Here is a 55,054-nt window from a genome sequence, read left to right as displayed (position 1 = left end):
CTTAACACTGTCACAGGCCCGTTGCTGCTAGAGTAAAGCAGGTGAAAAACACTGTTGTGGCTCTCTTAAAGAAGAGGGATCGCTTTAATATATTGTTGAGGGGCAATTTCCCAGAAAACACAGCAGTCACATTCAAACAATTTGAATGTTATAAAACATGTCAAGGCCACCAGCAGGTCAGTACATGTACGCTGTCATTAGGTTATTGCAAGAAAATCCTTTGCAAGATTAAACAGGGACAAGAGAACATACATTTACATTTTTACCTCTAGAAAACACTTTGATGCAGGTGAAATCTATGGAAGCTAGTCAGGGGCCCTTAATGATCTAAATATTGATTGTTGTAAAATGTTAATTATTGAGTACTTCAATTATTTGAAGATATACTGAGACAAAAGCTCTTCCTGTCTGCCAATAAAGATGTTGCTGCCAGCAAGTAAGAATGCTTTCCCCCCCAAAGAAATCTGAACATGTTTTTGAACAGTTAATTCTTCCGCCAGCAGAGGCACTGTTGCACAATCTACAATCTTGTCTTTTCCCAAAAGATCATCACAAGAGATCAGTAATAACAATAATTAATCACACTACAAATATAATCCAGTGCTGAAAAAATGTCATTTACCTGAATTTGTTGTTACATCTTCCATCTTATTCAATTTGTAGTATTATTAATTATTAATTAATATTATTAGCATTAAATTGATGCTCTAATCCCAGACAGAAGTAAATTAGTGAGGATTACATTTAGTAAACCCTCCTTAAAGATGCTACAAAAGGACATGCTACTGGTATTGATGTATTTGCACTTTCTGCTTCAACTCCGGAACAGCTAAGAGGGATCATGTGTACTTTTTACTCAAACACATCTACGTGACAGCTTGAGTAAGTAGTTACTTCAGAAAATAAAATTGATTTATACAAAGAAATGTGTTATGAATTAAACTCCTCGACATTAAATGAAGCTATTGGTTGATTAATCAGACAGCAAATTAAGTGACTGATGATGACTCTCAAAATGTGAGAATCTGCTTTTCCCTTTCCCTTTTAATTTACTTCCAATAATTTGTTGTGTTGGCTGGACAAACCCAGCAATGTGTTAGAGGGGTGGAAGTGGCAGAAATTGCATTCTGTAAACAATAAAAGTCTGTTCTTTCATTGAAAATGATGAACGTCAGACAGTAAATCAAAAGAGCACATTTCATCACTTCTGTTTGTGTCAGTTATTTGTTGTAACTTCCACCCTGGAGCCACTTTCCTTAAATGATAAACAAAAAATTTTTGGCACTGTCATTGATGAACAATAAATTTAAAACAGGGCAAATTATAAAATGTGGCTCTGTGTGCTTCATATCTCAACTGTTTTAATCAAATCAGCTTTTAATTAATCAAATTACTTTGTCACTTTGGTCTCTTCATAGGTGCTTGTGATGGCATTTCTCACGTTTTTCCGACTTTCCATGAACAAAGCAATCAACTAATGGAGAAAATGGGGAATTAACGGAGAAATATAGCAGTCAACAGATTAATCCATATGATGAAAATATTATTTATTCATATCATTTCATTATCCTTTCATTGTCCAATACAAAATGATCACCAAAATCATGTACTGATATTATTGCATTAATCTAATGATATTGTATATAATAGTAATATTATATATAATAGTAAATCAGTGGTCAATCATGATTTAGTTACTTTAAGACTTCGATTTTTTATATGTTAAGTACATTTTCCTGCACCACTAAAAGTGCTTTGCAACACAAGCCAGCATTCACTCATTCACACACACACATAAATTACTGCGGAAGGAGCCACCTGCCCATCACACTCACACACACCCATGGAACAGCCACCGAGAGTAATTGGAGGTTCAGTATCTTGACAGAAGACAATTTGACATGTTGACTCCAGAAGCAATCTGACCATCTGATGACTAGTCTTTGCCAAAGCCGCCGCAGTGTTGTGTTAGCACTTATACCTAAATAAACACTCAGAAGAGTTCCCACTGGTGTAGTTAGGATAGAGGGACCATATCTGTGTTGTTCTTAGAAACACAGTGATCCACTAGAGGGTGCCGACAGCCCTCCACTCTGCTGGCACTGAGGAGGCACTCAGCTCATGGGGTGGGTTTTTATATCATCTGACAGGCGTGTTTATCTGTGCTCGGAGTGTTCAGGGGCACAGTCACCATCTGGCCAATTACTAAAGAGTATTCTGTATTTGGATGTGTGGTGCCATGTTGTGTCATTCCTCTTTGCTGCTCGTTTTGGTACATTTCAGTGATGTTGCCACAGAAACACATATTTTATCCACACAGATATATTCATGCATACACAAACATACAACAAACACACCCCTAATTAAAAAGGAATGCACCACGTTACCTTGTGAAGAATTGGATTTTCATCCAGTCATAAACACAAAATACATCAGTTTGTTAATGTTTAGGAGTTCGCCAACAAGAGCGTATAAAATATACCTGTCAAACCAAACGATCATGTTGAAATAAACATTAAAAATAAACTCAGACAAGTCAAGAATGAACTTTTTGTGTTATGATAAAATACCTCCACCCGTTAAGTGATTTTGATACCCCCCCCCCTTTTTTTTTTTTTTTTTTACCATATTCCTTCAATCAGAGTTTATCAAGTTCATCTTACTTCTCCCTGCATTAGCTGGTCTAACTACATAAACTATTTCCTAGTTACCTGAATGTAGTGTATTGGACCTTATTGTAGATAAGATTTGGTTAACTCCTAAATTCAAATTGATTCATGTTGCACAGTAGTGTCAAGTTTTTTTCATAAGAACTTGTTGACCCTTTGCTCTTCCTCCATGGCACACATGTGCATTTAATCTTATGCATGATTAGTGACACGCAATCACTGTGGCTGTAAAAGCGGCCCACACTCCTGCAAATATTGATCTGGCTGTCTTTACATTACAGAGAGTGAGGGGCAATGCTCCCCTCTATAGTCCTCTGTCAACATTAAAGGAACACACGGCACTCAAATCAAAGTTTAAGATGACTGAGGTATTTTCAATACGTGGTACAAGTTACAAGATAAGATACAATCAATAAACTGTGTATAAACATATCAGCATATCAGCACACATTCACAATCTACACAATCATGTTAAGTCACGTGTGATGTTTTCTACACCTTATCGCCTGGTTTCATGTTCGGCTGATTCAAGATGGCACCACAATACAAGAGACCTACCTTTAGCATCCATGGTGCTATAAAATGAAACTATTCAAATATATTTGTATTGTTGAGCGAACTGACACATTTTGATGTAACCACCTTAAGATAGTTCCAGGGATAACATTTTTTTACAGGGACTGTCCAGGGATTTCCCATAAACAACATGACTTCCTGTTTTGTTTCTAAGTTGAATAACCGTTACAGATCAAAACAAGGACCTAGAGTGAACTCCTGTTTGTCCCTAGTGTGAATGTGTCAACATGAGCTATTCGACTTCACTTCACCCTGATGCTGCACTTGTTTTGAATGACTGTTGTTTTGGAGAGTTTACTAGAGTTAAGCAGGTATTAGGAATGACTTCTGTTCCACCCAGCATTTAATAAAGCTGCCAGTCAATCAAATGTGAAAGGAATCGGTCACAGAACCCGCAATAATTATCACCCGATGCTGCATTTCCCTTAATCTCTAAGAAGCCTTCCAGTGGCTTTACATTTTTTTTGGTTTATTTTCCCAGAACTTCACGGTGGGTCACTTTCAATACTCCCCCCAACTTTGTTTCTAACAGCAGCGGGAGTTTTTGTTCAGTCAAAAAACACTCATAAACCCTCGGTGCACTGTCAAGCTCGACAGACAAGGATAGCAACTAGCAGGTGAACAGTGAAACATTCAGTAGCTAAAGAGAAAGATATTTTTCTGTCAGTAAAGACCGAAAACAAAGCTGAAAGAAGAGTGAATGTTGGACTTGGTCAGGTGTTCAGAAACAGAACTCCAAATAAATGCTAATGTTATATTTGTTGGATAGGAAAAATGATGACATGTCAATAGTATGTTTACAGCTTGTTTCTGCAGCCCCCTAGTGGCCAACAAAAAACAAGACATTCTCCTGAGTAACTCTACTTTGCTCTTTCTTCCCAGTTGAGTGCGAACACTGTATTGACACCTTTAAAGCATCTAAACCGACTATCTCAAAACCAATCTTAGTTACTGTTGCTCTCTGTTTGTAGAAAGAGGCCCTGAGAAAAGGCATCCAAGAATCTGCATAAGGCCACATCCTCTGGACCGTCGCGGAAGGTCCTTCACAAAGCAATTCGGTAGCATTTAACAAGTAAATTACATGATCCACAAGCTTGTATAGAAAAGAAGAGAGACGGAGAAGTTCTCATTTTCCATGTAACGTTACAATCTGCTCACATAAGCCGATTAAAAAAATAATATTAATATGTGTTAATTGTAATTAGCGGTGATGGTGTTGTGTTAATGGTCATTAGCAAATCTATATCAAGCTGTTAACTTTAATTTGATACGTGTTCTGATTACAGCACATCATTAACATGTTAAAAGTTACATCTATGCTTTTACTTCGTCTTTAATTTTGACCATGTTGTCCCTTTTAATAAAGAAACCTATCCGGTATCACACCAAACCATTCAACTGTCAGTTTGGTCTTCTGTGGTCAAGTTACCAGTGACAAACATGCTACATCTGGTTACATTTCCAGAACAAAGGCATCGAAAACTACTTGGTTAGGTTAAAAAAAAAAAAAAAAAAAGATCATGGTTTCACTTAAAATCACTTCCACAAAACAGTCACCACAGGCTGTTCGCCAATTTTTCCTTTCTGTGATGTCTGGCAAACTAGTAGATTCACCTTAAACTTCTAAACATATGCAAGTTTGTTGGACTTGCTGCAATCCAAAAAGACCTGATTAGACAGCAGACGGTAGTATCATGTGGACATACTGATATGCTGATATGCTACATGTGCTGCGGCTTGCTTATCATATTTGCACTACTTTGCTTTTTATTGTGCTGTGCAGATAGTGGCAATACCAAGCAGACTTTCCTAGAAGTCTTTAATCATAAATGAATGATGGTAGAGTTTGTTGTAGTTAAGTAGTTCTTCGTGTCGGAGGATTAACATTTATTAAAATGCTTACTAAATCTGTGTAATTTCACGTTACAGGTTTTGTTTCAGGTGCTGGACCGAAAGTGGCATTGACTCTTGTTAAAACATACAGGATCAAACAGTATATGAAATGTGTGAAACATGTTAATATCTGTGTCATAATGCAATGTTTAATTTCTGCCTAAATGTCACATCTTGATAACCTCGAGTTCTCTGGTCAGCCAAAGTATTGCTGACTTGTTATCTTGAGGACTGTTGTCACCCTTGTCCATTATGAAAGTCTGAACACACTGATTACATGTACAGTGAATGAATCAGTTTAAGAATCCTCTACAGGCGTTTATCTGACCTTATGTTCTTCTACAGTGCCCTCAAGTTACGTGTGTGACACAAATACTGTAAATGTAATATAATACATGAATTACTACCACATGGTATTAGTATAAATATTAAAGTGCTATCTCATTTTGTTAGTTAATCTAGCGCTAAATGTTACTTTAAAAGTGATCAAAATAATTGTTTCTAAGTGTTTAATTTTGAAAGAATTAAATGCAAAAAATTTAAAAAGACCCTCTGCACTTTCACATGACTTCACTTTTCATTGTGCTGTGTTGACAGTGGCAATACTGAGCAGACTTCCTAGAAGTTGCTTAGACAAAGTTGGAAGTTACTGAAACATTGATGGCCATTTTTCACTATTGTGACTAATAAAAGTAATTATTAGTTGGAGGCATATAATGATATTTTCACAGGGGTTGAACCCAAAGGCATTACATCTCTTTCAGTTCAGCTTCAGAGTAAAAACTTAAGTGCAAGAGAGTATGGTATGCTATGGTTTGACGCATGTGTTCACGTATGTGTGTGTCAAGTGGTGCTTGTGCGCAATTATAGTCACCGTAGAAGAATAGTAGAACAATATATATCTGCTGTTTCTATGGTGTTGGAGCATTAAATAACATGAGCTATATAAGGCAATTTCATTTCGTTGCATTTGGGTGTAAATTTGTAAATGTAGACTTCTGGCGCTCAGTGTCACTCGTCCTGCCATTCTTAGATTATGAAAAATAACTTTTAATAGGGAACAAAACCAAAACAGCATAAACAGCCATTATTATTACAATTGTTTTGAATGAATAATTAGCAGGCCATATTGACACTTTTGGTGGTCATCTTTGGCCCATGGGTCCCACTTTGAGCAGCTGGCTCTAGTGCCACCATGAGAAACAGCTGTTAAAATTGGAAAACCTTACACCCTCAATACACGTTACACATGTTAGTCACTGTGGGCATGATGGCATGCTAAAGTTAGCATTTAGCTCAGGACCTACCTATCTTTTGCAAACTTGATCATTATTTCATCTTCACAACATAAGAAAAAAAAAATAAGACTTTCTGAAACATTACATTGAACTCACTGAGTTGAATGTGTCAGCAGTGATCTTGTGTTTTCACACCAACAGAGTGACTGTGGCAGCATGCAGACAGTCAGGTCTCCTGAAGTGGAGCAAAGGTTGAATCCAGCAGAGTTTTGCCAAAGTCCAATCATGTGTATGTTTCTAGAACTGCATGTGCATATATGTATCTTGGGAGGACGCCAAATGGGCAGTGTATATGATGTTCTGTGCAGGTGGTATACTGCATGTTCTGTACAGGTGGAGTCTGGGTGCAGTCAACCTACAGACTCGATAGAGGCGATATGGAAGGGACTTTTGACTAGGAAGGTGTCTGTGCCTTCTGCAATTGCAAGCAACTTTTCTACTCTTCTGACTCTGGAATACACTGAAAATAATAATTGTTTCAATGAAGATATAACATTTGTTGGTATGCTGTAAGCAATTTTACACATCAAGTTAACATTAAATAACAGAAGAGTGACAAAACATCCCAGAGAAGATATCAACACATCAGGCAGCATCTCTAACCAGTCTTAAAATAGATGATTTATAAGCAAAAGCACATTTGAGACTTAGTAAGAACATAACAATGTGAACAAAACATCCAAAAGGCCAGAAAATTAGTTATTTAATTTAATCTAAATAATAGAAAATTCCTGTCACACTGCTTTTGGATAGTTTAAGGTATTGACTTTTTGGTAGTTTTGTCAACGCTCACCTCTATTATCTTAGCCAAGGAGTCTGTGTCAATGACACTGTTTCTTTGTCTGCATGTGACCAACTCAGAAACTTCTCGGTAGATTAAACTGCTGCGCACAAACATCCTTCTAAAATAAAGATACTGGAGCTTTTCTCTAGACTCTTCAGCTATGATTTATATACAAATTCAGCTACACACACCATGCACAGTGCTCAATACTTTCTGTGATTTTATGTTGCCATCTTTGCAAACAGTACTTTGGATACAAAGGGGGACACAATGACATAATTACCTGTGCATCATCAGGTACTGTAAATTCATTACCCTCTAAATAATGCTACCCTGCGTCAAGAATGAAATGTATTTATGTTTTTAACAAAAATGTGGCAACCTGGTTGATTGAATTACAATTATATAATATGAAAATTCAGCATGGTCCCAATACTCTATCTAAACTTAGAGATCTTAATGCAAATGATGCATACATTTAAAGATTCCTGCACACGAGAATGCTTTATGTACACATGCATGTATTCTGTATGCTGAGCGGAACATGAAAAACGCTGAAACTTTGGTCTTCATAGAATGCTTTCATCAACGAGGTTTATCTGATTAGTGCTATCTGTCAGCTCCAGATAGCGCTGAAGAACAATATAGGAGCGAACATGGCTGCTTTATGACACAGCGATGCCCTGTACATGACTTCATTGTGTCTGGACTTTCAGCCAGTGTTTGCTCAATCAGACTGACTGGTCGGTCAGTAAACTGTAAGAGACTGTATTGCAAACTGTATTGTGCAGTGCTGCAGGTTAACACGTTTTGTGCTGAAAAAGATGTAATCTTTAGTTCATGAAATGCGGGAATGCATGTTAAGTGTGCAGAATGTAGAGTTTCAAACATTTGAAGCTAACAGTTTTTAATGTTATGTCAAAGACGTCCATGCACTGTGTTGCATGCTCTAGTGTTAGCATGCTAAACAGCTAGCCCCAGCTTGTCCTGTACTCCCAGGTCAGACAGAGTCAGCTAAGGAACGCTAGCTGCAAGAACATCTGTGTTAACTGGTGAGCGGACGCTACAGTTTGCAGCATTCTGCACCTTGAAGTTTAATTTCAACTAATGCATATTCAGTCAAACTAATACAACATGTTTGGAGTATATATTTTAGATAATATTTACAGTCTTCTGTGGGGCCTACAAAACTATGGCGACCATTTAAGCAACATTATGTAACTTTTGTGAGAGGTTTCCAAAACATGACATTATTATAATATCATGAGTTTTGTTTGCACACAGCACCTTATGACATCTGACTAATTGTTAGAAGCCTGGGATTTTCATTTACCACAGTGGAGTTGCACTCAGAAACTGTGGGGGTTGTTTTATAGATCATCATTCATATGTATAGTTCCATTTCTACAGTCTGTGCGTGATACAAATGGATGCAAATACACTGTCATGAATTTGAACAGTTGAGCGATGGATCTGATGATGGTGATGTTGACTGAAGTTGAGACAAATAAATCCCTCATCAACAGCAGAACCATGGTGCTGTGTGTTTCCAGCAGGGAGTGACACGAGGGAATAAAGTGATCAGCTGTGTCGAGGTTGAGAGGTCTAACAGAATAATAACTGCATAATAAATTACTAACCTAAATGAATACAATAAGTTAGATATTAATTTATGGTTTCATTTATTTTTGGATCATGCATCGTGCCTTTCACTTATTTTTTTCACTAATGCTACTGATGACAAACTTGCAAACATTACTATTTATGTTGTTTTTCTTTTTAAAGATTTTACATAATTATTTTTGTACATGTTATTCTTTATTGATGGCGATAACGTGTTATACCATAGGGTTACATTAGAGGAGATAAACACTCTTTCCAGTGTGCCAGGAGCATGTGGGAGAACTACATAACATACATACATACATACATAACCTGTTTAGTGCAGTGCCCTGCCCACAGATACATGCTGACAGTTTGGTTTTAGCAGCAAAATGTTCAGCTAAGGTCCGGCAATTTATCCACCAAGAGCAAATGTTTCTTTAAAAGTTTCATGAACATATTGAAAGATAGTTACTCATGATTTATGTGTATGAATCAACTTGCTTCCCTTGGTTTGTGGAAGACCCAGGAGGGGCATGGATTTGGCAGGAATTTGGGCGTCCTTCATTAAAGGACATTTTACATTTCTTAAATTCAAATAATACGCAATTTGACATAATTTTTAGGCCCAGTCTTGTACCTTTATCTGTGTATGAAAAGTAGATAACTAATAAAAAAAAAGGCTTAATGCACCTAATTCTTATAATGGTAGGAAAAAAAAACTGTAATTCTTGGGTTTTAATTGTTTGTTTTTTTTGCTTGTTTTTTTTGTTTTTGTTTTTTTGTTTTTTTACCTCAGAATTAACATTACTGTGTGGTCTTGATAACATGAAATAGAATTAAAAAAAATGTTTTTCTATTTCTGATTTGAATGGCTGCAGTTTTTTTTTTTTTCTTTCGGCTTGCATAAAGAAGCTGTCATTTTTTTACCTTTGTCTGATTGAATCATTTTGACAGTCATGTTTAAATTGGCAGCCCTCAAAGCTTATGTGACCACAAAGCTGATGTTAGCAGATTTGGCAAGCTACTCAGTGTAACTATCCATACCGAAGGGGTTGGGAAATGCGATTAAGAAGTCTACAGATAACCTCTGATTACACAGAGCAGAGCATGAAGTCGATGATCTGCAGAGCTGTACCTCTTTCTAATCACCAGGTGTTAATGTTATCTTGCTGCTTGATCATGCACCGTCAGGAAGCCATATGCACTTCTCAGGCTGCATTTTTAACAGCGGGAAATAAATAAATAGTAAAGGGGAACAGTACTTAGAAAATATAACCAGTGTTCTCAGGGGATCATATTGACCTTTATGCCCAACGACTGATTGGGCAAGAGTGCCTACAGCCGGCCAGAGGAGGACTGCACATGTTTGTCTCCTGTGGTGTGGGTCGGAGAGTTCATAATCACTCTAATGGGCCTCAGCATCAGCAGGATGGTGTGCAATTCTTTTATTTCTTTTGACTGAAAATTGATGTAATCATCATCATCACTATCCTCTCCTATGCGGCCCCCTCCGTTCCCTTCTCCTTCTCTGACCTCCCATTCTTCCTCTTTTTATCACTTTTCCTTCTGAAGCCATTGCAGATTCAATACATCGACAGAAAAAGAAAGCTGATTATGAGATCCCCAGTGGGAAAAATACAGAAAGCCAGGTTAGCTGCAGCCAATAACATCACACTGGATTTGTGCAATCATGGCGACCACAAAAGTTAACATTACACACAAGTAATACTCCCCTCTGAACATCAAAATTACTTTGACAAATTTAAAAAATAAAGGAGCACAAAAATAACTTGTGACGGTAACGTTGAGTATATCGCAGTCAACTGCACTTAGAAACAACCCTATCCCACTGCAACTTTGAAAATTACTCAAATGACTGACAGCACTACATTCTTTTGAAGTACATTCATCTGATGTTAGTGATTTGGACTGCAAGGCAGAAACTGTTAAATAAAATATTTCAGATATGAAAAAACCCTTTTCTCCGGCATGTATTGTATGACTCAAATAAGAGATCATCGAGATTTTTAAGTTGTTCAGGGAAACTTTATAACATTTGTGAAACACTGTCTGTGAAAAATGCTTAATTACGTTTCCCCTCAGTAAATTCGACAAATGTTATGTGCTATCTCTCTCTTTGATTAAACAATGTCAGTCTGTCCTGGCTTGTAGGCCACTATGTAACAACATCAGTTAAAGGCTGAACAACAGATCATCATACGCAGTTAGTTTATAATTCATCTCCCACCTGTTGCTTTCATTTTTTATGCAATTCTGTTCAATAACTCATCTTTTGGCACTTTCACACACAAAATAAAGGGTTTAATGAGTAATTAGCAGCACTATTAATTAATCATTTACACCTCACATAAACATTTTTTTTATTTATCGGAGTAACATGTCTAATTTCTTACTTCAGGCCACTGAGAGCAATCACTTGCCAGTGAGGCTTGTGGGATAAACCTGTTTTACTGTGCATATGTATATGTATATATATATATATATATATATATAAAATAATCTTTCAGCATCAACGATTGAAAATGACTACATTTCTATAATATATGAGAATCTGACATGAACAATACAAGCGTCTAAAATGCAAATGAAGCACAAAGTGTTCAGAGGCTGAAGCTCCCTTTGGACTCTAGCTGTGTACATGTCGGTCAGTGCAAACACTGTCAGTATCAGGCAAACTTTTTTTTAAGTGTGCTGTTGAGGATATATTGCAAAATCCCTTTACACAATATTTAAATATAGGTATGTGATAGATGTATTAAATAATTACATTAAGTATATTAACTTTTTTTTAAAACTGCATGTTCTCTCAAACTTACGGTGGAAAACACCAAACAAAATCTGACGAAAGAAAAGAAATCAGTCAATCCAAGGTCATCACTCTTCATGTATTTATTTATTTATTGCATGACCTCTGCCTGCCCCCAAAAACTTGACTGTTGTGCCATTTTAAAGAGCAAATCAAACTGCCTGAACCTTTGAATATTTGTAGACCAAAGTACATCATTTAACACACACTTAAGGTGAGTAAATGTTTTTAACAGTTTTCATTTGGGCGTGTGGCAGTGGAAGCAGAACAGCTAGCATCTTTATGAGATACAACACTGTAAGTACAATTACTACGTTTGTTTTAGCTGTATGATTAGCCTAATTCCCATTTCTTGTATGTTATTGTGCCTCATAACTATAATTAAATGTTTACTTAATCATCAAAATAATAGAAAGCAGATAATATCAGTAACATCAACAAGTACAGATTTTTAAAAAAAAGCCCAACTCTGATGGATTTATTGAAGAGTTTGTTGATGTGAACCGTCCCTGCTGAACAAACCAGTAAAAAAAAAAATGACCAAGCCAACACCAAAGGACTAATCCAACATTGAGGTGTCCTTCTCTTTTTGTTCAGTATCATCAGCAGCTGATAAGGTTATAATCGTTTCATCTAGAGAGACTTTGTGTTCGGAGCACGTCCTGATCACTCAGTGTTCACTAATGAGTGTCTATCAGTAACCTAATTCACAATGGATCATTAGCCGGTGAACTCCACTGATTGCCTTTGCATTTTTATAGCTATAGTTCAAGAGTATTAAGCTCACTTGATTACAGTTGGGATTTTTGTAAAGCCCTCCATCCTAAATTTTACTCCATAAAATATCCCATTAGTTTTCACTATAGATCCAGTGAGATGTTAAACAACAAACTACCGCAGTATGATCATTGTCACATCAATCATCACTATGAATCATAGTAAATCACAGGATATATAATAGTTCTTCAATTAATGGCTCATATATCTGACAGCAGAGCAACAGGCCTAGACATGACTGAGAACAGTAAAACCCCTGTGACCATGCTACGGCTCTTCATCTCAGTTATATTAGATGTGGTGCTGTATTATAAAACCATCAGTATTTGATATTGCTAACCTTTAGTGTGCTTTAATCAAACAAAGCATTTTATTCAGTCTGATGTGCATTTAGATAATATTTAAGTCCATCTTTAATACAGCTAAAAGTAAAACATTTTGAAGATTTATCAGAATTGATCCGTTTTGTAAGCCTGTCAGCCATGAGTATCCTTTAAACCTTTTGCCTTTGTCCCTCCACACAGGAGGGTTGGGTGGACTTTGAGCATTCAAAGCCCTGTCTGTGCCTCCCCTGTTCTCTGATAGAGCCCAGCTGATGGTATAAAAGTCCTGAGCAGTAGCTGAGAAATCAGTCTCGTCTGAGTACTCGCAAACAACGAGGGAGAAGAGCTTCAACGAACCCATCATGGGGGACTCAAAGCTCTGCCTTTTGCTGCTCCTTAGCACATCTGCCTTGGCTTGTAAGTAGTTCTTGGAATACATTTCTTTGAGCGTTGTACTACTGTACTAAAAGAGTCTGATAGCTTTTTAGGAGTTCTTCTTTTTAAAAGTTAGCATATGATCTCTCACTGCTTTGCTGCAAATAATTCAAATATTTCCTCAATAGTATCGTATTCTGTTTGACAAACCATTAAAAGAATCTCAGAATAATCTCAACTAATGACAATTGTCACTTATTAATTAGCGAACAGTGTTTAAATTAGAATTCTATTAGAAATTAGAGGCATTAGACATTATTGATACATTTAGAATACAGTAGGTAAAACAAAGTAGGTGTTTTTAAAAAAAAAAAAAAATGTTGTGTTGTTCAAGGCAGTGGAGTGTAGTTAAGTAAAAAAAAAAAAAACAACTGTCTTAGTCTTTAAAATGGCAAGAAATTGTAATGATAACAATATCCAAGAGCCCAAAGAGAAATCTTCAAATTGGATCTGTTGTCTAACAAACAATCCAAAATCCAAAGACTTTTCATTGACCATCAAAAATAACAACAAAGAAAAGCAGCATTTCAGAAGCTGGAACTGGTAAATGTTTGACATTTTTGCTTGAAAAAGACTGAACTGACTGAAAAAGTAGTGCACTTTTAAAATCAGAAAGCCTGAGCAATTTTCTGGTCCTGAGTTAAAATTTTATGTAGGGGAATACACCTCATTTTGTTGCATATCAATTAGACAATGTATGAAAACTGTGAATTAACGCTCCTTACGTGATCTGATCACGTTACTCATTAAATGTGAGCAACAGGATTTCAGTCCACATTAATACATGCGCGTAATTACCATGAGCATTACTTACGCTTATAAAGTGACCACATTTACATGTAAGTGAAATGTTAGCAAGCTACATGTGGAGACATGCTACATTAATAATTATAACCCAGGACATATGGTTAAGTGTAATTAAGCTAAATTATATTTCATTCAACAGTCAATCTGATTCTTTTCACCTGAATTATAATAACTAAAAACTGAATTATCTGACTTCATTCTTCACAGTTGCCCAAGACGATGACCAATCCACCTGCCCACGTAAGTTACTCCAGACTACTTGCTGTGATCATGATCACATTTTGTTCACATCCAGTGTACACATTTACAATATTTTTATGGAGGTAAATATATTGCATTTGCAAACAAAATATCCTCTAAACATTCATTTTCTCTTCCAGTGGCCAAAAGGTACAAGACCCTGCACAAGTATGAATACCTGTATGAAGCTGAATCTCTGAATGCCATTAACGGAGCCTCATCGCTCAAGAATGGACCCAAGGGCTCTTGCAAGGTATGAAAAAGATCTCTCACAGTCCTATTTAGTTTACTGTTTTGGATTTTTTGGTTTTGTCCTTTGAACACACTTGCCTTCATCCACAGGTTGAAATTGAAGTTCCGCAGACTTGTAGTTTCATCATCCGCACCACTGGCTGTAGCCTGAGTGAGGTGGTCGACATGGACGCAGATGGCAACACTGTGTTCGGTCCTTCACCCAGCTCTGATGCCTTTGCCGTGGAAATGGAGAAGTACGTAACTCAATAAGAATCACTGATGATTTCTATAAAGCTTGAACCACCAATCTGATATTTTTCTGAGATTTTGCACTGATAACTAAAATTTAATGTCATACATCTTTCAGATATCCTCTGAAGGTTGAGGTTGACAGCATGTACAACGTGAAACTGTACCCTGAAGAGGGTGAGACAACAACCATCTTGAACATCAAGAGAGGTATCGTCTCCGCCCTGGCTGTGCCTCTGATGGAAGAAGACAAGATCAAGAACATGGTACATTCACTAACCAAGAAATTCACAACATCTGCATCTGTTAGCACCAACCTCAAAGCAAACCATGCTGATATATACATATTTCTCTGATCATTAATTTCAGCCCACCATCCACGGCAAGTGCAAGACCTCTTACACCGTCAACGCTAGAGAGGACATCGCAACTGACATCAGCCTCAACAGGGATCTGTCCAGATGTGACAAATTCAACCCCATCAGAGATAACACCAGCCCCCTGGCACTCATCTCTGGCATGGTAAGACACCCAAACCTTTTTGTATGTGGTCGAAACATTGACTTTTCACTAAATCTTCAAGAGAGGTGAACTGTTGCCACTTAACAGACTGTAAAAGAAAGATATTAATGCTTCCTCAGATACAAACTGGCACTCGATGTATGTTTAAATATCTCTACTAATCCAGAAATCTGAGCCAATAAATGATATGCTATGAAATAATTCCCTGGTTTTTAACTCGCACTTTAATGATTACAACAAATGACATTCAAATATTACTACATTTGTCAGGACAACACCAATGTCTCTTACAGTTGACTGACTAGTGGTATCCAGGAAGTGCAGTTCAAACTATGTAGCTCCTTCATTTCATTGTCTCTGCTTAACATGAATATTTCTCTATCTTCAGCACTACCCTCTTGCCCAGCTGGTCAGAAGCTCACAGGAATGCAACTACAAGTTCGACAATGAGAACAAGCACATGACCTCCGGATCCTGCACTGAGAAACACATCCTCATTCCCTTCTCTCACAAGTAAGGCCGACCTTGTATTTAACCATAGTACAAATGCTATACTATATGCTGCAAAGTGCTTGGTTATTTAAATGTACATACCGACATGTTTTGTGCAAGAGATTTACAGTATTTTGAACCATGTGTGTTCTTACAGGGGAGAATACGGAGTCACCAATGTCGGAAAGCAAGAACTGACCCTGGTTCAGGTTTCTCCTCACAATGACCGAGTCTTTGACCACAGTAAGCCTTGTGTTTAATCTGTGTTGTTTCGATTTACAGCTAATTGTTCACTCGAGACTCATTATAACATGTTGCTTGTGTATCATAGGTGAGACTTTCACGGGTCTTCACATGGAGGCTGTTGAGGACAAGAGTGTTGTTCAGGATAAAGATGCAGGTCTGAACCTCCTGAGAGAACTGGCCACTCTGCCCGAGACCGAGGGTGAGAGGAGGGCCCACCTCTTCCACAAGCTTGTCACCATGGTCCGTGGAATGAAGGTTGAGACCCTGAGTCCCGCCATTCCCGAGGCTCTCGCCGTGTCCCGTGTCCTGACCTACCAGGTTCTGGCCCAGTGTGGAACCCCTGAGTGCAGCAGTGCCATCATGCAGATCCTCAGGACTTTTGACAGCTCCGCACTTGAGGTTGATGCCGGTGTTTTTGCTATGGGACTGGTGTCCAATCCCTCTGCCCTTCTGATCAATGACATGCTTGAGATGGCCAAATACAAGCCCAGCAAGGCCATCATGTTTGCCCTGAGCAATGTTGTCAAGAGGTGAGTGAAGTTAACTACACTTTAATCCAGGTTAAATTCTGTACAATTCATATTTATTTTTTATGTTAGAGGAAGAAGATACACAAGCCTGAACTGTATGTTTTTTGTTTTTTTCTTGAACAGGTTTTACAAAGCTGAAGGAAAACTGATCCCTGAGATTTACTCTGTGGCTGAGTTCATGGGTAGCCAGTTGGGTGACTGTTCTGGTGACAAGGACAACACTTTCATGACACTGAGGGTAGGCATCGCACCAAATAGCTCAAAATAAAAAATGAGTGACAGGATTTATAAGCAGAAGCACAGGCACCTTATTTTAAAGTTTGCCAATTAAAAAAACAAACCTGACCTCCACTGGAGGACCTCCTAAAGTATGTTTGAATTTAGCTCTGCTCAATAAAGAAAATACCTGTTTTGTGTTTGATTCTAGGTTATTGGAAACATGGCTCCAGCTCTTGGAGCTGCCAGTCCTGCACTCAGAGCCGCTGTGATCCAGTGTGTGAACCAACCTGCAGCTTCCCCAGCTGTGCAGCAGGCTGCCATTCAAGTGTACAGACTGACTCCCGTCCCTGAGGAGGCAAGTCAAATTATTCAAAGCTTTGACACATTATTGGAATGAATCCACTGTATGCTTATTTTAGTTATCTGCTTGGTCACAGGGCAGAGAAGTTCTCATGCAGGTGCTCCTGGACGGTGCCAGCCCCATGCAAAAGCGTATTGCTGCATACCTGGTGCTTATGAAGGACCCTCAGCCCACTGAACTGTCCCAGCTGGCTAATGCCTTGCCCAATGAGCAGGACACACAAGTCAAGAGCTTTGTGATCTCCCACATTACCAACATTCTCTCATCCTCTGAGTCAGAGACCCAAGAGTAAGTGAAAAGCACAAGCAGCTGAGTATTTGCTGTTTCACCACATATTGAGTAGGTTTTCTGATTGGATTTGAACTGTAACATTTCATTTATTTCCTACAGACTGAGACAGAAGATTCGCGATGCCCTGCAGGGTAATGAGGTCGGACCCATCATGGACCCCACCAAGTTCTCTCGCAACTACAGGATCGGATCTGTTGAGGGCAACATGATCTTTGAGGGTACCAGCTTCCTGCCCAAGGAGGTCATGCTTGAAATGACTCTGAAGGCATTTGGCTATGACATTGACATGATGGAGGTAAATATCTTTATCTGTTTTCATTTAAACCATGCCATGCAAGGATTTTTCAGTCAGCTAAATTGTGTCAACAAAAATCGTGTCACCATTACAGATTGGTATGGAGGGTAAAGGATTTGAGCCAACTGTTGAAGCCCTGTTTGGAAAGAATGGATTCTTCCCCGACACCGCCCTGAAGACAATGTACTTTGTCTCTGACAACATGCCACTGAAACTCAATGAGATCCTGCAGAACATGCTGCCTGCCCTGAAGAGAGACAGAATGAAGAGACAGGTACTTAAACCATGTGCACATTAATCAGACTAAGAACTGCTTTGATAAATGAATGATCAACTTCTCCAGAAAAGAAAAATCTTGTAATACAGCATGCACATCTTTCTTCAGGCTTCCCAGAACCTGATGAGGGACATTGGACGTAACCTCAACAAACTTGTGAGGGAACTGAAGACAGCAGAATCTCCTGAGGCAATGGTTTATCTGAGACTTTTGGGAAATGAGCTGGGATATCTGAGGACCAACGAAATGGAGGAGATGGCCTACTCTGCTGCCATGATGATTGACAGCATGTTCAAGATGTTCCCAACTGATGTAAGGAAGCTATCAATTATTTACAAAGAGAATACATTGAACATTGAATACAATACAATCATTTATAATATTCCTTGTTTTTGATGTCATATTTCCATATTCATTTACCACAGATAATGAAGGCACTGATGACCAAGGCTGACAACACAATCTTTGCCCACTACATCTTCATGGATAATGAATTCTTCCTGCCCACTATCACTGGTGTGCCTCTGAGGATTGCACTGTCTGGTACTTTCACTCCTGGCATCAAGGGAGGACTTAAGATTGCTCCTGACATGGTGATTATCTTCAAAATCCTCTTTAAAAAAATATTTTACACCCAACTGTATGGTTCTCTATTATAAAGAAACAACACAACAAGTTACCTATGTCTGTCATGTTTCCACAGAGCGAAGTTAACTTCATGCCCTCTGCTGGCATTGAGTTTGTAACTCAGGTTGGCTCCCACATGCCTGAATATGTCAGCTCTGGATTAGAGATGCACACCAACATTTTCCACGAAAGTGGGCTCAGTGCCAAGATCTCCTTCGAACGTGACAATGTCAAGTTGACCATCCCTGCTCCAATGAGTCCTACAAAGCTCATCAAAATGACGTAAGTTGATAAAGGAAGGTTAAAAAATGCAATGCAACAGTTTTACTGTGTAAACATGGACTCATGGATAGATGACACATATGGATGTGTCGTGTCTCTGATTGAAACAATTTCATGTTCTGTATGTTCAATCAAAAACAGCAAAAGTCACACTTGAACTTTTCTGCACTTAAAATTCAGAAACACCCTGGTGGCAGTGACTGGATCAGAGGTGAAAACCATCCCCCCTATGGTGACAGATAAGGTTGATGTTAGTGAGTGCACTCCCGTCTTCGCTGGAATGAAATACTGCACTGCTCTGCAGTACATTGATGCTTTCTCTCAGGAGACAGCCCCCTACTTCCCCTTCACCGGAGACAGCAAGTAAGAAAAACGTTAGAAACCACCAGCACTTTGTTGGTAATTACTTACCTATGATTAACTGCTGATTAATTTTTTTTTTTTTAAATAGATTTGCCGTGGAACTCCACCCCACTGGTGAAGTCACTGAGTACACAGCTACTGTTGCCTACGAGCTCCTCAGGGAAGGAGAAGAGGGCCGGCAGAAGGTTGACTCTGTGAAGTTCATTCTGAGGGCTGAAGGTAATGTATAACATTGAAAATTAAGTCTGATTTATTTCTCACTCAATATGTCAAAGCTCTGGAGTTTAAAGGAGAAATATGACTCTATTGATTGGCCAACAACAGGTGCAGAGCCTACTGAAGCCAGAGCCATCATGAAATACAACAGAAGGAGGAACGTCATCACCGCTGACATCCAGATCCCCGACTACGATGTTGAGGCTGGACTGAGACTGGGCGTTGTTGATGGAAACACCAAGGGCAAGGGAACTCACTCCATCTCTCTTGACTTTATTAACAAGAACATCCCTCAGCTCTCCCTGGTTGGCCGTGCCAAGTAAGGAATCAACCACAAATCCTCATGTTATGAAATTAATATGACCCTTATAACTGAGAGTATGCTAACTGATTGATGCATTTTTCAGTCTGAAGGCCATGAAGGAAGGTATGCTGCAGGTCCAACTTCTTGTCCCCTCAATCAGTGCTGATGCCACTGTCACAGCTAACATGAAGCGTGATGAAGAGCTGGAACTGGAGCTTACGAGTGACATCAAGGTCATGGCCGCCACCTCTGAGCAGAAAATCTCAATGAAATATGGTAATGTAATTTTCCACCTGCTCTTTCTGTCAGATTATTGCATGGCAAGTCATTGTTGTCATAACTGTTTCTTAAATAGGGTGCTACATGAAACCCAGTCACATCCCAAACACTGCTACTTCTGGAATTGGCAGAACCACTATTAAAAACTTTGACCCCAAAAAATAGTCTGAAAACCAATCACATGACAATGTCAGCCATCTATAGACAACTTAGTTTTGGGCTGGCAAAGAATATAACATTCTAGTAGAAAATCTGTAATTTTGTCTGGGAGAAAATAGAAAATTTGATTCTGTTAAGAGTACATTTGTCTCAGGCTAGTCCCAGCTTTACTCTCACCTTGAGGTGAGAGGGATATTTTCTCCTGTCTCAGGACTCATTTTATTGCTCTCTATTGTTGCAGATGCCAGCAAGTTTGAAGTTGAGCTCAAGTCTGATGTGAACACTGAGACCACCAGTTGGCCATATTCCGATATGGTTGATAAGTATGGCAACGACCTTCTTGACATGCAGGTTGGGCAGACCGACATGAAGGTCCGTCACATCTTCCAGAAGTTTGTGGAGGTACGAATCTTGGATTTCACAATGATTGTGATTTTCATTGGTAAAGATTTGAAGCATTCAAAACAATTAACTGACTGTCTTTCGTACTCAGGCAGCAAACAACTACATGGAAAAATATGGTGCTGATATCCCTTACATCCAGAACTTCAGAGTACCTGAAATGCCAGAGATTTCCATGCCAGAGAAACTTTTCCTGAATACGTAAGTGTAAACACCTTCATGATTAATGCTTAAATTATATGAATATTTGCCCACAATATTTAATCATATAACTGTTTTTTTAACAGTGAAGCAAAGGCTATCTACCACTTCAACAATGAGCGCCTCACCATTGCTATCCCTCTCCCTCTTGGAGGAAAGTCCACAGAAGAGCTCAACTTCCCACCAGCTTTGACCACACCCAGCGTGTCTCTCCCCAACTTTGGACTGGAGATTGTCTCCATGGAGATTCCCATTCCAGAGCTTGTTGTTCCTGAGAGCCTTTCTTTGTCTATTCCTCTTTTTGGCAAAGCTGAAGTTTCAACTCTCATGAAGAGTAACCTATATGACATGGAGGCCTCAATGGCTGCTGGCAAAGATGTTGTGGAGACACCAAGCTACTCAGCTAAGTTTGACGTGAAAGGAACCTCCCCAATTGACATCCTCTCCGTAAAGATTGAAGGTATTTCATGGTTAATGTCATTCAAAAATGTGAATATCCATATTCAACTCACTGTTTTGTTGTTTGCCCTTGGTAGAACTGTTTTCAAATCAACTATTGATGTGAAACAAAACAATTTAATTTCAGTTACAGTATCTCTGAAGAACACTACACTGCAGTGGTGTAATGTGCATTTCTGCTCTGTGTATGATATTGAGGCAAACAAATTTCAAAAGTTTGTTAAAAAAAAATAAGCATATTATGCAATTATTGGTTATCAATCATCTTTTCTTCTGTTGTGTTTTTCTTTAGGCTCTGGAATGTTGGCCACCACTGATTCCATCAAGGCCAATTTGAAAAGCTCTTTGGCCCATAAATTCATTGAAGCCAGTATTAACATTGTCGAAGAAGCAACAATGACAGACAAAGTCAACTTGAAATCAAGCAGCAAGATTGAAGCCACCAGTCCATTTGGTCTCAACATTGCACTCGAGCACACTGGTATGACTGGAATCAACACTGAAGAATTCTCTGCTGACAGCAACTTTGAGGGAATGTTCAAGGCTGGACCCATGTATGGCAAGACCATTTCTACCCAGTCATTCGCCATCTTCCCCTTCACGCCAGAGGCAAAGATTGATTCATCTGTTCAGATTGACTCCACCATTGTTAAGGCCCAGAACACAATTGCAGCAAGCCTTGCCAATGGTGAATTCTCTGTTGTGTCTAACACCAATGCCTTTGAAGACACCTTTACCAATGTTGCTGAGCTTTCCTTCAAAGACAGCAAACTGTCATTGAAATCTGATGCAAATGCTCTTGCTCTTGGTATGAAGATCCGCAACCAGGCTGAAGCTTCTGCTGGTGCTGGAGAAGTTGTCATGAGAATGGAGACAAATGCAGATTGTTCTGATAATCGTGTTTACTCTCTGCTGACTGCCTCTCTTGATGTCAATGGTCTGACTGTAAACAGTGATGCCACCATGAAGCTCTTTGAAAATGAGGCTACACACAAGGCTGCACTGAGAATGAACAAAGATGGTGTGACCACCACTGGAACAACCACCCTCCAGAGCCCCCTGGCCCTTGAAAACACCTTCAATGCTGGGCTTGATGCTTCAAGAGCAACTCTATCCATTACCAATAAGGCTGCAATGAGTGACATCAAAGTTGATAATGCCAACACCCTGACCATTACTCTCTCTAGCCTTGACTTCAACTCAAAGGCTGAAGCCATCGCAAGTGAGTATGCCTCTTACTCTCATGATATCACCGTTGATCTGAAACCCTACACTGCTTCGGCAAATGTTATTAACAACCTGAAACTTCTGGAGGCCATCTTCATTAATGAGGCTCAGTTGAAGGCAGAGCTGTACAAGATTGACCTGACAGGCAACCTGAAAGCTACCTATGGTGAGGAAGAGATCAAGCACACCTATCAGGTAAATTATGCTGATATGACTGCTAACGCAAAGTGCAGCACCACTGGAAAAGTCTTTGGAACTCACATGAGCCACAACACCGAGCTTGAAGTTGTTGGTCTTGCTGCCAGGTTCACCAATGATGCCCGCTTCAACTCACAGCCAATGCGCTTTGACCACACCATCCGTAGCAGCATTGTGCCTTTTGATTTCAACTTTGATGCTATTTTCAATGCTGATGGAGACATGACCATGTATGGAAAGCACAGTGCCCAGCTCTATGGCAAGTTCCTCCTGAGAGCACAACCCCTGGCTTTTGCTAGCTCACATGAATGCAGGGCTTCAGTAACACAACAGTTAGATAACGGGTTTTCCCTTGAGACCACATTTGACACCAATATGGATAATGTTCTGTCACTCACAGAGCAGAAGACCAGTTTTAGAATGAAGTCTAAGATGAATGAGCATGGAGTCAATCAGGAGATGAGTGTTTACAATACTCCTGAGAGAATGGGAATGGAACTTTCTGGCACAATCCTCACAAACATCCTCAACTCAGACTCCACAGAAAACCAGGAATTTGCCCTCTCTGGCTTCATTAAGTACGACAAGAACACAGAGAGTCAGATAATTCAGTTGCCTCTGATTGAAAGTCTGCCTGTCTTCTTGGAAAGCTTTAAGGGCTTTGTTGTGCGTATTGCTGAGACACTGCAAGATTACATCAACAATGAAGAGATGAGGGCCAAACTTGAGGCTCTTCCTCAGCATTTGAGTGACTTTGTCTCTCAACTTAATGTAGAAGACAAACTAATTCAGCTGAAGCAGTTTTTCAATGACTTTACTCAAGATTACGTCATCACCATGGAAGATGTAGAGGCCTCTTTGTCGAACCTGAAGGTTACAGTAGAGAAACTGCTGGCTGATCTCAGCGTCTACATTCAAAACTTTGCAGGTATGATTAAGGAGATAATTGTTAGCAACAACCTGCCCGAAGCCCTTATTCAGAAGATTCAGGAGCAGCTGAATGCCATTACTGAAGAGTTTGACATCAAGGCTATGATTGTGTCTGTGATTGATAGCATGAGGGAGATGATCCAGCAGATTGATCTGGAAAGACTGCAGGGAAGTAGCATTGCATTCCTGCGGGATATTGATGCCAAGTATGAAATCATGGATACCCTACAGAGAACTATGAGTGTTGTGAAAGAAAGGATTGAGACATTTGACATGCAGACATTTGTCGAGGAGCTGAAGCGATTCATCTCATCTATCAACCTTAGACGTCCCATTGATGCACTAGTGAGGTTCATGCCCACAGAGATTTTCAGCAATATGGTGGAATATGTTAGGGAAATGATTCAGGACCTTGACATTGTAGGCAAGATCAACACATTCTATGCTAAGATGAGAGAGCTGATTGTAAAGTATGAGGCTGACAAAAAGGTTCAAGCTATCTTGGAAGGTGCTGTAGAGCTCATCAAGCAAATCAGAATTGAGGACACCATCAGGAACATGGCCAAGATTGTGAGTGATGCAGACATTCCAACCAAATTCATGCAAGTCTTCCAGAATGCTATCAACTACTTGAAAACAACTGAGGTTAAGGATATAATTGAAGGGCTGAATATGTATCTTGAAACGCTCGTGACTAAGCTGAAGTCATTGGAATACAATGACTTTGTGGATGTTGCTAATCAATATATTGCTGAGTACACAGCTTATGTGAATGAGCTGATCAGGAGTCTTGAAATCCCCCAGAAGTTTGAGGCAACAAGAGATTTTGTCAATGTTGTTTTATCCTCTGGTAGAGCTTTTATGGAACGCCTGAGAGAAATCAAGGTTGCAGAAATTATTAAATCTACAAAGGATATCGTTGACACACTTGTGTTTGATAACCTTAAGTCATTTGCTGACTATATAAAACAAGAACTCACAAACCTTGATGTCAATGCTCAGATTCAGCCCTTGCTGAAATTTGTCCGTAATTTATACAGAACAGCCATAGACATCACCAAATTTTGGTTCAACTTAGTGGTTGACAATGTTAAAGAAGTGGTCACTGATCAGAAAATCATCAGCGAGATTGAGCAAATCATTAACAGCCTCATTTCTGAATTGGAGAAAGCTGAGTTAAACATGCCATCTTTCACCATTCCTTTCACTGATCTCGTTGTGCCCTCAATGGAGTTCAGCATGGCTAAGCTTCGTCAGTTCGAAATCCCAACACAGCTGGACATCCCTGAGTTCACCATCCTGGGCTCCTACACTGTGAAAGCCATCACAATTTCCCTTGATGACATCAAGCAGAGAATAATTGCACTCATTGATTTTATTGTCAACTTTGAGATCAAAATGCCTGATGTGGATGCTTTCTTTGGAGACCTGACTTTGAGCTACCTTCCTTCCATGCCTGAGATTACCTTCCCAGAAATGACTCTTCCTGAGGTCTCATTCCCCACCATCCCCCAAGTTCCAGTCGAAAAGCTTTTAAAGTCTCTTCAGGTTCCTGATATCAAGCTGCCAACCATTCCAACTGAGCTCATGGTCCCATGCTTCGGTAAACTCTATGGCGAGATCCGATTCCAAACTCCCATCTACATTGTCAAGACATCTGCTGAGTTCCAGAACTCTACTGAGAGTGATGTGACACCGGCATTCACTGGATTCCTTACTTCCCAGGCCACATCTCCAAGTTTTGACTTTTTGAATTACAAACTTGATGCCACTGCTCGTCTTGCCATCCCAAAAATGAGCCGAGTCGTCCTTGCAGAGACTCTTAAGTTGAACCATCTTGCTCTTGGAGTTGAACATCAGGCATCTGTCACTCTTTACGGTCTATCAGGCCAGGCCCAAGCCAAAACTACAGTTAAGGTTATTACTTCACCCTACACTGCCGACTTTATGAACACAGCCTTTATTGCCATGGAAGAAGGAATGTCCGCCTCTCTTGATACAACTTACAACCATCTTGTGAACCTCCCAATTGTCAATTTCAGAAGTGAGGCAACCGTAACTCAGAAAGCAATTGTTCGTCAAGATGGCTACACCATCACTCTGACAGCTGACAATTCAGGAAATGGCAAAGTTAATGATGAAGAAGGCAACCACAAGAGCAATTTGCAGTTGTCACTCACTCCTAGCATTGTCACTCTCACTTTCTCTGGTGACACTGACTCCCCTATCTTCAAGATGAAACAGCAAATTGCTGCTGAATGTGGCACCCTTACATACTTCAAGTTTACTGTCCGCAATGAGGCAGAGGCACCAGTTATTAAGAACAGTCTTTTCGTAGCATCTGGACAAGGCAGCCTTTATGATATGAAGGTTGAGCTGAGAGCAAACCATGACACAGAACTGTTTGGTGCAGTCAGTGGAGTCCTGTCCAACGGAATCAACTTTGTAGCCCGACCTGTTGAGCTGGTCTTTGATTTCCAAAACAAAGGAAATGTCAAGCTCAACATTTTTGAAACTCTGACTGGTAAGATTGACCTGCAGAATGATTACTCTGCTATGTTCAAACCTGACAGCCAACAGATGAACACCGTGGCTCTGGCTCGTCTTAATCAGTATAAAATGTTCTATAACTTCACTCTTGACAACAATGGAAATGAGGCTAGCGTCTTTGTTGCAATGGACGGTGAGGCCAATCTTGACTTCCTGACATCCCCCATCAGCATTCCTGAGATTGACCTGCCTTTTGTTGACTTCCGTACTCCAGCTATAAGCGATCTGAACTTGTATGAGCAGACTGTATTGAAGGACATTTTGACTACCACTGAGCAGACTTTTGATGTGGATGCCAAGGTTGTTTACAAGAAAAGCCAAGATGCACCCCTTGTTGACATGATGGGTCTGATCATGATTCCCTCTGTGGGTGACCTGATCACAGAACTGTCTTTCAAGTCAGCCATCATTAATCTTAATGCCAATGCTGGACTGTATACTGATGATGACCTTGTCTTCCGCCTGGGAGCTACCACTGCCTCTGTGTTTGACAGTCTGAAAGCCAAACTTGACGGCACCACAAGTCTGACCACCAAGAGAGGAATCAAGTTGGCCAATTCCCTGTCCCTCGAAAATCCTCACATTGAAGGCACTCATGACAGCACTATCTCTATGAGCACTGAGACTTTTGAAACTGCAGTCTCTGTGGCAACTGTTGCAAAGATTGCACTGCCTATCCTCAACCTGGAGGCAAACCAACAACTGCTTGCAGACACCAAAACTAAACCAAATGCAGTTTCAACCTTGAGGATGAGAGGCGATTTTAACATCCCTGTGATCAAGGCTGTTGGAAAGGCTGAGGGAGAACACAGTCTGAAGCTGGAGGGAACCTTCGAGTATGTTTCCATGGAGTCATCCACTAAGGCAAACATGGACGGCACAGTGCTCGATGACTATCTAGTTTTGGGAGTTCTGGATAATGATGTGAATCTGTACCTGAATAACGATGGCCTGCGCTCCACCTCCAAGATTATTGCAGATGCTAAGCTTAACTATGGCACCACCAAAGTCATTGCTATGAATATCAATGAGAATCTTGCTGTTGAAGCCTCCCTGAGCCGCGTGTATGCAGTGCTGAAGTATACTGGAAACAACGAGGCAGACTTGTTCAATTTCAACACCAATGGAAAACATGTTGCCCAGGCGACAATTGATCTTGCACCAACTTCTTCCTTGACTGCTGATATTGAGATTGATATTTCTCAGCCAAGCAACCTGGGTGACCTCACCATCTTTGACAAGACTGTTGCTGAAGTGACAGCTGCCAATCAGAAGATGTCTTCCAATTTCAAGTTTGTCAGCCCACTGTACACCACAGGCCTGGCAGTTGAAGTAGAGGGCAGTGCTCCTGTCTTCAAAATCACCTTCAAGTCTTCTGCCACATCTGTCATTGTCTTCTTGGAATATGACCTGGATGGTGAGTTGATAAACTTCCCTGAACATCTTTACCTGTTTTATGTTGAAAGCCCTGGTGGGCACTAAATCTTGCAAAAATAATTTCTTTTAATAGGTTCAACCACCACAACCTTTGAGGATGAAGCTCTGAACATTGTGAGCAAGATTGTCCTGACACACGCTGACCTGACCATGGATGTCAACCATGTCATTATGCAAGCCTTGAGGTAACAATCTATGTTTGTTTTACTATATATTAAACAATTACTTTTCCTATTCAATGTATAAAGTCATTAACTCCTTTTTTGACATTTTAAGGGAAAGTGACATGATGATGGCAGATAAATATTCAATTTCAATTAGATTTTGTTAAATATCACGTCAAGAATTTATTGTGATTTTGTAATTTGGAATGCTTTCTTTCTTTTCCAGTGACGCTCGTTATACTCTGAATGTGGACATCACCAGCCCTACTTTCACCGATGGGAACCTTCGTTTCGCTGCTCAAAGAGATGGAATCAGTGCCTCAGTATCTACCCCCTCCACTGGATTCCTTGGCCTTCAGTTCAGCGGCAAACTCCCTCAGATGAGTGCAAGACTCTTTGGTCGTTATCCTGTAAGTATCACTAATATGACCATTTTGATATGATTAACAACTAAACACTAAAATAAAAAAAACATTTTTTATTTATTTTTCTTTTTCATTCTATTTAACAGTCTGCCCCAGAGGTTGATGTGGACATGCTCATCATCAGATCATCTCCTAAGGATGCTGATAAGATGACCCTACAGATAGCCTACAACATGGACGCACCCCAAGTATTGCTGTCTGAACTCAAGACAAAACTGCCTTCTATCATCTCTACATTTACAATGTTTGCTGACAAGTACCAGCTTACAACAAAGATGGAAGAGTTGAAGAACTTTGTTGTTAACCGCATCACCGAGGCTTATGATGCCGCAATCAACTACGATGTCCAAATGAGCCAGCTGTCAATCTTCTTTAGAAACATTATTGTCCAGTACCAACAGACAGTCCAGGTCTTCTTGGATGCTGTCATCAAGGTCTTAAGAGAGACCCAATTCAAACTGCCTGGGTCAGATGAGATGACTACTCTCCCTGAGGTTCTGAAGAAGCTGACTAGCAGCATTGCTGCTATGCTAGATATGGCCATCCAGACTATCTCTGAGAACATGGAGGTCTACTATAACTCCTTTGTTGAGCAGATCAGCAGTGTCAAATTGCGCATGCCAGTCGGTGATGCAATCTCTGTAAATGAGATTGTCGATCAGGTCAAAACTGCTTTCAAGAAAATCTTTGATGAACTGGTGGACTTTGTGAAAAATATGGAGAGTCTTGACACAATGCTAGCAAAGATTGGTGAGACTCTGAAGGCTGTTGTCGACAAATCTCAAGAGTTTGTTGACTCTGTCAAGTCTGACTATTTAGATTCAGTTTTCATTAACATCAATGCCCTGTATCGTAACCTGATCACAGCCTTAAAGAATGTTGTTGACAAGATCTCTGCCTTCAATATGGAGGATCTGAGCAACGTTGTTAATAACATTATGGATATGTGGATTTATGTAGTACGCATGTTCAATGATACTGTTTCTGGTTTCCTGCAGCAAGCTTCAGAGGAGGCTCAAGCCTACGTTAAAATTAGCGAGGGAAGGCTTGAGATTGACCTACCATTTCCCTTCCAACAGTGAGGAACCCTCACAGTCCATGAAGTCCATCTGAAACACTGCCACCTGTTCAAAACACATGCTTGGAAGTGTGGACCATTAGCTCTATAGCCATATTTATAACAATGAGATTAACAAAAACACCTGTTGCATCATTTTCATTTAGATGGTTTACTGTGTACAAAAATTTACATTGTTAGTTTTGCTCAAACTCATGTTCCAACAAAGAGTGAAAAGCATCAATAAAAAACATCAATGCAATCTAAATGTCTGATTTCCTTCTTCATAGCCTTTTTGGAATTCACTTTCACACTTTACATAAGCAGGGGCAACTCATCAAAACTATATAAAATTTATCTGTAGAGAAAGAATTTATTGGTTTTTTTAGTAAACTGTGAATCTGAAAAACATACAGATTATTTGATTTGATAACATAGCGAAGTCACAAAGTATTACTGATGTATTTCAGTGTGTTTATGCTGTTGTTCTCACCCCAATGTGTGTCTACCAAATATACACATGCACTTTAAACTTCAAAGCAGTTCCAGCACTAACTAGATTAAACGAAAAGGAATTCAAAAAGGAATTGATACAAATAATAGTCTGATAGGTTGCCAGTAACTCAAGAGCAACAGACAGAAATACAAAAATATTCATTGCTCTGCAATATTTAGGACCCTGACACACTAACCTGACAACACAGAACTAGCACTCTCACATGTATACTCTGTATCACCTGACAGATGATCAATATGCACATACTGTATGTTCTGAGCCCATTTCAGAGTAGTCTGTAGTCTGTGTAATTGTAGTCTGGAAATCAACCTGCAACTGCCACTACAACTGAAAAGCATATTTGCATTTGATGGCAAAAATCAGGGGACCTTCAAGTCATTAGGATTCATCCAGTGGGGACCATGATTGCCTGTGCACATGGGTGCAGATCCCAGGGGGGACGGGGTAAATTTCTGGAAAACATGAATTGTCCCCCCCCAATGAAAATACCCTAAATTATTCAAAACTGAACAAATGTATTTTCAGACTTCACATTCTTCACATTTAAGATTCACATCTAAAAAGAAATGATTGAAATGGTGGAACAAATATTGTTTGACAAATATATTTCTGACTCCACATTCCATCTCTGGTTTCCTCCACTACAGTGCAAATGAATGGGTAGTTTCTTACATTATCTTACATCTTACATATTGTGCTCTTAGAACTGTGTTTTTTTTAGAACTGTTTACCCGCATAACTGGCATTGTAAAAACATGATCAGTTAGTTTACACAACTTGGTTAGGGCTTCATATTTTTATATTCATCTATATCATTTTAATCAGGCATAAAGTAGTCCCATACACTGGGAGAAAGGAAGATGGTGAGAAGAATTGGGGGTCTGGGAGGGTTGGAGGGAGGTGAAAGATAAGAACATGAGCAGACATTTCATGCCCCAGCCCCTTAAAATCATGATTTACTAATATAACAGTTAAGTAAGCAGTGATGCGCGCTGTTGGCTGTGCTGGACAAATAAACAAGAAAGGTAAGCACAATAAATGATTGCCTGTGCAGTACCTTTTGAATGACATGACAAGCCTCTACGAAGTTGTGATTTATGGTGGCATGGTATGAGTTGCATACGGGCAAAAAAAAAAAAAAATCACTTTTGTGTCCCCCCCCCCAAACCTGACATCGGATCCGCACCGCTGCCTGTGGGGTTATTATCTTCATCCCAAGAAGGTGAAACTATAAAATAGAAGACAAATACAAAATCCAAATCACAAACACAAAGTGCACAGTTAAATATTGTCAATATGTTATTTGCAGCCGTTGCCTTTTAAAGGTTCCCTGTGGAGTCAGTTAACTCTTCTAGCGCCATGAGACAGTATCTCTTTAAGTGGGTCCTCCTGTGGGGCTTTTGACTTGGTTTGACTCAGCACATTAGCCAAGCATCACAGGGATTTTGCATTTCCACAACAACATGGCTGCAAGCTTGAAGGTGCGTCTTTAACTACTGATGTGCTTGTCTTGAGCAGTGTACAAAGAATCAGAAATTAGAAAGAAATTAAACATCAGACCACCTTCAGTTAGAAGCTACTAAAAGTGTGGAGAGCTGAAAACACACTTTTAAGATCGGCTATATCTCTTGTCTCCCGCACAAATTTGTCTCGCCGTCACAACACACCATTGATTGAGGGGGATGTGAGAGCTTGTCACTGATTGGCTGCAGTCACAGAAGGTCGCCACTTGAAGGCAGGTAGGGTGTGCTCAGCCCAACTTGGAGCAATTCAGTTGCTAATGTAAAAGCAAATCAGTATGGCAGATTTTGCTTCAAAATACTCAAAATCTGCTAAGAGGAAGGAAATGAAGCATTGAAATGTAATATATCCATACTAACAGGATTTAGAAGTTGAATGCATTAAATGCATACAATGAAGTTCTAATATGAGTTTTACTGTGGATTGAGAAAAAGGATGATGACACCTCCATGACACTTTCACCTCTCTCAGATACAAACTAACACATTTAGAATCCTCTTTAAAGCAAAATGACACTATTAATCATGATATTTTTCTAGCCAAATCAAAACACTACGGTATCACAGTGTGTGTCTTGTCAGCTTTGTTTGTGTGTGTTTGTTTCCTGCTGTCCCCCCCCCCCCGCTCCTTCCCAGTGTGTTTGCTTGTGGCCTTGGTTTGCAGCTGCAGCAGAGCCACGCACCTGAGCTTCATCGACTCACCAACAGCCACTACATAACCCTCGTCTCCACTTCACTATGGCACCAGATTGTCCTATCTCTACTTGTGACCCACCAGTGTTCTTTCATTGTGACTTACCTCATGTGTTTGGGGGTTTTTTTGGTATCCAGTGTGCTTTTTGGAGGCTTTTGATTGATGCTGTTTGTGCTTGCCTGGTGTGCAGATTTTGCCAGCGTGTTTCCACTCAGCCTTCAGTCTTCACCCTCCATTGTCTTTCACAGCTCACACATGCTGCCCACTACGTCCCTGTAACCCAGTGAGACTTGGATGTACATACTGCTGGATAGAAAATACTACAAAAAAAAACAGCAACTGCTTTATGAGGAAGGAAATGCACTGTTTTGGTTTCCAAGAAAACCTCACAGGACGGCTGTTAAGTAGCCTGTTGCCCTTCCAGGCTCGAGCAAACCCAGACAGAAAACTGATCATTATTTTCATTGCCATCTGCTGGTGTAAATGTAGAGTGGTGACTGTAACACATGTTACAGCAGCCCAAGATGCAACAAGTAGCAGACAAAGAAGCAGACATAAACCAATCTTTTTAATCCAAATTCAAAATAGAAAGAAAGAAAGAAAGAAAGAAAGAAAGAAAGAAAGAAAGAAAGAAAGAAAGAAAGAAAGAAAGAAAGATGGCATAAATCAGGCACCTTAAACACATTTTTAAAGAACGCAATTGAAATAACAAATATCCTTCAAAAAGTACCAAAACATGTCTCAGTTCTGTCTGGGTCATGTTTTACATATTACATGTACTAGAAAAGCTTCTGTGTGCCTCATGATTTCATTGTACCTTTGGTTGGGTATTTTATGATAAAGATTTTCTATCCAAAAGAGATAACCTGTTCAGAGAAAGTACATGTGTGCAACTGTGTGTGCAACATCACGTCTACACAGCAGACAGAGACTGTAGTCCAGTGCTCCTTTGGTAAGAGTTTGATAACAAACAGTTCAAGTTCAGTGTCTCAACTTCTTATCAATGACAACTCCACAGTTTCTTGGTATAGGTTTTAAAACAGTGCACACTGTATGATTATGCAATGCATGATTCTATGTTTTATACGCTTAGTACAAGTAAAGAAATAAAAATCCAGCAGATATTTTTTATTGGTTATTGACCACTGAAATGTAATATATAAGAAGTGAATATATTTAACAATATATTTAACAATGAAGTCAATAATAGAAGCCATAATATTATGAGACTGTCTTATGCAAAAAAAAAAAAAAGTTGACTGAAATGTGTTGAGGCAGATGCAGTTGTCAGATAAACCACTTTTTATTCAGCATTCACCACAATGAGAATTTTGGAGAAACATGGCAATATCAAGGAGCTCAAAATGATTAAAAAAAAAAATAGGTGAAACAAGAACCGGATATTATTGCTCTTATACAAATTTTAAAATAATCTATTAATGTATTATAATCTTTATAAAGTCACATTATCTTATTGGGAATTCTTACTGAATTTCTTCCCACATTTCTACAAAAAAACAAACCAATTATTAAGCTTGGCAATTAGAATAAAGGAAAGCTTTATGAAACTTTGTCCTTCCACACGTACGTATAGACTGGACTTTGGAGCTGAGACAGTACTGAATGTTATACCAACTGACCCTCCTTTGGGAACACCTGTCGTATAAAAGGCCCATGAGGAGGTGTACTCCTCAGTCTCGCCTGAGAACTCACCAAAGGAGCCCCAAGGAGAGTGTTGCACAGAGCCCACAATGGGGGACTCAAAGCTCTGTCTTTCCCTTCTCCTAACCACACTAACCTTGACGTGTAAGTATTTTTTTTAATGACGTTGCTTTTGACTTGAGATACCACTGGTCTGTCTTTCAAAAATAGTTTTCTTGTTGGAGCTAATGTTTTTTTTTATGATTATCTTGACAGATGCCCAGGACAATCATGCTAACTGCCTGAGTAAGTTCCAGTATTTTGATATGTTTATTACACAACCTCAACACGATGTAAATATTGAATGCACTTCAAGAAATTTAGAACTAACACTATATCTCAGGAACTTTGATGCTAGTACATGCACATAGTATTACATATATTTTTCTTACTTTTCTACATCTGAAATCAAATAATATATCAAATGCCTTATTCACACAACAATTAAAAAGCAACATTATGTAGAATTTACATTTTGTACAATTTGCCCATACTTTGTGAACCAAATGAACGAAATTAAAAAGCAACATTATGTAGAATTTACATTTTGATTCCATTGCTCTGTTGTAAATACAAATCCTAGGTCTGTAACAATTTGTCAGATGTAATATAAGTGCTAACTACAAACAAAATTAATTACGTCATAACCATGTTATGTGTTGTGTATGTAAACATGTATGTAAAACTGTGAACCTAAGCTCTGACTGGAGTTACATACAGTAGTGCAGATGATGGGGGGCTGAGACAGGGACACCAGTCACCCTATTACAAGACACTGTACCATCAACATGATTGTGAAATTGTTATTTCAAGGTCAAAAAGTGACATGATGTTTTAAACCTTGGCTGATTTGCTGATGCAAACTTTGCACTTTCTCACATAACTTGGGCACACTTGAGATCTAACATGAAATCTTTATCCTCTCTACCAGTAAACCAAAGGTACAAAGCCAACCACAAGTATGAATACTTGTACGAAGCGGAGTCCTTGAATGCCATCAATGGTGCCTCACATCTCAGGAATGGACCTAAGGCCACTTGCAAGGTACATGTCACTGTGCTTGAACTTGTGTTTGGTACATGTGATGTATAATCTTTTTCTGTGCTACATCTACCAGAGAAACGCTAAAATAATATTTGAATACAGGTTGAAATTGAAGTACCTCAGGCTTGTAGTTTCGTCGTCCGCACCACTGACTGTAGGCTGAGTGAGGTGGTTGACATGGACGCAGAGGGCAACCCTGTTTTCGGTCCTTCACCAAGCTCTGATGCCTTTGCCGTGGAAATGGAGAAGTACGTAACTCAATAAGAATCACTGATGATTTCTATAAAGCTTGAACCACCAATCTGATATTTTTCTGAGATTTTGCACTGATAACTAAAATTTAATGTCATACATCTTTCAGATATCCTCTGAAGGTTGAGGTTGACAGCATGTACAACGTGAAACTGTACCCTGAAGAGGGTGAGACAACAACCATCTTGAACATCAAGAGAGGTATCGTCTCCGCCCTGGCTGTGCCTCTGATGGAAGAAGACAAGATCAAGAACATGGTACATTCACTAACCAAGAAATTCACAACATCTGCATGTGTTAGCACCAACCTCAAAGCAAACCATGCTGATATATACATATTTCTCTGATCATTAATTTCAGCCCACCATCCACGGCAAGTGCAAGACCTCTTACACCGTCAACGCTAGAGAGGACATCGCAACTGACATCAGCCTCAACAGGGATCTGTCCAGATGTGACAAATTCAACCCCATCAGAGATAACACCAGCCCCCTGGCACTCATCTCTGGCATGGTAAGACACCCAAACCTTTTTGTATGTGGTCGAAACATTGACTTTTCACTAAATCTTGTGAACTGTTGCCACTTAACAGACTGTAAAAGAAAGATATTAATGCTTCCTCAGATACAAACAGGCACTCGATGTATGTTTAAATATCTCTACTAATCCAGAAATCTGAGCCAATAAATGATATGCTATGAAATAATTCCCTGGTTTTTAACTCGCACTTTAATGATTACAACAAATGACATTCAAATATTACTACATTTGTCAGGACAACACCAATGTCTCTTACAGTTGACTGACTAGTGGTATCCAGGAAGTGCAGTTCAAACTATGTAGCTCCTTCATTTCATTGTCTCTGCTTAACATGAATATTTCTCTATCTTCAGCACTACCCTCTTGCCCAGCTGGTCAGAAGCTCACAGGAATGCAACTACAAGTTCGACAATGAGAACAAGCACATGACCTCTGGATCCTGCACTGAGAAACACATCCTCATTCCCTTCTCTCACAAGTAAGGCCGACCTTGTATTTAACCATAGTACAAATCCTATACTATATGCTGCAAAGTGCTTGGTTATTTAAATGTACATACCGACATGTTTTGTGCAAGAGATTTACAGTATTTTGAACCATGTGTGTCTCAACAGTGGAGAATATGGAGTCAATAATGTCGGCAAGCAAGAACTGACTCTGGTTCAGGTTTCTCCTCACAATGGAGTCTTTTACCACAGTAAGCTGATCCCTAATCTTTGTTATTGTAATTTATTGCTAAAGGGAGCTAATGGTATAAATAAGTAACTAAAACGTTTTACTTGTGTATCAAAGGTGACACTGTCATGGATCTTCACATGGAGGCTGTTGAGGACAAGAGTGTTGTTCAGGATAAAGATGCAGGTCTGAACCTCCTGAGAGAACTGGCCACTCTGCCCGAGACCGAGGGTGAGAGGAGGGCCCACCTCTTCCACAAGCTTGTCACCATGGTCCGTGGAATGAAGGTTGAGACCCTGAGTCCCGCCATTCCCGAGGCTCTCGCCGTGTCCCGTGTCCTGACCTACCAGGTTCTGGCCCAGTGTGGAACCCCTGAGTGCAGCAGTGCCATCATGCAGATCCTCAGGACTTTTGACAGCTCCGCACTTGAGGTTGATGCCGGTGTTTTTGCTATGGGACTGGTGTCCAATCCCTCTGCCCTTCTGATCAATGACATGCTTGAGATGGCCAAATACAAGCCCAGCAAGGCCATCATGTTTGCCCTGAGCAATGTTGTCAAGAGGTGAGTGAAGTTAACCACTCTTCACTTCAGGTCAAATATCTGAATGATAATCAGCTGGAATTCCTCATTATGTAAAAAAAAACAACAACAACAACAAAAAAACAATAATAACAATAATAATACACCTTAAATTCTAAATTACTTAATAGGTTTTACAAAGCTGAAGGAAAACTGATCCCTGAGATTTACGCTGTTGCCGAGTTCATGGCTGCCCAGTTGGGTGACTGTTCTGGTGACAAGGACAACACTTTCATGACACTGAGAGTGAGTATCCTACCCTGCACATTAAAGGTAAATTCCTGCCTACATGAGGAAATACAATAATGTGTCTTTTGATTCTAGGTTATTGGAAACATGGCTCCAGCTCTTGGAGCTGCCAGTCCTGCACTCAGAACCGCTGTGATCCAGTGTATGAACCAACCTGCAGCTTCCCCAGCTGTGCAGCAGGCTGCCATTCAAGTGTACAGGCTGACTCCTGTCCCTGAGGAGGCAAGTCAAATTATTCAAAGCTTTGACACATTATTGGAATTAATCCACTGTATGCTTATTTTAATGGTCTTAATTCTTAACAGGGCAGAGAAGTTCTCATGCAGGTGCTCTTGGACAGTGCTAGCCCCATGCAAAAGCGTATTGCTGCATACCTGGTGCTTATGAAGGACCCTCAGCCCACTGAACTGTCCCAGCTGGCTAATGCCTTGCCCAATGAGCAGGACACACAAGTCAAGAGCTTTGTGATCTCCCACATTACCAACATTCTCTCATCCTCTGAGTCAGAGACCCAAGAGTAAGTGAAAAGCACAAGCAGCTGAGTATTTGCTGTTTCACCACATATTGAGTAGGTTTTCTGATTGGATTTGAACGGTAACATTTTATTTATTTCCTACAGACTGAGACAGAAGATTCGCGATGCCCTGCAGGGTAATGAGGTCGGACCCATCATGGACCCCACCAAGTTCTCTCGCAACTACAGGATCGGATCTGTTGAGGGCAACATGATCTTTGAGGGTACCAGCTTCCTGCCCAAGGAGGTCATGCTTGAAATGACTCTGAAGGCATTTGGCTATGACATTGACATGATGGAGGTAAATATCTTTATCTGTTTTCATTTAAACCATGCCATGCAAGGATTTTTCAGTCAGCTAAATTGTGTCAACAAAAATCGTGTCACCATTACAGATTGGTATGGAGGGTAAAGGATTTGAGCCAACTGCTGAAGCCCTGTTTGGAAAGAATGGATTCTTCCCCGACACCGCCCTGAAGACAATGTACTTTGTCTCTGACAACATGCCACTGAAACTCAATGAGATCCTGCAGAACATGCTGCCTGCCCTGAAGAGAGACAGAATGAAGAGACAGGTACTTAAACCATGTGCACATTAATCAGACTAAGAACTGCTTTGATAAATGAATGATCAACTTCTCCAGAAAAGAAAAATCTTGTAATACAGCATGTACATCTTTCTTCAGGCTTCCCAGAACCTGATGAGGGACATTGGACGTAACCTCAACAAACTTGTGAGGGAACTGAAGACAGCAGAATCTCCTGAGGCAATGGTTTATCTGAGACTTTTGGGAAATGAGCTGGGATATCTGAGGACCAACGAAATGGAAGAGATGGCCTACTCTGCTGCCATGATGATTGACAGCATGTTCAAGATGTTCCCAACTGATGTAAGGAAGTTACCAGTTATTTACAGAGAGAATACATTGAACATTGAATACAATACAATGATTTATAATATTCCTTGTTTTTGATGTCATATTTCTATATTCATTTACCACAGATAATGAAGGCACTGATGACCAATGCTGACAACACAATCTTTGCCCACTACATCTTCATGGATAATGAATTCTTCCTGCCCACTATCACTGGTGTGCCTCTGAGGATTGCACTGTCTGGTACTTTCACTCCTGGCATCAAGGGAGGATTTAAGATTGCTCCTGACATGGTGATTATCTTCAAAATTCTCTTTAAAAATATTTTACACCCAACTGTATGGTTCTCTATTATAAAGAAACAACACAACAAGTTACCTATGTCTGTCATGTTTCCACAGAGCGAAGTTAACTTCATGCCCTCTGCTGGCATTGAGTTTGTAACTCAGGTTGGCTCCCATATGCCTGAATATGTCAGCTCTGGATTAGAGATGCACACCAACATTTTCCACGAAAGTGGGCTCAGTGCCAAGATCTCCTTCGAACGTGACAATGTCAAGTTGACCATCCCTGCTCCAATGAGTCCTACAAAGCTCATCAAAATGACGTAAGCAGAGTTCTTAGTCATTATCTGATAGAACAATATTCTCTCCTACTGAAAGTATATTGACGGTACCTAAACTACAGCAACACTGACATTATTTGGAAGTAAACATGGTATACAGTAGACAGCTACACTTTTCATTAAATAGAATGTGGAGTTGCTCCCTATAGAATATCTAGTGATAAATTATGTTATTTACCAAGAAAGCAAATAACTTGTTCCATGTGCAGCCACATGTAATTTGGCCTGACACAAAAATGTTAACAAAATCTGAAATAGGGGTCTTATACTGGTATCTTTATGACTTCCCTATATAGAAACACCCTGGTGGCAGTGACTGGATCAGAGGTGAAAACCATCCCCCCTATGGTGACAGATAAGGTTGATGTTAGTGAGTGCACTCCCTTCTTCGCTGGAATGAAATACTGCACTGCTCTGCAGTACACTGATGCTTTCTCTCAGGAGACAGCCCCCTACTTCCCCTTCACCGGAGACAGCAAGTAAGAAAAACTTTCTGTACTAACAGTATATATTTGACTTTTTAAAATGAATTACATATGAATGTTAGGTAATAATCATTATGTAAACAGATTTGCTGTGGAACTCCATCCCACTGGTGAAGTCACTGAGTACACAGCCACTGTCGCCTATGAGCTCCTCAGGGAAGGAGAAGAAGGTCGGCAGAAAGTTGACTCTGTGAAGTTTATTCTGAGGGCTGAAGGTAATGTGTAATATTGACAATATCATACAATATTCCCATTTTCGCAGTGACTGAAGTGGCCCAAAATGTTTAAAGGAGTTATGTGATACTAATCGATTGACTGAACAAAAACAGGCACAGAGCCTACTGAGGCCAGAGCCATCATGAAATACAACAGAAGGAGGAATGTCATCACCGCCGACATCCAGATCCCCGACTACGATGTTGAGGCTGGACTCAGGCTGGGTGCTGTTGATGGAAAAACCAAGGGCAAGGGAACTCACTCCATCTCTATTGACATTATAAACAAGAACATCCCTCAGCTCTCCCTGGTTGGCCGTGCCAAGTAAGAAATCAACCATGAATCCTAATTATGTGAGATTAATACCACGTAAAAGGTTTGCTAACTTGTTGCTGCATTTTTCAGTCTGAAGGCCATGAGGGAAGGTATGCTGCAGGTCCAACTTCTTGTCCCCTCAATCAGTGCTGATGCCACTGTCACAGCTAACATAAAGCATGACGAAGAGCTGGAATTGGAGCTCAAGAGTGAGATCAAGGTCATGGAAACCACTTCTGAGCAGAAGGTTGCAATTAAATATGGTATGTCTCTTTTCTTAAATGTTAGAAACCTGCGCATTTTAACTTTTTTGTACTTATAAGTCCTTGATCGGTTCAGATTGTTTATATTGTAGCGTTCAAAGCTGACACTCATTTGTATCCCATGTCCATTTGTGAGCTTATTTCAAAACTAGATGGAAAGACTTTGTTAAAAAAAATATATATATATATACATATCTGTGGTCAAACCTAAACTTGACTGAGCATTTGGGAAATGTTTTTTCTGATCCTTCAGAAATCGTTTTTACTTTTACTTTACAGATGCCAGTAAGGTTGAGGTTGAGTTAAAGTCAGATGTGAACTCCGAGATTTTGGAAATCCTTCCATACACTGACAAGCTTAAAAAGTATGGTAAAGATGTTCTTGACATGCGGGTAGGGGAGGCTGACATGACGGTCAGTGAAATCTTCAAGTCATTTGTGGAGGTACAACTCTTTGATTTTACAATTATTCTAACTGACAGGTTATTTTTTATTGGAAAAAACATAAAACATACATTACTTATTTTCTAGGCAACTAACAATCACATGGAAATGTACACTGCTGACATCCCTTACATTCAGAGCATCAGAGTGCCTGATATCCCTGAGATTTCACTGCCAGAGAAACTGTTCTTGAATGCGTAAGTCTGAAATATTTCAGTAATCATTATCATAATTTTAAAAGGTTATTGTTTAAATGTAACTGATTTTGATCTTTTTTGCTTATTACAGTGAAGCAAAGGCTATCTACCACTTCAACAATGAGCGCCTCACCATTGCTATCCCTCTCCCTCTTGGAGGAAAGTCCACAGAAGAGCTCAACTTCCCACCAGCTTTGACCACACCCAGCGTGTCTCTCCCCAGCTTTGGACTGGAGATTGTCTCCATGGAGATTCCCATTCCAGAGCTTGTTGTTCCTGAGAGCCTTTCTTTGTCTATTCCTCTTTTTGGCAAAGCTGAAGTTTCAACTCTCATGAAGAGTAACCTATATGACATGGAGGCCTCAATGGCTGCCGGCAAAGATGTTGTGGAGACACCAAGCTACTCAGCTAAGTTTGACGTGAAAGGAACCTCCCCAATTGACATCCTCTCAGTAAAGATTGAAGGTATTTCATTATCAATATAATTAATGAATTTAGAATTTGCTTCACTGTTATTCTTAGCTCAGTTGAAATTTTGTGTTGTCCACTCTTGGTAGATTTCAACTAATTAAAAAAAATGTGACTAATACTCAGCCACAGTGTTAGTGTTCAATGATGAAACTACACTTAGGTAGATTTCTGTTCCAAATATTTTATATGAGCAAATTAAGCTAAAAGATTTGAGAGGTCACACACATGTTACCCATCATCTTTTCTTCTGTTGTGTTTTTCTGTAGGCTCTGGAATGTTGGCCACCACTGATTCCATCAAGGCCAATTTGAAAAGCTCTTTGGCCCATAAATTCATTGAAGCCAGTATTAACATTGTCGAAGAAGCAACAATAACAGACAAAGTCAACTTGAAATCAAGCAGCAAGATTGAAGCCACCAGTCCATTTGGTCTCAACATTGCACTCGAGCACACTGGTATGACTGGAATCAACACTGAAAAATTCTCTGCTGACAGCAACTTTGAGGGAATGTTCAAGGCTGGACCCATGTATGGCAAGACCATTTCTACCCAGTCATTCGCCATCTTCCCCTTCATGCCAGAGGCAAAGATTGATTCATCTGTTCAGATTGACTCCACCATTGTTAAGGCCCAGAACACAATTGCAGCAAGCCTTGCCAATGGTGAATTCTCTGTTGTGTCTAACACCAATGCCTTTGAAGACACCTTTACCAATGTTGCTGAGCTTTCCTTCAAAGACAGCAAACTGTCATTGAAATCTGATGCAAATGCTCTTGCTCTTGGTATGAAGATCCGCAACCAGGCTGAAGCTTCTGCTGGTGCTGGAGAAGTTGTCATGAGAATGGAGACAAATGCAGATTGTTCTGATAATCGTGTTTACACTCTGCTGACTGCCTCTCTTGATGTCAATGGTCTGACTGTAAACAGTGATGCCACCATGAAGCTCTTTGAAAATGAGGCTACACACAAGGCTGCACTGAGAATGAACAAAGATGGTGTGACCACCACTGGAACAACCACCCTCCAGAGCCCCCTGGCCCTTGAAAACACCTTCAATGCTGAGCTTGATGCTTCAAGGGCAACTCTATCCATTACCAATAAGGCTGCAATGAGTGACATCAAAGTTGATAATGCCAACACCCTGACCATTACTCTCTCTAGCCTTGACTTCAACTCAAAGGCTGAAACCACCACAAATGGGTATGCCTCTTACTCTCATGATATCACCATTGATCTGAAACCCTACACTGCTTCGGCAAATGTTGTTAACAACCTGAAACTTCTGGAGGCCGATTTCATTAGTGAGGCTCAGTTGAAGGCAGAGCTGTACAAGATTGACCTGACAGGCAACCTGAAAGCTACCTATGGTGAGGAAGAGATCAAGCACACCTATGAGGTAAATTATGCTGATATGACTGCTAACGCAAAGTGCAGCACCACTGGAAAAGTCTTTGGAACTCACATGAGCCACAACACCGAGCTTGAAGTTGTTGGTCTTGCTGCCAGGTTCACCAATGATGCCCGCTTCAACTCACAGCCAATGCGCTTTGACCACACCATCCGTAGCAGCATTGTGCCTTTTGATTTCAACCTTGATGCCGTCTTTAATGCTGATGGAGACATGACCATGTATGGAAAGCACAGTGCCCAGCTCTATGGCAAGTTCCTCCTGAGAGCACAACCCCTGGCTTTTGCTAGCTCACATGAATGCAGGGCTTCAGTAACACAGCAGTTAGATAACGGGTTTTCCCTTGAGACCACATTTGACACCAATATGGATAATGTTCTGTCACTCACAGAGCAGAAGACCAGTTTTAGAATGAAGTCTAAGATGAATGAGCATGGAGTCAATCAGGAGATGAGTGTTTACAATACTCCTGAGAGAATGGGAATGGAACTTTCAGGCACAATCCTCACAAACATCCTCAACTCAGACGCCACAGAAAACCAGGAATTTGCCCTCTCTGGCTTCATTAAGTACGACAAGAACACAGAGAGTCAGATAATTCAGTTGCCTCTGATTGAAAGTCTGCCTGTCTTCTTGGAAAGCTTTAAGGGCTTTGTTGTGCGTATTGCTGAGACACTGCAAGATTACATCAACAATGAAGAGATGAGGGCCAAACTTGAGGCTCTTCCTCAGCATTTGAGTGACTTTGTCTCCCAAATTAATGTAGAAGACAAACTAATTCAGCTGAAGCAGTTTCTCAGTTATTTAATTCAGGAATATGTCATCACCATGGAGGATGTGGAAGCATCTTTGACAAACCTTAAGTTTAGTGTAGAGAAACTGCTGGCTGATCTCAGCGTCTTCAGTCAAAACTTTGCTGGTAAGATTAAGGAGATAATTGTTAGTAACAACCTGCCTGAAACCCTTATTCAGAAGATTCAGGAACAACTAAATGCCATTACCGAGGAGTTTGACATCAAGGCTATGGTGGTGTCTGTGATTGATAGCATGATGGAGATGATCCAGCAGATTGACCTGGAAAAACTGGAGGGTAGCAGCATCACATTCCTGCGTGATATTGATGCCAAGTATGAAATCATGGCTGCACTCCAGAGAATCATGAGTGTTGTGAAAGAAAGGATTGAGACATTTGACATGCAGACATTTGTTGATGATCTGAAGACATTCATTTCATCCATCGACCTTAGACGTCCCATTAATGCACTAGTGAGTAAGATTCCCACAGATTTTTTCAGCGATATGACGGATTATATTAGGGAAATGATTCAGGACCTTGACATTGTAGGCAAGATCAACACATTCTATGCTAAGATGAGAGAGCTGATTATAAAGTATGAGGCTGACAAAAAGGTTCATGCTATCTTGGAAGGTGCTGTAGAGCTCATCAAGCAGTTCAGAATTGAGGAAACTGTTCAGAATGTAGCCAAGATGGTGATGGACGCAGATGTTCCCACCAAATTCATGCAAGTCTTCCAGAATGCTATCAACTACTTGAAAACAACTGAGGTTAAGGGTATTATTGAAGGGCTGAATGTGTATCTTGAAAGTCTTGTGACTAAGCTGAAGTCTTTGGAATACAATGACTTTGTGGATATTGCTAATCAATATATTGCTGAGTACACAGCTTATGTGAATGAGCTGATCAGGACCCTTGAAATCCCCCAGAAGCTTGAGGCAGCAAGAGATTTTGTCAACGCTGTTTTATCCTCTGGAAGAGGCTTTCTGGAACGCCTGAGAGAAATCAAGGTTGCAGAAATTATTACATCTGCAAAGGATATCATCAACACTCTTGTGTTTGATAACCTTAAGGCATTTGCTGAATATACAAAACAGGAAATTGCAAATCTTGATGTCAACGCTCAGATTAAGCCCCTGCTGAATATTGTTATCGATATATCGAGAAAAGCCACAGACATCGCCAAACTTGTGTTCAGCTCTGTGTTTGAGATGATCACAAATGTGGTGCGTGAGCAGAAAATCGTCAGCGAGATTAAGCAAATCATGACCGGGCTCATTAATGAACTTCAGGATTCCGAGTTGAACGTGCCATCCTTCACCATTCCCCTCACTGATCTTGTTGTGCCTTCCATGAAGTTCAACATATACAAGCTTCATGAGTTTGAAATCCCACCACAGCTGGACATCCCTGAGTTTACTATCTTGGGCTCGTACACTGTGCAAGCAACCTCCATCTCAGCTGATGACATTAAACAGAGAATCATTGAATTGATAGATCTTGTTCTCAACTGCGAGCTTAAGATGTTTGATATGGGTGCTTTGTTTGGAGACCTGACTATGTATTATCTCCCTCCCCTGCCTGAGTTTTTACTTCCTGAGATTACATTAGCTGAGTTCTCCTTCCCCACTCTTCCTCATGTCCCAGCAGAGAAACTTGTTAAGACTCTGCAGCTCCCAGCATTTGAGCTACCAGTCATTCCCAGTGAGATCATGATTCCAGGATTTGGCAAACTGAGTTATGAGATAAAAGCCAACACTCCCATCTACACTGTAAGGAATGCTGCTGAAGTCCAGAGCTCTCTAGATGGAGATGACACTCAACAGCTGACAGCTTTTCTGACCTCCCAGGGTACATCTCTCAGCTATGAAATCCTTAACTTCAACCTGGATTCTACAGCTCGTATTGCTGTTCCCAATGGACAGCGTCTGATTGCTGCTGAGACACTTACATTCTCTCACAAATTTCTTGTGTTTGACCACCATGCATCTCTGACATTTAATGATTTCTCAGTCCAGGCTTCAGCCAAGACAACAATGAAGGCCACTACAGAATCTTACAGTGCTGAACTTTTAAATGAAGCATTCTTAGCTACCAAGGGTGGTTTATCTGCCACTTTTGACACTTCCTATAAACATGTGCTCAATCTCCCTGTCATTGGCCTTACTGATGAGACATCTTGTACTCAAAAAGCTGTGGCCCACCAGGAAGGCACCACTATTACAGTAACTGTTGGAAATCAGGGTGCTTCCACCTTGAACTCTCATGACAGTATTCACAAGAGTGAACTGCAAGTCACGGTCAATCCAAGTACAGCCAAGGTGACTGTTATTAGTGACACAGATACGGTCCTTTTGAAGATGAGACAGACTCTGAGTGCTGATGTAGTCATCTTCAGCTACTTCAAGTTTGATATTCGCTCTGAGGCAGAAGGTCCCACAATCAAAAACAACCTTTTAGTGGGATCAGTAAATGCCAATCTGCATGACATGAAGGTTGAGCTAAAGGCAACCCATAGCACAGATTTAACTGGTGTTGTCAGTGGAGCCCTAAACAATGTGATTGACCTTTCTGTTTGTCCTCGAGGGATTTTATTCAACTTTGAGAATAAGGGAAACACCAAGGTCATATTCAATGAGGCTCTCACGGCCAAAATTGATCTGCAGAATGATTACTCTGTCACCTTCAGCCCTGACACACAATACATGAAAACTGTAGCTCTAGCCCGCATTAATCAGCACAAACTTTTCTGCAATTTCACTGTAGAGAACAATGAAAGGGAGGCTACCATCCTTGCTGCTGTAGAAGGGGAAGCAAACCTTGATTTCCTAACTAGGCCCATCAGTATTCCTGAGATTGACCTGCCTTTTGTAGAATTTAACACTCCAGCTATTAGTGATCTTGACTTGTATGATCAAACTGGTCTGAAACACATTTTGACGACCTCTGAACAGTCTGTTGATGTGGATGCCAAGGTTATTTACAAGAAAAGCCAAGCTGCCCCCCTTGTTGATCTGATGGGTTTCATCCAGGTTCCGTCTGTGGGTGACCTGATCACAGAACTGTCTTTCAAGTCGGCCATCATTAATCTTAATGCCAATGCTGGACTGTATACTGATGATGACCTTGTCTTCCGCCTGGGAGCTACCACTGCCTCTGTGTTTGACAGTCTGAAAGCCAAACTTGACGGCACCACAAGTCTGACCACCAAGAGAGGAATCAAGTTGGCCAATTCCCTGTCCCTCGAAAATCCTCACATTGAAGGCACTCATGACAGCACACTGAGTGTGAGTACTGAGACTTTTGAAACTACAGTGTCTGTGGCTACTGTTGCAAAGATTGCACTGCCTGTACTCAACTTAGATGTAAACCAAAATCTGGTGGCAGACACCAAAACCAAACCAAATGTCATCTCCACCTTGGGGATGAAGGGTGATTTTAACATCCCTGTGATCAAGGCTGTTGGAAAGGCTGAGGGAGAACACAGTCTGAAGCTGGAGGGAACCTTCGAGTATGTTTCCATGGAGTCATCCACTAAGGCAAACATGGACGGCACAGTGCTCGATGACTATCTAGTTTTGGGAGTTCTGGATAATGATGTGAATCTGTACCTGAATAACAATGGCCTGCGCTCCACCTCCAAAATTATTGCAGATGCTAAGCTTAACTATGGCACCACCAAAGTCATTGCTATGGATATCAATGAGAATCTTGCTGTTGAAGCCTCCCTGAGCCGTGTGTATGCAGTGCTGAAGTATACTGGCAACAACGAGGCAAACTTGTTCAATTTCAACACCAATGGCAAGCATATTGTCCAGGCAACCATTGATCTTGCACCAACTTCTTCCTTGATTGTTGATATGGAGATAGATATTTCTCAGCCAAGCAACTTGGGTGACCTCACCATCTTTGACAAGACTGTTGCTGAAGTGACAGCTGCCAATCAGAAGATGTCTACCAATATCAAGTTTGTCAGTCCACTGTATACCACAGGCCTGGCGGCTGAAGTCGAGGGCAGTGCTCCTGTCCTCAAAGTCACCCTTAAGTCCTCTGCCACATCTGTCATTGTCTTCTTGGAATATGACCTGGACTGTAAGTTTTTTTTTTCTAGCATGTCATATTCTTTTACAATTCTTTTGTTCTTGTGCTACTGTAAAAGTAATCAATATTCCGTTTAACTTAAGTTGCCTTAATATGCCTCAACAGCTTCCATTACCCTAAACTTTGAAAATGCTGGTGTAAGCCTGACTGGGAAGATGGTTTTCACCCACTCCGAACTGACCATAGACACTCAATACGTTCTTACCCATACACTGAGGTAACATTTTCATTACACATTGTGTAACATTCTGTTGACTTTACAGTACATCATATGATAAAGTACAGTCATTATAATTTCCTGTAAAATATTTCTGTTTCTTTGAAAAAGCTGCTGTCCGTGAAAAAAATGTACACATTCATCCCTGTCTCCATAGCGACTCCCGTATCACCATGAATTCGGACATAACCAGCGCTGCCTTCACTGACATGAACTTGCGTTATGCTGTCCGTAAAGATGGAATCAGTGCCACAGTTTCTATCCCGTCTACTGGCTTTCTGGGTCTTCAGCTCCATGGCAGGATCCCATCCCAGATGAATGCTAGGCTTTATGGCCGTTACGCTGTAAGGATTTCATACTGCTATTCGTATTTGCACAATTACAACAATCAAGATCAATTTTCATTACAATTTCTGTTATTTTTCTGTTAAACAGTCTGATCCTGGGAAGGACGTTGATATCATCACCATCAGAGGTTCTGCCAAGGATGCTGATAAAATGAATCTGAAGATGGTCTTCAACATGGAAGCCCCTGACATCTTGCTAAGTGGACTACAGGAAAGACTTCCTGCCATTAGCTCTTGTTTGTCTAGCTTTGCTGAGAAGTACCAACTGTTCACATATGTTGCTCAGTTGAAGGATATTATGATTGACTTTACTGAGGAGGCCCACAACATTGCAAAGAACCACGCCCAAGATCTCAGTCAGTTGTCCATCCTCTTTAGGAACACTGTTGTTCAGTATCAGAAGGCTGTTCAGGTCTTCCTGGATGCTGCTATCAAGTTTCTGAGGGAGACACGTGTTAAACTGCCAGGATCTGAGGAGATGACCCCTCTCCTTGAGGTGCTCAATAAGATGACCATTAGAATTACTGCTTTGGTAGAGCAGGTAACCTGGTTGGTGGCTGTTAATGTAGAAAATGCTTCCAATGCCATAATTGGCATGATCAGTAAAATTCAGGTCACAATGCCCATTCGTGACGTCATGGCTGGAGCCAAGATAATGGACATGATTAGGGATACAGTAAAGACAATGCCTAATCCTGTTGTGGATGTTTTGAAGCAAATGGAGAATCTAGACATGTTCCTGGAGAAACTGGGAGACACCTTAAAATCATATGTTGTTAAAGCTCAGGACTTTGTTGACAATGCCCTAAAGTCGGATGTCCTGGATGCCATTGCTGTCTACATTAATGCTTTGTATGAAAACTATGTAAGCTTTGTGAAAACAGTCACAGCTTACGCAAACACAGCTATGGACATTAGGTTTATAAATGACAACATTAGTTACATTCTTGATATTTTCAGATCTGTAGCGAATCAATTCAACTACACCGTTACTGACTACCTGCAGCAGGCACCAGCTCAGTACAGAGCTTACATAAAAGTTAAGGGTAGAACACTTGAGATAACTCTTTGACTCCAGTTTCAAGAGTAAGCTAAAATATTGAAATGCTACTTTTGATTAATGCAGTATTGTGCTCAAACATCTTTAGAGATTTAGATTAACACCAAGTTTAATGTTCGTTTTTTTTTGTTTGTTTGTTTTTTAAATAAAGTGGATGGAACAGTGGGTCAGCATATGATAATTTTATAACATGTAACAAATGTTGCAACAACCTGGATACCCTATGTATTTTAATTCTAATTTTTTGCTGTTTGAGTGATATGATTGTAAAATAAAGTGTGTTTGCTGAATACAGTTGTGTAGCATTTTTTTTTCTCAAACAGACTACTGCACAATGAATGATTGTTTTCATTGTTGATTAATCTAGCTGTAGTCAGAAAATTTTGATTTTTTTTCTTCCTCTAAGAAATTGACTCAAACCAATTCATTGATTGTCAAAATACTTGGTAATTAATCTAATAGGTGACAACTAAGTAATTCATCAATTAGTTGTTGCAGCTCTACAATAGACACTACATTACTACTCTTCCTCTTCTCTACTTGGACATGGGCAACTATACATTTTACAGTAGTAAAGTCAAATTAAATTGAATTGGGCTCACTTTATAAGTCATATGCGGCAGAGGCATGCATTCAAGGTTCACAATCATTTATTTATCACTTTGAAACACAGGGCTGCATTTACAATTTACTAAACACAATAATTATTAACAGGTACTTTATTTGCTACATTTAGCTACTTGTTACTATGCAGATTCAGATTATTCAGTGCTGATAAGTTTTTACTTTTGAACTGTGTAACTGTAACTGTGACAGTGTAATGGACAGGACCCTGTGTGAGAGGATGCTGCAACAGAGCCAGAGTAGCACATTTTAAATTAGTATATTTGCTGAGAGAGAGAGAGAGAGAGAGAGAGAGAGAGAGAGAGAGAGAGAGAGAGAGAGAGAGAGAGAGAGAGAGACTAGTGTCCCAACACTGACACTGACCCAAACTGTCTGTATTCAACGACTTGTGAATGAGACTCGACAAGTCCCACTGTTCACCTAGAGAGAGGAAGAAGTAATCTAGTATAACATGATGACTCAGACACCTTTATAAGATCGTTCATGTGTCCTTACCCATTAATAATGATCAGAATGTCGACATAAAGGAAGCTTTCATAAACTGACGGATGTCAGGATGACAGCTTTTGAAAACAGAACAATTAAGCAACTAAATTAAAGCTTGATTAAAGTAATTTTGACATTATTTACATTATTAGTCAGTGACAGAACTAACATATATTTGTAATTATGATCAGATGAGAAAAAAAACAATAGATCATTATTCACATAATTAAATATTTTCAGACTCAAGCACTTAAATCACATGTGTGAATGTGCTCATAAAATGACAGTTTGCTCTTAAAGATACCAAATCAACATATTTAGAATATATAGCTAAAAAGTGAACACAGTTTATCTCCATAAACATCAACTTTTCTCTGTGAAGAAAAGCATCAAAGGAATATGAGAGGAATAAGAAGAGATTATAATTTTGACTCTAATCTATTTTTACATCCATGAAGACTCGTGTCCAATCACAGCAGCTGAGAGGCGTCACTGAGGTGCTGGTTCAGAAAGTTAAAGTTCAGATGCAGAACTTCTCATTTCAAACATCACAACAGAGTTCTCATAGTCCATCTCTTCAGGGACGGCAGTCACTTTACACTGTGTAAAAATGCTTTTCAGCACTTTTATTTCTTCCCTACAGAAGCCGAGAATGGTCATGGATTTTTCATCTTTTTATGAACTGTTATCTCATGACAATGAATTAATTAATTTTGTTATCTCCATATATCAGATTGTTTTCTTGTGATAAAGAATTAATTAATAATGTGTTCGTCTTGATATCAATCTACAAGAGCTGCCATGAACCTTTGTTATATCGAGACACATATTATGTTGTTATCTCGATATGACAGTGCATAAAAAAAGAAGAAAAATCAATGGCCGTTCTCGGCTTCCGTACTTATCTGCTATTTGTATTTCAGTTTCAGTAAAAAATGAAAATGAAAAGATAAATATAAAAGAAGAGGATGAAGAAGTGGAAAATAACAACTTGAATTTCCAGTCATACATAAATAGTACTCACACCAGAGAAATCTTTCATGTCATGTTTCATGATGTCGCTGTGATTGAGATTAAAATTCAGGATTAGCTTTATAACTCAGTCAATCTTTTCTACATACGGCATTTGAGTGTGAACAAAATAAAGGTGCTTTCATTAGAAATGTGAAATGAAAAAGTTCTACATCTCACCATGGGAGACTGCTAGCAGCATCAGCAACAGTCCAATCACAGATCACATCAAATTTGGTGCTTGTATAAATTGGCACAAACAATGGGGTGTAAGACCCATACTACAGTCAAAACTGCGTTTTTAGACAGCAGCCATATTGGAATTGGAGGATTAAGGGGTCCAGATGCCCCTGAAAAGTACAGAAGCTTAAAATTAAATACAACAACTGTCTTTCATTCCTTTTGACTGATGCCATTGCGTTTTCAATAAAAAGAGACTATTCAAATGCCAATATTGGAATTACATGAAACCCTAACAGGGGTGCAGAGCATTGCCTAAAACTCTAAAGGGGCACATTTTCTCTGTACAAATCTTATCAGATTCATGAAAAAGCCAACAGACACACAAATGTAATGTCTTTTAGCAACCAGAGGGGGTCACTGGAACATTTACATTACATCTTAGTGGTCCTATTATGACTGTGCATTATACCATCATGCTACTATAATAAGACTGTCCATACACTCTACATGTCCACATGTTGGTGAACTGAGTGGTGGAAAGTGAAAAGTACATTCAATCAAAGACTGCAGTTTCATTGTGATTTAGCGTTTTAATTAATTTCTACTTTCTACTTCTGTTCAACTACATTTCAGAAGGAATTCTACTTTGAACTTAACCACATTTATTTGAAGACTTTAGATACTAAGTGCTTTGCAGATGGAGATTTTAAAAACCTATAATGAGTATATGAAAGACAGTGCATTGTAATACCGTAAATTAAATCATGCAACCACATACAAATTAACACAAGATTATATTATGATATTTACTACTTAAAAGTAACAAATATACAGTTCTCATTTGGTTTGATAGTAGTAGTTTTACTTTTGTACTTTATACATTTTCTTGAGCATACATGCAGACTTTACTTAAGTAAGATTTTGAAAGCCAGACTTGTACCATCGCCCTTTTTAATCATGACATTAGTACTCTTAAGTAAGAGATCCTTAAGACTTTTTAAACTTCTAGGTGACTCAGTTAAAATAAAGACGTTGCCCAATGATCATTACTCATTTGAATGGTAGCAAATCACTCTTTAAAACCCTGAATAGCAGAAATGCTGTGCTGTCCACTGATTATCAGCAGACATGGTTCTGCATATACCTCAGCTTTCTCAGAGCCTAAAAGATAGTTTCCAACCAACCTTGAAAAAAGGACAAATTACTCCCAGAGGCAACTTCAACCGAACTGGACAGCCAGTACACACAGCTGATGCCCTTGTTGTTTGTGCTGATCTATAATTCCAAGAGACTCTGTTAGCTAAAGTGTTTAAAAAACGATCTTATTAGAATTAATTCCAGCCGGCCTCACCTAACATATGTGAGTATACGAGTGTCACAGCATGTGTTTAGTTTGTTAAATATAGTTAGAAAACTCATACATAAGTTCCATTTGTACATATACTAAGTCAGGTTCAGCTGAATCCCTGACTGAGATTTTGAGGAATACTTGAACCTTTGATCCTTGACTATCCTTAATTGTACTGGAACATGTTATCAAGTCATGCTTCTAGATATTATAAGATACCACTGAGAGAAATAAAGGGCAGTGTTTTCAGAGTGCTGTGTAATAACAGTTGCACTTGACTTGACTTGAATTGGTTTGTTGCAAACTAAAAGCCTAATAAAGGCTGACTGGGAACTCATTTGAATATCAATTACGCAATTTATAAATTCTCCTGTTTGCCAACAGACAGACATACACATACATATGGGAGATTTGTAGCTACTCTTTTCTGAATCTTTTGCACACCCCGATTTTATGCTGAAGGAGCTGCCCTGAAGTGCAGGTTCATTTACCCACTTCTGAAATTACAATATAATAGTCCATAACATACCACTGACATGTTGACTTCTGTGGCTTTATTTAACAGCTTTACGATTAACAACGTGTAAAAGTTGTTTCGAGCTTTTCAACATTAGGGCAAGGGCCATTCCTCACATTGTGTAAATAAACCTTATGCAACTGATAGACACTGTCTTCATAGATACGTCACCCTTTTAAGTACCTAAGGGAACTCAGTCTTATCCACTTTACACCTGGAAAAACACAAGATCTCAAAACAGTCTGCCCAACAACAGTCTTTCAGTGCCTAGCTCTGCAAATGCAAAGTGCAGGTGAGAGGCACAAAGGACAACAGATTAGATATTAATTCTGTTGTTAAGCATTTTCCTGATTGAGATAGAGCTCTTGGGATTACAGGGAAAGCAGAGGCATAATAACAATCATAACATTTATGTTTCAAATATTGTTTTTCCTTAAAGATTGTGTTCCACTCTATTGATCTCTATGATTTTTAAATAAATGAGGTAAATGTAATTATGTGATGACCTCACAAGTATGTAAACTGGTGGAGGGTTTTTTATTTCTACATTTTGATTTTCATTTGTAGATTATGTAAAACACATGAGTGACCAATCTGAGAATAATCTCTAGGGTTAGGGTTAGAGGTGATCCATTCTCACTGAAAACTGAAGACACAATTCAACCTACAACTAGTTTCACGTAAGTTTTAAACAACGGTTTGTCACGTAAATAGTAAATATGGTCTCTAAATAAAGAAGAGGGCTAATTAAAAACTCACCTCTTGGTGTCACGATCCCCTGTTGTGATGCTGCAATGATACGACACGAGGCACAAATTAGTGCTAAGACCACAAATACCATACAAATGATATTCAGAAAGCATTTCCAATCTTGATTCAAGTAATTAGTGTTGATCTTCCCCGAATGTCGCAGTTGATACAAAACAAACTCTTACTGGTAATGTGGTAACAAAGCATGTACAGATGCTAATGTTAGCTAGCTAGCAGGACCAGCAAACAAGCAATCTCATTTGGGTAATTAAACCACTTACCACAACTGAAATACATGATAATATTCAGCTGCCATTAGTAGAAGTATTGTAACTTTAGCTTCTGACATAAAAGTTTAAATAGTAAAAAGCCTTCTTTGACTCTTGAGGAACATCATGAAGATGAAGATGCCTGCTGAGAAGTAGCTAAAGTCAGCTAGTTTGGCTGCTAAGTCTTGAAAAATGAGGTATGGAAGTCCTAATAAGAGATAAAACGTTTATTTGAAATGAAGGAAATCATATACAATGTGAGGTTTTTTTTTTATTATTTGCTGTGGCGCTTGTTCAGTGTTATCTGAATTCATAAAATCAAAGCCTTTGTCTGAAAAAGAATAATTAATTTTAAAAAATGTGCAATCCTTCCATGGTCCTTATTTAAGCTTTCTCATTGTACAAGAGTTAATTTCTCACAAACTACAATCAGTTTTCACATTGTTATATAAATCTACCTTAAACTAATACATTCATTAAGATTATACTGTAATGTTGTATGGTGTTGTTTTGTTTTGTTTTGCAATA

At 39.7% G+C, this 55,054-nt stretch overlaps 2 protein-coding genes across 3 annotated transcripts; both read left to right on the top strand.

Annotated features, from left to right (window-relative positions):
* Positions 1–11,837: 11,837 nt before the first annotated feature.
* Positions 11,838–29,492, top strand: apobb.1 (apolipoprotein Bb, tandem duplicate 1). 2 transcript variants are annotated; one of them, XM_037086069.1, is made up of 29 exons: positions 11,838–11,949; positions 13,015–13,169; positions 14,202–14,234; positions 14,375–14,487; positions 14,577–14,722; positions 14,836–14,983; positions 15,087–15,239; positions 15,628–15,752; positions 15,889–15,974; positions 16,063–16,507; positions 16,631–16,745; positions 16,935–17,081; positions 17,164–17,375; positions 17,478–17,673; positions 17,768–17,947; positions 18,059–18,262; positions 18,376–18,543; positions 18,654–18,859; positions 19,040–19,222; positions 19,311–19,441; positions 19,547–19,757; positions 19,846–20,018; positions 20,422–20,582; positions 20,674–20,783; positions 20,870–21,243; positions 21,535–27,564; positions 27,658–27,769; positions 27,975–28,158; positions 28,260–29,492. In XM_037086069.1, the coding sequence occupies exons 2-29, from the start codon at positions 13,115–13,117 to the stop codon at positions 29,253–29,255; spliced, it is 11,397 nt and encodes a 3,798-aa protein (XP_036941964.1). In that variant the 5' UTR covers positions 11,838–11,949; positions 13,015–13,114; the 3' UTR covers positions 29,256–29,492. The 2 variants fall into 2 exon arrangements, with proteins under 2 accessions (XP_036941964.1, XP_036941963.1); XM_037086068.1 differs by having other exon boundaries at positions 11,915–11,949; positions 12,954–13,169.
* A 5,076-nt stretch (positions 29,493–34,568) lies between these two features.
* On the top strand, positions 34,569–49,628 carry LOC119012994 (apolipoprotein B-100-like). The gene is made up of 26 exons (XM_037087276.1): positions 34,569–34,706; positions 34,809–34,954; positions 35,068–35,215; positions 35,319–35,471; positions 35,852–35,976; positions 36,113–36,195; positions 36,291–36,735; positions 36,885–36,999; positions 37,078–37,224; positions 37,308–37,519; positions 37,622–37,817; positions 37,912–38,091; positions 38,203–38,406; positions 38,520–38,687; positions 38,796–39,001; positions 39,316–39,498; positions 39,589–39,719; positions 39,834–40,044; positions 40,126–40,298; positions 40,578–40,741; positions 40,829–40,938; positions 41,030–41,403; positions 41,676–47,705; positions 47,820–47,931; positions 48,089–48,275; positions 48,367–49,628. Exons 1-26 carry the CDS (start codon positions 34,569–34,571, stop codon positions 49,348–49,350), a joined length of 11,325 nt encoding a protein of 3,774 aa, XP_036943171.1. The 3' UTR covers positions 49,351–49,628.
* Positions 49,629–55,054: the final 5,426 nt, after the last annotated feature.

The sequence above is a fragment of the Acanthopagrus latus genome, chromosome 22 (assembly GCF_904848185.1).
Source record: "Acanthopagrus latus isolate v.2019 chromosome 22, fAcaLat1.1, whole genome shotgun sequence".
NCBI lineage: Eukaryota > Metazoa > Chordata > Actinopteri > Spariformes > Sparidae > Acanthopagrus > Acanthopagrus latus.
Note: the sequence above shows the minus strand (reverse complement) of the source record. Positions and strands in the feature narration are given on the sequence as shown.

Coding starts and splice junctions, on each gene's coding strand:
- apobb.1 (XM_037086069.1), top strand. CDS start 13,115: ATGGGGGACTCAAAGCTCTGCCTTTTGCTGCTCCTTAGCACATCTGCC. Junction 20,583..20,673: donor TCTTCCAGAAGTTTGTGGAG/GTACGAATCTTG, acceptor TTTCGTACTCAG/GCAGCAAACAACTACATGGA. Junction 21,244..21,534: donor CCTCTCCGTAAAGATTGAAG/GTATTTCATGGT, acceptor GTTTTTCTTTAG/GCTCTGGAATGTTGGCCACC.
- LOC119012994 (XM_037087276.1), top strand. CDS start 34,569: ATGAAATCTTTATCCTCTCTACCAGTAAACCAAAGGTACAAAGCCAAC. Junction 37,000..37,077: donor ACACTTTCATGACACTGAGA/GTGAGTATCCTA, acceptor TTTTGATTCTAG/GTTATTGGAAACATGGCTCC. Junction 39,499..39,588: donor CCCTTCACCGGAGACAGCAA/GTAAGAAAAACT, acceptor TTATGTAAACAG/ATTTGCTGTGGAACTCCATC.